This window comes from Solanum lycopersicum, chromosome 9 (assembly GCF_036512215.1).
Source record: "Solanum lycopersicum chromosome 9, SLM_r2.1".
Taxonomy (NCBI): Eukaryota; Viridiplantae; Streptophyta; class Magnoliopsida; order Solanales; family Solanaceae; genus Solanum; species Solanum lycopersicum.
In genome coordinates, this window is record NC_090808.1 from 31,483,474 (window position 1) to 31,555,562 (window position 72,089).

At 35.6% G+C, this 72,089-nt stretch overlaps 1 protein-coding gene across 17 annotated transcripts; it reads right to left on the bottom strand.

Annotated features, from left to right (window-relative positions):
• Positions 1–4,674: 4,674 nt before the first annotated feature.
• Positions 4,675–48,982, bottom strand: LOC101262851 (uncharacterized). Of its 17 annotated transcripts, XR_003248065.2 has the most exons (11): positions 48,765–48,982; positions 48,581–48,659; positions 46,958–47,037; positions 42,724–42,826; positions 42,473–42,629; positions 41,501–41,629; positions 41,235–41,321; positions 29,537–29,580; positions 28,634–28,678; positions 14,437–14,500; positions 4,918–4,976 (listed from the first exon to the last, which is right to left on the bottom strand). XR_003248065.2 is itself a non-coding variant. In XM_026032735.2 (10 exons), the coding sequence occupies exons 1-10, from the start codon at positions 48,856–48,858 to the stop codon at positions 4,939–4,941; spliced, it is 876 nt and encodes a 291-aa protein (XP_025888520.1). In that variant the 5' UTR covers positions 48,859–48,982; the 3' UTR covers positions 4,675–4,938. The 17 variants fall into 17 exon arrangements, 16 of the variants coding, with proteins under 16 accessions (XP_025888520.1, XP_069144838.1, XP_025888519.1 ...); XM_026032735.2 differs by lacking the exon at positions 29,537–29,580 and having other exon boundaries at positions 4,675–4,976; XM_069288737.1 differs by lacking the exon at positions 14,437–14,500 and having other exon boundaries at positions 4,675–4,976.
• Positions 48,983–72,089: the final 23,107 nt, after the last annotated feature.

A 72,089-nucleotide genomic window follows, 5' to 3' on the forward strand; every position in this document is an offset into this window, starting at 1 on the left:
AGAGCTTTCTTATTCACCCCTAACCTTGAGTGCATAGAAACGATTCTTTTTTGGAGCTTCAGAACTAGGGTCGCTTGATTGAGCTTGACCATCCGATTTCCTTGGCTTCTCACATTAGGACAATATTTCACCATATGGCCACCCTTGCCACAACCATAGCAACTATTAGTCCCAACAAGACATTCACCCTCATGTTTCTTACCACACTTACCACAAGATGGTCTCTCTTTTGGTGGATCAACATTTTTCCCCTTTTGAGGTTTAGGATTAGAACCTCTATCATTACGATTCTTGGAGAAATTAGAAGGAACCTGATTTAAAAACCTCTTCTTAAACTTAGGCTTGTCTTGAACATCAATCCTACTCTTAGAAGAACCACTTTCAAATGACTTTACCTTCTTAGCTTCCACATTCCTCTTCCTTAGACAACTCTCCTCAACCTGTTGTTGATCATGAACCATCAACCTAGAAATATCCATATTGTCATGAAGCATTTCTGCAGGACATTCTTCTCCAAGATCTTCGGACACGCTTGTTAAAAAATGGTTCATTTCATCCCTAGTATTGGAAACCAAAGAAGAAGCATATTTGGAAAGCTTAATGAATTTCAAGGATTCTTCCTTAACACTCATACCTCCTTGATGAAGGTTGATGAACTCCTCTACCTTAGATTCTCTTTGTTCCCCTGGAAAGAATTTATCAAGAAAGGCCTTTTTTACGATCTCCTAAGTCGCAAGACCATCTCCTAAAGCCTGATTATCCTTCCACTGGTAATACCATGTGTGAGCCACGTCCTTGAGTTGATAGGCAGTAAGTTCTGCCTTCTCAATAGTACTCACCCCCATAGAAAACAAAATGTTGTAAACCTCATCAAGGAATTCTTGGGGTTCTTAATCAACTTTTGATCCAAAGTACATATTCATCCTCGCAAAGTCTCTCAAGCGGCTAGCCATAGTGCTAGCATGTTGGTTCTCTCGAGGAACAACCTACATGTTATCTTGAGTTGTAATGGCCTGAACTTGGGTGATAATGTCTTAGACCATTTGGAACAGGGCTGCCCTCACCTGACCATCCATCATAGCTAGAGGATTCACCGGAACTTAATCATTTGCAACAACTTGCACTTGAGGAGCATTTTGATTACCTTGAGGAGTAGCTTCCACATTCACAATCTCTTCTCCTACTATTCTCGCGGCTTTCCTTCTTGTATTCATCGCCTATAATCACAAGAAAGGGATTAGATGCTAAACGACACATAGTGTCAAAACTCTACAGACACGACAATGGAGTATCAAAAAAGAGAAGTTTTCTAATCATCACATAGCCTCTCGTCCATAATTGTGGTGTGCTTCACAACCTTGAGTAAGACACTAGGTAATGTGGTTTAGTGAGACATTGACCCTAAGGATATTTAACTTCATGCTCTTATACCAAGCTTGTCACACCTGGAGAGCATACCCTGGATGCGATCGGTGTCGTCGTCCTCTCAGAGAACTCAGACTAGCCTCTTAGCATTCGTCATAACATGTCATCAGTTAAAATTTGTGGAAAATTAAAAACTTTCACATTCTACTTGAAGTATACTTAGACTTCATACTTATCATTCATATACCATACGATATTCTAAGAAATAGTCGCACATATATAAACCATCTAAAGAGTGCAAATCTGGACTTAGCCAATACGTAGTCAATATGCCATATACGCCTTAATACAAAAGAATCTAAAGAAACATAATGGAAATAGTATATTCCTAATATCTAGTAAATTGTTCATAATCTGAAAATTAAATGATAGTGTCCCGATCATGAGGACCTACCAAGACTTGGATAAAGAGTTCCAAGCTTCTTCAAATCGACCTCCTTAACTTCAATGGTCGGAACCTACATTTGTAGTAATATAAAGTAATGGGGTTAGTAATCCACATATACTAAGTATGGGTATATGCACATAACATATAAGGACATGCATGAAAAATGATCATTTATCGTTTCATTATAAAACATGCTAAGTCATTTGAACGTCTTCAATGCACATACAATAGAACATATACAAGTTAAGGATTCCATCAACATAAAGCATACTTGTAAGCAAATTCATATTATCATAGAGTCATATTAACTTTTCATATTCAATAGATCACGTAACATAGCATACAAAATACTTACCAATTATCTCATCCCCAACCTTCAAGTGCAATGGTCATGTGAAGCCCCATAACCCCACACAACCAAGTAGATAAGATAGGAGACCATAGGTAAAGTTTTGCTTCATATAACTAGTAACATAATTAGTCATCACTTCATATATCAATATAACCTAATAACATATTCATCATAATGACCAACATCATATAAGTGTAACATCGTGTATCATAAACATATACCTTTCATGTTATCATATTACATAAGAATAATATCATAGGACTTCCATTAGAGTCAACTTGTGCAATGTCTAGGTAGAGTCTCATACCCCTACCTCTACTAAGTAGACTCATCAAGTCACCTCGTAAACGTTCATTTACTTGTATTTCATTTTACTTGAGGGAACATACTTCTTAAACGACATATACCATGTGAGATAAACATGGATTCCGATGTCATAAAACCTCACACTGAAAAAAAGGTGGTCTACCGGCCAAAGTAGAACCTAACATGACGTAGCTTTCTAGGTGGATCCACTAGCTAGTATCCTATGGTGGCAACATAGTCCAATAACTAGGAGATGTACTAGAGACCCATAGTTTCACATTACATGGCAGCCTCAATCTCATGAGATCTAGTTCGTCGGTGCTTAGTTAAGTCCCTATCTTGAAATAACCTTTAAGTTGTATTTTGTCATAAACTTATCATAGGTCATAAGATATTAACTCCTTGTATAAACATAATCATGAGCTCTTTGTGATTAGATGAGAATTTCCTTTCATCATAACCCATTGTATGTGACATGAACATAACATAGTCATCTTGTGTAAAGCATACAAGAGAATATCATTGCTTGCATTTTCGTATTCTTATCATGATATCACATTTAGCATGTTCATAGCCCAACATATTCACATAGCAACATCATACATACTTCCATAACATAGCATCATAAATTTATAGTCTAACATAAACATTGGAGAGTAATTACACTTAGAAGACTTACCTCTTGATTCCAATAACTTTATTCATCTTACAATATTCATAACCATAATTAGTGAAATACTCAATAGCATAATCAATAACAACTCATCAAATCATATACAAGATCAACGCATAATGTAGGGTAAGGAAAAACGGTCATTTAAGAATTCATTCTAGTCTAATTTTCCAATCCCTACGCTTACGTGTCATCAAGCAGGGGTATAACCCATTCGAAACCAATAACATTGATAATACACATGCTTCACACGAAAATAAATCCTCACAAGTCAAGAACTAAGAAAATACATGCATAATTAATCATAGAAAACAATTGTTTTTCATCAAAAATCATAAATCTAGAATTATGAAGAAAACCCATTTTGTAGAGTAAAAACCCTAGTATTTGAAGTTCTTGAAAATTTATCTTGAAAGGACCTTTTGGGGAGAGGAGTACCAAGAGTGAAAAACCCATACCTTATAGATGAAGAATCCACAAAAATTGGATGAAAATCTTGGTGTCTTCGTCTTCTTCCTTAAGCTCCTCTTGTTCTTCAATGGAGTTTGAAAAAGAATGTTTTCTTGAGAGAATGAGAGAAATTTTATTTGATCTGGTTTGGGACGTGTAAAAGTGGTCTAAAACTGATCTAAAAATCAATATATAGTTGTCCTGTATGTTACCCAAAATACCTTCCACTTAAATTGTTCTTTTTAATAAGTTCAATTACTAAAAATACGACTTAAACGATTCTGGGAAGTAGTTGCGCATCGCGGGGCCAAATCCCATCATATTTATTGAATTTTGAGTCAAGGCATTAAGGTGCGTGTAAGACTTGAGTCGCAAGGTTGCCTCTCAAATCTTGAGGCAGAACACCTCGTGTTCAGCTCACGTGGCGCACCACACCTCCACATCTTGCCTGCTCGTAGGCTGCCAGGCAGCCTTCCCATGCATGTTTGGGTCCTCCCCAAGGACCCTTTGGGTAGTCCTTGAGGTGTTGTTACTGGACGTTTGGAGCCTTTGTACCACATAATACCTAACCAAGGTCACTTTACAAGTTTTGGACTTTATTTGACACCTCAAAACATCCACCAAACTTAGGGACGTCAACTAGTTGATATTAGCTAGTTTCTGAACGTTAAGGTCTTTATTAGTCGTTTTGGATCTAACATTTTCCAAATGATATTATTACATTAATATAGGTCTCGAAACATCATTTTAAACATTTTTTGTTTGATTAATATCTATTCTAAGTCATGGCATTTCTGGAGTGTTATAGAAAGATAATTTGAATACCTTTCATTAGGTACCTTGTATCCCACCTAACTCATCCTGTAATGAAAGTTATGGTTGTTTGAAATAAACTTAAAACATTGAAGAGTTCAGGAACGACCTCAATGAATTCTTTCTAGATCTTTTTAGAACTCACGATGCTACTGTCACACCCGAAGCCTACACCCTAGACGTGGCCGACACCCAATGACCATTGATAGCCTTGAGCGAACCCTTGGCCTTACTTATTTAACTAAGCGGAAGACTAACTTAACTCAATTATGAAATAAGAACATTCTTAAAAAGAATACATAAAGTATAACAGTCTTGCCAAAATGACGCTTAAATCTCACAACATTATATCTTAAATAAAAGAGACTTAACTGAATTAACTGACTATCCGTCTATGAAGGATTTAACAATACTGTGATGAATGTTGGGGCAGACCCCATAACATTCTGAAATTTAAAGACTGAAAAGCATATAAAAGGATCCTCCATAATGCAAGGAGGCTCACCACTGACTCTGAGTGCTTCAACTGGATCAATGATGTACTGGGTGCTGATCCTGGTTACCTGCGTCTGCATCATAAGACGATGCAGACCAATGGCATCAGTACATTGAATGAACGAGTATGCGAGTTGAAATGATAAAACACACTTAAGTTTGTAAAGGAGTAAGTAAGAACACTTACCTTAGCTTAGGCCAACTCATGTGTAACTACTTATTTCATTAATGCAATTTAAAAGAAATGTGCAATATAAAGAAAACTATCTAAAACATGCTGAAACTCTATTGTATGCAATATACAATTAACTATGACATGTATATATAAAAAATACAAGTAAACTGATGTATATGAAAATACAATTAATCTCTGCGTATAAAAATACATTAACTTTTGTGGGAGATTCTCTTAACCGACAACCATCACCATGAGCCTAAGCGATGGTACAACATTTTACCTCAGGCGGCGAAGGACGATCCTATACCTTGCCATCAGTATAGGACCTGACCTAACTTAGTAGATCCATTATCTTAACTAACGTAATCATCTAAAAAGTATGACATGTTAACACCCATGATACCTACATGGTTTACATAGCGACTTGAGTTAATTTGAACTCTTATCCCCACATAGGTACTTAGTACTACTCCCAAAATAAACTTTAGCTCATACTTTTAAAATAACTTCCTTTCTTAGGATTGAGATAATTTTCTCAACACTTTAGCTTAAAAAAGTTCCTTAGTAATCAATGCTTCCCTTTCTTGTTCAAAACTCTTTTTGATAAATCTTTTTTACCTCTTAACTTAAATTAAAAAGGACATTTATAACTTTCTAGGGAATACTTATTTCCCTAATATTTTTTGAGAAAATGAACTCAACTCTTTGCTCTTTCCTTAACTTGAAACTTTTGATCTTAACCAACTCTTTAGGGAATACTTAGTTCCCTTATACTTCATTGAAGGAAAGACTTCAACTTTTACTCCTTTAATTCAAAACTTGAGCCTTAAAACAAAGTTAAAACGTTTAGAAAAGACTCTTGGAAGCTTTAAGATACTTTATTTTAACTTACTTCATAGCTTTAGACTTAACTTCTTAGCTCCCTTGACTTTGATCTTAACTCTCCTTGAATGAATTATGGATTCAAGGTTTTGATTTTATTTTATTTTATGATTTCTAGGTATTTAGAAATTATTTAAAGTAATTAGAGTCATTAGGAGATGTTAATGTTTCTTGGAAGGATTTAAAAGGACTAAACTATGAAAACTTGACGAAAAATGTCGATTTAGGCGTACTGGTGGTGCTCCGCGCCAGCCTTAGTTGACTGAGACCTGGTTCAAGCGCATTGGAGGAGCGCTGCGCCAGACTATGGTTGACTGAGGCCAATTTCTGTCGCATTGCAGGTACGCTACTCCTTCCCCTACCTAGGTACTCGTTTTTCATCTCCAAACTCTCCATAACTTCCTAGTTCTTTCACCAAACGATTGAGACTATTGGTAATATTGATAACTACTAAATTCAACTCAAAATAACTTGGAGAAACGACAATATAACCAACATTGGCAACCAACAATCCAATCAATAAGAAATCAAAACCTTCCTCGAGATCTTAACTTCTAACGTGAAATCAATTCATAAATTCACTCAATTTGTTGCAAATTGGTGTGTGGGTGAATTATCCCAACACGAAAGATCCCACATACCTGAATATGGATCTCCCCCGATGAATTTCACTAGGATCTCTTGGCATTCTTGGTGAAATCTTTCTCTTTCTCCCTTCTTCTTCTTCTTCTCTTCTCTCTTCTCCAAAAATCCTAAGCGTAAAAAGTCTTTTTTCTTATCTGAACTAAAACTTGGTTTTACCCCAATTAGACCCTTAAAATAAATTAGGAAATAGTAGGATGAAAAGACCATTTTATCCTTACTAAAATCCATAATGGACTTTCCTCAATCCAACAATCTAATTTCTGAAAGGCATATCTCCCTCATACAACATGGAAAATAAGCAAACTCGGCGCCTTGGAAATATCTTCCCAAGGGATTTCCATCCATATAAAGAATATCCCCTAACTCCTCTTGATCTAGAAGTTATAGCCATTTGAAAATGACCAAAACTCACTTTTTAAACTTAGGAAAGTTTCCAGAATTTTCCTATTCTTTTAAAAAAAATAACTATTCCTGGTTTCTTGGTTTAATCCTAGATATTTCGGATTACGAGATGCTACAATATATCCCCCTTTGGAGTATTCATCCTCGAATAGGAACTTTTTCGCTAACCTAAGGGTAGTAACATCATTTAAATACTCAACAACAAAAGCAAGTAATAACATGCTAACACAGTCTTATAAAGTGCTAAGAAGAGAATTTAGTACCTTGATATGTGTCCTATCCTAATTCAAAGTAATGCGGATATATCTTCGTCATATCCTCCTCATCTTCCCAAGTCACTTTTTCAACGAATTGGTTCCTCTAAAGGACCTTGATGATGCGATTTCCTTAGTTCTAAACTTGCAAATTTGAGATCTAAAATATGGACTGGATCTCTTTTTAGGATAAGTTATCCTTAATCCTAACATCCTCAGTTGGTACAATAAATGAAGGATCACCCAAGCACTTCTTCAACATAGAAATATGGAATACCGGATGAACCGCTGCTAACTCTTGGGGTAGCTCCAACACATAAGCTACATTGCCAACTCTTTTGGAGATTTTGTAGGGACCAATATACTGGGGAATAAGTTTCCCATTCTTACCAAACCTCATAACACCCTTCATGGGTGAAACTTTCCGGTACACCCAATTATTCAACTCAAACTCTAACGGCCTTAACCTAACATCTATGTAGGACTTTTGGCAACTCTGTGTCGTTTCCAGTCTCTCTTAAATTACTTTTATGTCTCCATATCTTGATGAACTAGATATGGTCCTATCAACCCTGCTTCACCAACTTTGAACCACCCAATAGGAGATCTACATCTTCTCTGATAAAGGGTTTCATATGGAGCCATTTGGATGATCGAATGGTAGCTGTTGTTGTAAGCGCACTAAATGAGAGGTATTTGATCATCCCAATTCCCTTTGAAATCAATCACACAAGATCTCAACATGTCTTCCAAAGTTTGGATAGTACGCTCTGCTTGTCCATCCATTTTGAGGATGAATACTAGTGCTTAAGTTCACCTTTGAACGCAAACCCTTCTAGAAAGACTTCCAGAACTGTGCAGTAAATTGTGCACCTCTATCTTAAATAATGGAAACTGGAACTCTATGGAGTCTTACCACTTTTTGAAGGTACAACTTAGCATAATCCTTGGCTGTATAGGTAGTCTTTACCAGCAAAAAATGGACTGATTTTGTCATTCTATCGACAATTATCCAAATAGAATCATGTTGCCTGCGAGCTCTTGGCAGGCCTGTGATGATGTCCATATTAATCATCTTTCACTTCCATTCCGGAAGTTCTATAGTTTGAGCCAACTCTCCAGGCCTTTGGTGTTCTACTTTAACTTGTTGGCAATTCGAGCACTTGGCAACAAACTCAACAATGTATTTCTTCATGCCTTCCCACCAATATACCTCTCTCAAATTGTCATACATCTTGGTGGAACCCGATTGAATAGAATATCTGGAGCTATGAGCCTCCTCTAGAATCCTTTCTTGGAGTATATCGAGCCTAGGTACACACAACCTACCTTGATACTTCAACACACCATCTCCCCCTAGTTCAAAAGCTAATACTCTTTGCATATGAACATTTGATTTCAAGTCCAGAAAAATGGGATCTTGGTCTTGCTTTTCTTTTACCTCAGACACTAGTGAATATTCAGCCCTATTAGTCACCACTAAAGTCTGACTCCTACGCCTGCAAATCTGCACACATCTTTAGCTAACTCCCTCTTTTCTTCTTCAATATGGGTGGTATCCCCATGGATAACCTTCTTAAGGCATCAACAACCACATTAGCCTTACTTGGGTGGTAAAGAATACTCATGTAATAATCCTTGAATAATTCAAACCACCTCCTATGTTTGAGATTTAGCTCCTTCTGAGTGAACACATATTGAGGCTCATGTGATCAGTGAATATGTACACATGAACATCATATAAGTAGTGATGCCATATCTTTAAGGCCAAAACTACAGCAGCAAATTCTAAGTCATGAGTTGGATAATTCTTCTCATGAACCTTCAATTATCTTGAGGCATAAGCTATAACCTTTCCATTATGCATTAACACACAGCTCAAACAAACTTTGGGTGCATCACAATACACCACAAAACCTTGAGTACCCTCTGGTAAGGACAAAACTGGAGTGGTGGTCAATCTCTTTTTCAACTCTTGAAATCTTTTCTCGCAAGCTTTAGCAGACCAAAACTTGACTGTCTTTTGAGTTAGCTTGCTTAATGGAGACGAGATAAATTAAAACCCTTCAACAAATCTCCTATAATAGTCAGCTAACACATGAAAAGCCTTATATCTGTTGGAGATATGGGTCTAGGCCAACTCTGAACTGCTTCTATCTTTTGGATATCAACTCTAATCCCATCACCGAAAACAATGTGGTCCAAGAATGTCACAGACTTAAGACAAAACTCACACTTTGAGAACTTGGCATATAACTCCTTATCTTTCGAAGTCTGCAAAACAATTCTGAGGTGACTAACATGATCTACTTCATTCCTTGAATAAACTAGTATGTCATCAATGAAAACGATGTCAAACAGGTCTTGATAAGGTTTGAAGACTATTTAATAAGATCCATGAATGTTGTTGGTGCATTTTTCAAACTAAAGGACATGATGAAAAACTCATAATGCCCATACCTGGGTCTAAAAGTTATCTTTGGGATGTCACATACCATAACTTTAATTGATCGTAGCCTGATTTGAGATCAATTTTCAAGAAGCAAGAACCTACCTGAAGCTGGTTGAAAAGATCATTTATCCTCAGAAGAGGATATTTATTCTTGATGTTCTCCTTATTCAACTGATGGTAATCTATACACATCCTAAGGGAACCATATTTCTTTCTCACAAAAAGACTGGAGCGCCGCAAGGTGAGACACTAAGTCAAATAAATCCTTTGTCTAACAAATCTTTCAATTGTTCTTTCATCTCTTTTAATTGTAATGGTGTCACTCTATATGGCGGAATAGAGATAGGACGAGTATCTGAAATGATATCAATGCAAAGTCTATCTCAGTCTCAGGAGGGATTCCGGGTAGATCATCAGAAAAAACTTCTAGAAACTCTTTTACTATACGAACTGACTGAAGGGAAAGTACCTTAACACTTGAGTCATTAACTGGAACTAAGTGATAGATTTTCATTGAAACTAACTTCCTCGCCTTAAGGTACGAAATAAAACAACCCCTAGGCATGACTGAACTACTACTCCACTCTATGACTGGCTCATTTGGAGTACGAAACTTGACCACTCAAATTCTACAATCTATTCGTCCATAACAAGCATGGAGCCAGTCCATACCTAGAATGAAATCAAAATCCACCATGTCTAACGCTTCTATATTAGCCATGGTGTTCTTGTGATTGATAGAAATAGGACAATCAAGATAGACTTTTTCCGCTAGAATAAACTCCCTAACAGGTGTAGAAACACAGAAAGGTTCATAAAGTTTTTCTAGGAGAATCTCAAACTGATTTGCCACATGAGGAGTTTCAAAAGATAAACTTGCTCCTGGACTAACAAATCTTAAACATCAAAAGTAAAGACTTTGATCATACCCGTGACAACATTTGGAGATTTTTCTTGCTCTTGGCGGCTAGTTATTGCATAAAGACGGTTTGCCCCTCCGCCAGTACCAAAAGTGGATCCTCTAGGTGCAGCCCTGTCTGGGGGCACAACTGATAAAAATTGAACTCTATTGCCTGGATTTCCACCACCTTGCCTATTCTTAGGGAACTCTCTCATGCAGTGACCCTTTTGACCAAACTAAAAGCAACATGTCTTCCCATCACGAGATTTACCATGGGGTGGGTTCTACCACACCTACCACATGCACAAGCCCAACTACCTCTTTGTGCCACACTACCTTGGGACTTGGCTTGTCTAGCCTTGATGTTCTACAAATTTTGTCCATTACGCTCTCCTCTAATTCTAGGCGCAGGTGCACTAGAAGATGATGGTGCATTCCCCATTGGTTTTTGAAATTGTAGTCGACTTAACCCAACATTTTTTTATTAGACTCATTCGTTGTCACTCCCCGAGCTACCCTAGAGACACGGACACGGGACCTGAACGAAAAGTAATCCCAAGCTTACCCTACTAGCAAGATCATGAGCATACTAAAGATAATAAATTAAAGTTGAAGCTAAATCATAATTATAATGAAAAGATAGGGAATACCCATATACTATAACTGAGATATCTGAAACTGGTGATTTTAATATAAAGAAAATATTAACTCAATAATAAGCTAAAACTAACTATGTCTGATATAGCCTCTAACTGACTAGAAATGTTGGTACGAGACCAGCCAAGTCTAGCAAAATTGAAACTAAAGGACTAAAATACAGAAACTAAACTCATTACTATTATCCTCGAAGAATGAGGACTCGCCAATGATTCTGCTGAACTGGAGATCGAGAATTGATCTAAATGTGATCTGAATACTAAGAATCTGAACCTATATCACGAGAAGATGTAGCACACGTATCCATCAGTATTTGAAAGGTATTGAGCATGTAGGATAGAGTAAAGTTGAAATAAAACATAAGTGAACAAGCAAAAGCAAGTATAATATTCTGAACATGATATACTGAATTCTGAGCTAACTGGATGCGATGACCAAATTTATAACACGCTAAGACTGAATACTAACTAAATTGTAAATATAGTCAAAGTACTAGAGTCTGACTGAACTACGGGAGCTACTAATAACCGATAATAAAACCACATGAGCTAAATGTGGAGTCCAATGTACACGTCCCATCAAGAGGACCCAATATACCCTGCTAGATGTAAAAAGGCATGCTCACGTGATCACTAAATTGATGCCCACAGAGGGAACTTACAACCTACTTGGCTGGTAATTCTAAGACTATCTGGGTAAGCTGAACTCTAGTCCAACTCGTTATTATGCTACTCCCAAGGAATTAAGTAGTTAATTGGTTATGACTGAGTTTCTGTAAATATTGTATAGCTCAAAATGAACATGAAAAATGAGAACGCAACAATTAATATGATAATGATGCATTAATAACTGAGGCATGTATAAAATATTTAACCTAGCATGTGTAATTCAAGAACTAAAGAAATACACAGCTATGGTTCTCAAATTCATGCGATAAATGAGTAATAACATGGTAATTCTATTTGAAATATATAACTAACTAATTCATGGTAATTTGTTGAAATTCTAGAAATCCTAGGTCTAATCAAGATAAGGGAATCATGAATTTGAATAAAAACTAGGGACCCAATAGGTGAAAGGAACCCACTAGTGAAATCCCACATACCTTGTTGTGAAATCCACAACGAAGTCTTTAGATTTCGGAGCTGGAACTGATGGAACCTTGTTGCATTCTTGAACAAGGGTTTTTGACCTTTTTCTCCTCTCTTGCTTCTAATTTTCTGTTTTTTTTATTAATGATTTTGACTTGGTTAAGTTCTAATTATTTTTGTAGGCTTAAAATGACTAAAACCTCATTATTTATGGTCTAAACTACGTATCTTAGGGGTTAAACGAACAAAAAGAACAAAAGACCCCTGACTTAAAAGATGTCAGAGTCACTAACAGAGTCGAATGATGGACTCTATGTCGACAAATGTTCCATATTGGTCCACCATCATTTGTGACTGAGAGTTGAAAGTCAGCTAGCGAATTGACAGAGTTGACTAATGGACCATAAGTCGATTGATGGTCCGTACTAGTCGACCGTCGTTCGCGACTGTGAATGGAAAGTAAGCTGATTAATTGATGAAGTTGATTGAAGGTCTGTACTGGTAGACCATCATTTGCGATTGAGAACTGGAAGTAAGTTGATCAATCGACGGAGTCGACTAACGTTCTGTGGTGGTCAACCGTTGTTTGTGACATAGAAAAGAGAGTCAGTTGTCCCCGCAACAGAGTCGACTGATGGTCCGTAAGTCGACTAACGGTCCATAGTTGGCTTCGTTGCTGGCACTTGCAACTTCTAAAAAATTGTATATTTTGGTACCATATTGGATATAGGGTGTTACATTCCCAGTCTTTGCTTTCTTGTTTTGGTGCTCCTTTCTGTGCCTCGGCTTCTCATTCTCTACTTGCTGCACATAGTTCATTAATCTTGAAATGTACATATCCCCAATCAACATTGCGGTCGTACCTTTTGTACTTGAAGCACGACCAAGGCCAGCAACAAACAAGCTCATTCAGCTCCTCATATACTTAACCATCTCCGGAGCATAGCGAGACAGTTGGGTGAACTTTCACCCATACTTATGAACACTCAAGGAGTCATGTTTCAATGTACGGAACTCCCGTACCTTTTGTTCCTTTAATTCTCGAGGGAAAAATTGCTCAATAAGGCTTCTTCAAAGCAATCCCAACTTGGATGTGGTGCATTCTCATCTTTGTTCCCTTTTCATAGATCGAACCAAGTCCTAACCACATTCTTAGTTGATATACGTCTAGTTCAAACCTTTCAATATCCACCACATGCATCACCTGAAACACATTCTTCAACTCTTCCACAAAGTTTTTCAGATCCTCACTTGTGCTTAAACCAAAAAAACTTGGGGGATTCATCCTGAAGAATTCCTGAATCTCGAAGTGTGAGCCCCTTCTTGTCGAGCTCCTCTTTGTTGTACGACTTGGTTGGTTACAGGTTTACTCAACATCCGGATAACCTCATGGAATTCAGCGTTCGTGACTTCTCCTTGAGGTTGCATATTCCGTGCATTAGGTACCTCTATATCTTCGACATTCCTTCTGGCTGGACGACCTCTTGCTACTCTTTGTGGAGGCATGTTAATCTAAAACATGCGTAAGCACAAATTAGAGGGAAAATTTTTAGAGATAAACTCTAACGCACCAAAAAGGAATATGAAAGAAGTGAAGAATTCCTCGATGTTGTAGTCTCTTAATCATAGAAGTGGCGCGCTTCACACTGATGACCGAGACTCTACAGACACGGCTTCATAGAATCCCTAGGAATCTTGAACTCTGTGCTCTAAAACCAAGTTTGCCACACCCGGAGCCTACACCCTGGACGTGGTCGGTACCCAATGACCATTGTTGGCCTTGAGCGAACCCTTGTCCTAGCTTACTTAACTCAGCGGAAGACTAACTTAACTCAATTATGAATAAAAACATTCTTAAAAGGAAGAATTTAAACAAAATAGTCTGGCCAAAATGGCACTTAAATCTCAAAACGTTATATGTGAAATAAAAGAGACTCAACTGAGTTAAATGACTATCCGTTTATGAAGCCTTTAACAATATTGTGATGAATGTTGGGACAGACCCCACACCATTCTGAAATTTAAAGACTGAAAAGCATATAAAAGGATCCTCAGAATGCAAGAAGGCTCACCACTAACTCTGAGTGCACAAACTAGATCAACAATGCGCTGGGTGCTAATCCTGGTTACATGCGTCTGCATCATACGACGATACAGGCCAACTAGAATCAATACATTGAATGTACGAATATGAGAGTTGGGCTAAAACACACTTAAGCTTGAAAAGGAGTAAGGACGAACACTTACCTTGGCTCAACTCAACTCATGAATAACTACTCATTCCATTATAATGCAATTTAAAAGATATGTGCAATATAAAGGAAATTGTCTTACACATGTTAAAACTCTAATTGTATGCAATATAAAATTAATTATGACATGTATATAAAAAAAATACAAGTAAACTGATGTATATGAAAATACAATGAGCCTTTGTGCATAAAAATACATTAACTTTTGTGGAATATTTTCTTAACCGAGAAAAGTCATTATGATCCTAAGGAATAGTACAACGTTTTACCTCAGGCTGTCAAGGACCATCCTATACCTTGCCATCGGTATAGGAACTTACTTATCTTAGTGGATCCACTAGCTTAAATTACGTGATCATCTAAAAAATATGACTCGTTAACACCCATGATGGCTACATGGTTTACATGGGGACTTGAGTTAATATGAACTCTTATCCCCTCATCGGTGCTCAATACTACTCTCAGAATATACTTTAGCTCATACTTTTAGAATAACCTCCTTTCTTTTGGTTGAGATGATTTGCTCAACACTTTAGCTTTACAAAGCTCCTTTGGAATCAATGTTATCCTTTCTTGTTCAAAACTCTTTTGGGAAATCTTTGTTTCCTCTTAACTTAAATGGAAAAGGAACATTTATAACTTTCTAGGGAATACTTAGTTCTCTTATATCTTTTGAAAAAATGAACTCAACTCTTTACTCTTTGCTTAACTTGAATCTTTTGATCTTTATCAACTCTTTAGGGATACTTAGTTAATTTATACTTCTTTGATGGAAAGACTTCAATTTTTACTCTTTCTTTATTTTGATACATGAGCCTTAAAAAAAGTTAAAACGTTTAGATAAGACTCTTGGAAGCTTTAAGAAACTTTACTTTAACTTACTTCATAGCTTTAGATTTAACTTCTTAACTCTCTTGACTCCATATTAACTTTCCTTGAATGGATTATGGATTCAAGATTTCGATTTGGATTTTTTTTAATGATTTATAGGTATTTAGAAATCATTTGAAGTAATTATAGTCATTGGAAGATGTTAATGTACCTTGCAAGGACTCAAAAGGACTAAACTACGAAAACTGGACGAAAAATGCCGAGTTGGGCATACCGGTGGCGCGCCGCGCCAGCCTCAATTGACTGAGGCATGGTTATGGCGCAATCGTGGCGCGCCACGCTAGGCCTTGGTTGAATGAGACCAATTTCTGGCGCACTACAGGCGCGCCGCACTTGCCTTTACCCAAGTACGTCTGACGAATTTTTCAACTTGATTTTCATCTCTAAACCTTCCTAGTTCTTTCACCAAACAATTGGGACTACTGGTACTATCAATAACTACTGAATTCAACTCAAAATAACTCAAAGAAATAAGAATCTAACCAACAATGACTGCCAACAATCCAATCAACAAGAAATCAAAACCATCCTTCAAGAACTTAACTTTTAACATGAAATCAATTCATAAATTTGCTGAATTGTAACAAATTGGTGTATGGGTGAATTAGACCAAGACGATAGATACCACATACCTAAATAGGGATCAACCCCCGACGAATTCTACTAGAATCTCTTGGCGTTCTTGGCGAAATCTTTCTCTTTCTCCCTTCTTCTTCTTCTCTTCTCTTTTCTCTCAAACCCTAAGCATAAAAGTCTTTTTTTCTAATCTAAACTAAAACTTGGTTTTACTCCAATTAGACCCTAAAATAAATTAGGAAATAGTATAAAACAAATTAGGAAATAGTAGGGTGAAAAGACCATTTTACCCTTACTAAAATCCGGAATGGACTTTCCTCAGTCCAATAGCCCAATTTCTGAAAGGCATATCTCTCTCATATGACATCGAAAATCAGAAAACTCGGCGCCGTTAGAAAGATCTTCCCAAGGGATTTCCATCCGCATAAAGAACTGGCCCTAAATCCTCTTGAGCTAGAAGTTATGGCCATTTGAAAATGACCAAAACTCACTTTTTACACTTACGAAATTTTCCAAATTTTTCCTATTCTTTCCAAAAATAACTATTCTTGGTTTCTTGGTTTAATCCTAGCTATTTCTGATGACGAGATATTACAGCTACATCTACTGACCTTAACACTCAAGAAATTTTAATTCCTTGGTAAAAATACCTCTCTGAGAAGAAAGATTTGAGTCTTAGTTCAAAAATTTGTTGGGGTGTTACAATAGTAACAAATACTTAGAACAATAATTTTGCTTTACATAAACAACAAAGTTAAAAGCATGTATTCAAAAATAACAATCAATAATATAAGTATAAATTAATGACCGTAAAAATACATACTAAGATCTGTAACAATAAAATGATTTAGAATCGAAAAAATTGAGCCCACTGAATGCACAATGTCCCCTTAAGGAAATTATTCTCCTCTAGTAGCCGAGGTTTAAAGGAATAAATCATCTCATGATAGAATGATTCTATTCACCTATATATCAATACAAAAACAATAGTGTCAATGAGTCATTCGACGGGAGCAAAGTACATAAATGTTTAATTGTAAGAAGAAGAAAAAAAAGAAGTTTAAAATTTTCATTGTTTTAAAATGGAGAAAATGGTCTAACCCCCCACCCCCACCCTCCCCCTCCAACCTATACTTTAAATCCCAACTACACACTCCAACTTTACGGGTGTCCTATTACCCCCTGAACATTTTATTTCTTTATTTAAACACACAGGAGTGTTGACCTATCATAGAAGGTGAGAACACCTCCTGTAGTCACATTAGAAGGTGAGAACACCTCCTCTAGTCACATTAGAAGGTGAGAACACCTTATATTTTGACCAAAAATTTCTCTTTATCTAATGGTATCTTCCCCACCATTAAATAAGCCATTGTTTCTTGTTCCCCTCCATTAATCATTGTTCCCTTTTTAAAAATTTCACGATTTTCTATCAAAAATAGGTAGGTTTTAATTGTTTATGTTCCTTTCTACTTTAAATCTTGAATTTAGGATTTATAATCTGCTCTAATTTCTTATTTAGGTCTCTAATTTGAATTTGAATTTTTCTCGAAGTTCATCAAAAATGAAAAATGAAAACTTGAATAAGATTTATGTGGATGAATAAGACCGAATGCTCAACGTTATAGTGAGATGCAAACATGGAATTTCGCTGAATTTGCAAATTTCCTGGTCAAAATTAAACCAGGGAAGAAGATTATAGTCTTGCTCATGCTATGGTACATGTGCTTTTACTTGTATTCTTACTTCACTTTATATTGCACGATGCTAATGTACTATTTCTGGATTATTTTCCCTCTAAAAATTGCAATTTTTTTCTATGGAGGGAAAGAAGAAGTGGATCCAAGATAAAGTTTTATCCTTCTAAGATTGGTGAACAAAATCAATGAGGTGGAGCAAAAATTATAGACTAAAAAGGTTCATATAGACAACTTGAGCAACTCTAATTTGTTATTGGAGAGGAGGATCAATAGAAGGTGGAAATGGAGTAGGTTCTATAAGAAGATACTTTTATGTATTTTGATTATTGTTGTTGCTATGTTCATAAGCAACCAATCCATTCACCCGCGGGAGTATACAATGACAATGTCGGGGCATGAGTGCCTGATCGTGAGACTACCTGTTGAACGTCCGATGGCACCTTGCTCCGACCTGAGCTATGCAACAACGAGATCTCCCTTGGTCCTTGCCGTATGTGCTTGACAGTCCCCCATAAGACGCTCACTTGGGGATATTTGATTTTGAATTCTCTTTGATTTGTATTAGTGTTATCTTTAATTAGAGTTTTCAGTGTGTGTGACAATATATGATGTCAATTGAATCTTGTACGAATATGCAACACTTCATCTGTAAACTGAACAACAAATAAACCTAGTCATTTATTCATACTTCAACATAGAAAACACAACACCATTTGTAAAACATATAACCAAAACAACATTATTTTTATAGTCTATTGAACCAACGCAACACCATATGTGAACACACTTGAATAGCCAATACAATTTGAAAGACAACACACAACTACACACAACATCACCTTTCATTCATAATGCATCACATAAGCAAAATTTACCAAAATAAAGTCATATTCATAAGGCCTCACATAAGGCAAAATTTACCAAAATAAAGTCATATTTAGAAGGCCTCACATAAGACAACATTTATCAACAAACAAAACCCAAAATAGTAGGCATGTAATGCAATAGTTAGCATGTCTCCATTAACTTAAAAGTGCTTAAATAGATCTAACATCACTGCAATTTCCATGGCATATTTGATTGTAAAGAAGTGTCATTTTGACTTGGATTATTTGAACAACTTCCCATTGTCTTCTTTCTTTGCTTCTCTCTAAGCTCATGAAGTTTGATTATTCAGATTGTTGCTTTACCATTACATTCCAGCTTAGTTATATTACGTGGTGTATAACCAATGCCACCAGTTACATCAGATGATCTTGTCTGTTTTTCTTGTCAAGTAAAGTAGATCTTACTACTTGGCATGCCAAACTATAGTAAAATTTAGGATTATAATTCAATATTTGAGTTGTTTAAATAAACAAAATAGTGTAAGATATATAAAAGACTAACATTCATGACTTTAAAGCCAATCGCAACTTGGAACACACCCATTCCCATTACTCTTGGTCTTTTCTCTAGAGATGTGTTTCCTTTACCCCTACCTCTTCCCCTTGTAGTAGCACCAACTACTGAAGATGATGCATGATAAGTAGGAGGAGCAAAAGAGGATGCAGGAAAATCAACAGGTGCAATAGGTAAGGGAGGTGCACTAGGTGCTACTGATGATGTTTTTATGGTCTTCCTCTTCCTCTTTTTAGTGGAGGCTGTTGATGGAGTTTTTTATATACAAATAAGAGAAAAAGTAAGTCATAAATTAAGAAAAAGTAAAATCAATTCTAATATTACCTTTGGTTTGCCTCTTCCCCTGCCTGAACCTTTTTGTTTTGCCCTTACTGTAATGCAGTAGGTGATGGTGCACTATGTCTTGTTGATGACTCAACACATTCTCTTTGAGGAGACACTCTCTTGTTATTAGGGGTGTGCACTATTTGGTGTGCGCGTCTGTACTTAATTATGGACATACTCTATCCTAAGGGCAATCCAAAAATGGAATAGTACTTAAAACGTAGTATTATTGTAGCAATATGAACATAATACTAAGACGAACATAAATACAATATAGTAGCATTAGATTCTCTATAAACATAATACTAAGACGAACACATATACAACATAATACCAACTTCTTGAACATAATGCTAATAAAAACATAAATACAACACTCCATGAATATAATTAAGACGAACATAAATACAAAATTACAGACTTAGACGAGAAAGGAAAAAGCCTAATTTTATGGAAAATGTGGTATGTATGGTGTAAATGAACACCTAACACTATAATCGTAAGCCACACATGAGATCTCACAGAATGTTGCTCTTACTTTCATGAAATAGTAGAAATCCTAAGGGATAATGCACAAACTCGAAATGAGGGATAAAGAACTAACCTTTTACTAAATCAGTTGAAAAACTACAAAATCAAGTTGAAAATACACAGCAAAATCCTTTGATCATCTCCATAAATGCATATGCAAATGGAGAAGGAGAAGAAAGGAGAAAGGATAATTTTTTGATCTTTTACGTTTTTAGGAGGGAAATGGGGAAAAACAAGAAGCGGGAATTGAAGAGGTGGGGGACCCAGCGCGTGCAATCACGTTGGACAAGTTATTTAGTTTATGTCTTGAGGTCAGCACTCATGTTTCTATTAATTAGAGAAATAAAATGTTCACCGGGTAATATGACACCGTGAAGTATGGAGTGTGTAATTGGAATTTTGGCTTTCGGGTATAGGTTGAAGGGTTTTTAGACCATTCTCTTTTTAAATGAGAGAAATTTGCTCTATTTATAAACAACAAAGGGCAGTGTGTACAAATGGTTATAATGTATTATTGGAAAAATTCACAACTCTTTGCAAAAGTTACAACCATTCGAAATGATTACAACTTTCATAAAAATCACCATTTTTCATTAAAGTCTCAACTCTTCATAAAAGTTGCAACTTTTCATAGAAGTCACAACTTTTCATGAAAGAGGAAGACTAATTTTGAAAATAAAATAAATTAAAAGGGAATTTTTGTTTGTGGTGAAGCCATGTAGGCGAGTCTAGGTACTATTTTATACTAAAAAGTAAATTCATTTTCACTAAGTTGTATTAATTTAATTGACAATGATTTAAAAATAATTTTTTCAGAACTCAATTGAAAACACGTAGAAATTGTATTATTTTTTTATTGAACCCTTTTTTATTTACAATCTTAAATATTAATTTAGTTGTTTTAGAGAAATTATCTTAATAAATAATGTTATATCACTTTTACAACATATAAAAATCAAGGAAAATGGTGTGATTTATCCATGAACTTTATGTTTTGGAGCTGATATACCCCTCATTTAAAATTTGGCTCATATATGTCCCTATCGTTATAGAATGACTCATATACGCCCTTTTACTTAACAGATTAATATTTAATAAATTGAAAATTCATTTTTTTAAATTTTATTTTAAGAAAATCCCATGTGGCATTTAAAATATCCCACCTTCCACCATACCCACCCGACCCAATACCCACTCCAATTAACCCAACTCATTTCATTTCGTTGTTTCCACTTTCCATGATCAAATGAAACAAAAATTAAAAAAATGTGAGAGTTCCGCTGAGCACTAAACTGGAGTCAGTTGGTCTCAAAATTGTTAACTTATGACGGAATTAGAATTTTTCACAAATTTCTTTGAAGTTGTTAGATAGCTTAAATGATGACATAGATTTAATTGGAGTCAATCTCGGAGATAAAATATCAATGGTTTTATCGCCGAGCTCTTGATAAATGAGAAGCAATTCTACAATCCGAGTGATTCTTGAAATATGATTTTAGCTCTGACGTGAAATGTCAAAGAGTCATTGATGATTCTAACTCATTTTTTTAATGTTTCAAACATGTTCATTTCATTACTAAATGATACAGAAGTTGATCAATCCATTACATAAAGCCTAATAAGATTCATCAAAAGTTGTCATATACCTTTATTGTTTTTGTCTCATAAATTATCATTGGTTTCAATAGTGGATCTTCTTCATTCCCGATCTCAAGATCGTAGAGATCATTAGGTCCTAATAAAACATTTGACTTTTGTTTACGTTGAGGTGGGAATATGAAATGGAATGGGTGAAGTTAATTTGAGTGGGTGGGTTTATTTTGTTTCTAATAGGGTCGGGTGGGTATAGTGGAAGGTTGAGTATTTTAAAGAGGAAATCTTACATATAGCCACTCAAAAATAGCTTAAGTACTCTCCATAGCTATAGTTTGATAATTACAATTCGTAGCAACATGTTATAGGGAGGAGTGAGGAGAGTGAGACTGAGATAGAGAGAGGAGAGCCAGAGGGCAAAGAATGGAAGAGAGATGAACTGTATATGTATACCGATTAGATAATTGTATATTATACATATGTATTTGTATATATGACAAGCGAGATTGGGAGAAAGAAAAGAGGCGAGAGAGATTGGGAAAGGGAGGAGAGAGGTGAGAAAGAGAGGGCAGAGAGTGGGAAAGAGGTGAATTGTATGTTTATATTGGTTAAATAATTGTAATATTATACATATAAATTTGTATATATGGCAAGCAAGATTGGAAAAGTGAGGAGAAAAGTGAAATTAGGATAGGGAGGAGAGGTGAGCGAGACCGGGTAGAGAGAGAGAGAGAGGTGAATTGTATATTTAGTTAGATAATTGTATATTGTACATTCTAATGAATTATACACACAAATGTGGCTAACTATACAATCTCGAAGTCAGCCCAAGTAATTAATGTATAATGTTAGTCGCGAGTGGTAATTATATGAGACTATAGCTGTGATGAGTAATTAAGTAGTATAAGTTTGCTTAACCGCGTAATTTTTTCTATGTCACGTGTCATTTTCTTAAAGTAAAGCTAAAAAAGAATTTTTTTTAATTAAATACTAATATATTAGTTAAAAAGACATATATGAGTCATTTCTATAACATGTCTAAAATATTTTTTACTTGCTGTCCCAAGACTTTTTTTATTTTTTTAAAATTATTTATATGATATTCGATACACTAATAGAAATCGTGCATACCTAACACAGAATGAGAAAAACGTAAAAAAATTAAGGATTAAATGGGGTAGAATTTTTATTTTTTAAAATATAAAATAATGTCAATTTTTTTTTGGGGGGGGGGGGGGGGGAGTTGGTAGATTGGGTAAGAAAAATAATATAATTTTTGTATGTATAGTAATATTTTAATATATAAATTTTAATTAATATTAGTAATTTATTATTTAACAAGATGAAATATTTTATCTATGTGAAATGTCATATGTCAAAGGTTTTTAAAATAAAAGAGAATGCATTACGCACACCTCTGAGGTGTGTTTTTCAAATTAAAAAGTGATACTTTAGATATGATTGCAATGGGATTTTGAAAATGAGTCCATGTTAACACTAGGCAATCCCCATTACATTCCAAATGTGGAGGTCTTCATTTTAGACAAAGCAGGCAGACAGTTCACTTGTTTTTGTTAAAAGTGAAAAGTAAGAGTAACGTAGAGGTTAAGAGGAAATCGCATGCATTTCTTGTCCAACTCTGACTGATCCAAAGATACAAGTAACCCCCAGTATATAACCTGTGTTAAAAAGATTTATCTTTCTAAATAGAAGCTACACAACATAAACTAGAAAGTTCAATCCCATCCTCTTCTGTCTTCGTACACAAGTGAAAACAAATAACTTGTACAGTTCCTCTTTCCCTTTCACCTACACCAAGAGTTCAGTAGACTCGAAAGTGGGCAACGGCAAATGAATATTTGGTTTTAACCAATTATCTCTGCAACGGTAGTAATGCTGGTCATTGCTAAAACTTCAACATGTTCATTGTTTATAGTCACATAAGAACGGACTACATTCAAAAGGCCCTCCATCATAAACTATCTAGCCAGCCAAACATCAAAATTATGCATCCACGTCACTGATTGGACTCCAAGCACCTCTACAAGTTGTGCTCTTTAATACTTTTGGGAGATATCCAGCATGTCCGTACAATACATGTTTTATCCCAAATGCTATATAGGCTTACTGTTTCTCAACTTCTCTAACTGATGATTGTTCATACATGGTTGATTCCAAATGAGACTTGCTGTTTCTCAACTTCCTCACTGATGACTGTTCGATTGAAGCAAGCTAGAAACTCTTTATTTCCTTCAGCTCCCTTCAAAGGAGATTCAATCCAACCTTTGCATTGAAATCCATGGTTTTGTACCCCATTTATGATCCTCTCAATCACCTGCACAGCCGTAATACTTAGCATCTCGTGACAATGAGGAACTTCCGTAATAAGCAAGAGATGTGACCAAGTAAAAAAAAATTGTTTTCAGTTATCTTTCTTGCTAAAAGTTTTGGTATACCAAACACAAAAGGTAGTTTGATGATGGGAAATAGGGATGGGGGTGTTGAAGAAATAACAATAAAACCAAGTGAGATACCAGCATCCCCAAATTTCCCTTGAGAAGGTTACCGTGAAAATATCAACTTCATTGCAGCTCACAGAGCAAAAATTCTTGGTACCTCCTTTGATGGAAAAAAACTAGCCGAGAACTGATAACTCAACCCAAATTGACTTCTCCAAGAGTTCAGCCTAAGGCACATTCCGAGCACAACAAGCAGACTGATAACATGCTTCTAAGACCTAGTCTATTCCATGAGCACAAATAGGTAAAATCAAATCGAATGCTGCTATTTGTGTGTAATCCATCCAGCTTTTGGTTTTGCTCAGTGGTTTTCCTATCCTATCTGAGTTGACAGAAACTCCGTTCTCTTTATCCAAATCCTTAATCTAGTCAGAGTTCTAACTTTCTTTCACCCATTAACAGTTGGCATCTATCCGATTCATAGAAAAACTAAAGTCAGGTACAAATGAAAAAATGTCTCTGAGATCTATTCACCCTTCCTCCTGTATTATATGCAGCCATGAACGTGACATTATGGGACTCAGCCAGGGAAGAACAGAATTATGCTACTAGATTGATTATATCAAGTTGAAATATAAGTAGGGTGTTAAATGGGTGGGTTGGTTGAAATTGAGAATATTAAAATGGGTTGAAATAGAAGTCGGGTTGGGTCTTGACCCACCCAAGTTTACTTTGGGCTCAAATGGGCTAAAAAACGGATTGGGTCTTGACCCGCCCAATTCGACCTGATTAATCTCAATAATTTAATATATTGATATTTAACTTTTATAATCACAATTTGAATTTTAACTCAAGAATTTTTTTTAAAAAAAAATAACAAATGGATAGATAAACCCAAAAGATGTTAAATATATAATAATTCATACCTTAAATATAGGAACGAATCTTAATAAAAAGTTTTAAAACGGGTTGAAATTGGAGATTGAATTGGGCTCAATTGAGGATTCTCTTCAAATGGGTTATGCTTGAATGGGTTGAGATTGAATCCAATTCAAATTATCTTGAGCCAAACCTTAAAATTCTGGACGGGTTGGGCAGTTTACCTATGTTTGGGTTCATTTTTGACACTCCTAAATATAAGTATCTTTACTCCCTCCATATCCTAATGTATGTGACGCATTTTGGCTGGCAATGGAAATTAAAAAAGATTTTTTTAAACTTATGTATTATAACAAGTAGTCCCTATGTCCTAGTTTATATGACTCACTTTCCTTTTTATTCAGTCAATAAAAAGAATGACACATTTCTATCATAAATAACAATTTAACTTTAAAATATCCATTTTACCGGAAATGAAATGATGTATAGGCACACAAATATCTCACTTATTTTAGACCACAAGTATCTAAAGTTGTACTTTCTTTCTCCAAAACTTCGTACCAAGTCAAACTCATAAAATGGAACAGAGGGAGTAATAGTTATTTGTGCGGCAATAAATCATCTAACTAAGGGTAAAATGAAAAGTTCAAAGTTAAATAATTTCTAAATATAGTAAGGTATCATTCTTTTCGATACATACTAAATAAGGAAAGTGCATCACAAATGGGGACAAAGGGCATATTCATAAACACAAAAGGTAGTTAGATGATGGGAAATAGGGATGGAAGTGTTGAAGAAATAACAGTAAAACCAAGTGAGATAGCAGCATCCCCAAATTTCCCTTGAGAAGGTTACCGTGAAAATATTAACTTCATCGCAGCTCACAGAGCAAAAATTCTTGGTACCTCCTTTGATGGAAAAAAAACTCTAACCGAGAACTGATAACTCAACCCAAATTGACTTCTCCAAGAGTTCAGCCTAAGGCACATTCCGAGCACAACAAGCAGACTGATAACATGCCTGTAAGACCTAGTCTATTGCATGAGCGCAAATAGGTAAAATCAAATCGAATGCTGCTATTTGTGTGTAATCCATCCAGCTCTTTGTTTTGCTCGGTGGTTTTCCTATCCTATCTGAGTTGACAAAAATTCCGTTCTCTTTATCCAAATCCTTAATCTAGTCAGAGTTCTAACTTTCTTTCACCCATTAACAGTTGGCATCTATCCGATTCATAGAAAAACTAAAGCCAGGTACAAATGAAAAAATGTCTCTGAGATCTATTCACCCTTCCTCCTGTATTATATGCAGCCATGAACGTGACATTATGGGACTCAGCCAGGGAAGAACAGAATTATGCTACTAGATTGATTATATCAAGTTGAAATATAAGTAGGGGTGTTAAATGGGTGGGTTGGTTGAAATTGAGAATATTAAAATGGGTTGAAATAGAAGTCGGGTTGGGTCTTGACCCACCCAAGTTTACTTTGGGTTCAAATGGGCTAAAAAACGGATTGGGTCTTGACCCGCCCAATTCGACCTGATTAATCTCAATAATTTAATATATTGATATTTAACTTTTATAATCACAATTTGAATTTTAACTCAAGAATTTTTTTTTAAAAAAAAATAACAAATGGATAGATAAACCCAAAAGATGTTAAATATATAATAATTCATACCTTAAATATAGGAACGAATCTTAATAAAAAGTTTTAAAACGGGTTGAAATTGGAGATTGAATTGGGCTCAATTGAGGATTCTCTTCAAATGGGTTATGCTTGAATGGGTTGAGATTGAATCCAATTCAAATTATCTTGAGCCAAACCTTAAAATTCTGGACGGGTTGGGCAGTTTACCTATGTTTGGGTTCATTTTTGACACCCCTAAATATAAGTATCTTTACTCCCTCCATATCCCAATGTATGTGACGCATTTTGGCTGGCAATGGAAATAAAAGAAGATTTTTTTAAACTTATGTATTATAACAAGTAATCCCTATTATAACAAGTAGTCCCTATGTCCTAGTTTATATGACTCACTTTCCTTTTTATTCAGTCAATAAAAAGAATGACACATTTCTATAGTAAGTAACAATTTAACTTTAAAATATCCATTTTACCGGTAATGAAATGATGTATAGCCACACAAATATCTCACTTATTTTAGACCACAAGTTTCTAAGGTCGTACTTTATTTCTTAAACTTCGTACCAAGTCAAACCCATATAAAATGGAACAGAGGGAGTAATAGTTATTTGTGCGGAAATAAATCATCTCACTAAGGGTAAAATGAAAAGTTCAAAGTTAAATAATTTCTAAATATAGCAAGGTATCATTCTTTTCGATACATACTAAATAAGGAAAGTGCATCACAAATGGGGACAAAGGGCATATTCATAATCACTTTATTAACAGATTATATTTCATATAAGAAACAAAATCAATAGAGCGCTAGATGAAAGTTGAGCAATCTAACTAGTTACTTCCCTTTGATTGACCTACTTATTTAGCCAAGGGGATTCATATTACTATTATCAATTCAAATAATTTATGGTTGGCTTGGTTGGACTAACAAGGAAGCATATTTTTGCCATAAATACAAGCATTTGTTTTAAATAGCATCATGTTAAGATAAAAGACATTAGGAGAATAAATCAACAAGAAAATGAGAGATCTTAACATACCCCCTCCGTTTCAAAAAGGATGGTCTAGTTTGACTTAGAACAGAATTTAAGAAAAAAAAGAAGACTTTTTAATCTTGTGGTTCTAAATTAAAGTTATGTCAAATGTACCAAAATGCCCTTTAATCTTGTGGTCTTAAACATCTCATGTGTAAAGTTAAAGTTAAATTGTTGCCAAAAAAGGAAAGGGGTCAATCTTTTTAAAACTGACTAAAAAGGAAATAGGGTCATTCTTCTTTAAACTGAGGGAGTATTTAACATTCAAGTAAACAAATATGACCAATGCACCCATAGAATTTTTCACAAATTAATGTAGCTGCTAATCTAAATTGTTGTCCAAAAAAACATTATAGCATGGATTCAAATGTCATTTCTTGCTAAAGGATTTTTTTACTTTCCCACTAACCGAATGTTTTCTTCCCTTTTCATACTTTTCGACTGATTACAAAAGTTGGACAGACTATCAATTGTGTTCAATGTGTAATGTTAAAGTTAAATTGTTGCCAAAAAAGGAAAGGGGTCAATCTTTTTAAAACTGACTAAAAAGGAAATAGGGTCATTCTTCTTTAAACTGAGGGAGTATTTAACATTGAAGTAAACAATATGACCAATGCACCCATAGAATTTTTCACAAATTAATGTAGCTACTAATCTAAATTGTTGTCCAAAAAACCATTATAGCATGGATTCAAATGTCATTTCTTGCTAAAGGATTTTTTTACTTTCCCACTAACCAAATGTTTTCTTCCCTTTTCATACCTTTCGACTGATTACAAAAGTTGGACAGACTATCAATTGTGTTCAATGTAGCCCATTGTCCCTCCTCAAAATAGCCAAGATACTAATATCATTTAACAGAAGTCTTAATAACCAGCTTTTTTTTCAAGAAGAATAAATCCAAAAAAAAGTCTTAATAATCAGCTTTTGAGTAGATTATATAAAGAATCAAAAGAAAATAAATGAAAAGGCTGGGAAATGCTTACCTCTTGATGGACCAAGGGATCCCTTACAATTCCACCTCCTCCAACCTAACATGTTTATATAAGTCTACATCAAAAATACATAATTATATTGAGAAACAAGATAACTCTTAAAAACACAGTAAAACTCAATGCCTCTTGGAAGCAATACCAACACAAGATTCGAGCGACTTCAGGCAAGTGCAAGTGACTGAGCTATCAGTGGAATATCTACAACTATTCATTTGATTGAATTAACAGCTATGTTGCTCAGACTCTCCAAAAAAGCCTGCCACACCTGTGTCAGATCCTTCAAAATGCAGTACTTATGGAGGATCTGAAATGCAATCTATGAGATTTCTAAAGAGTCCAAGCAACAAGATCAACAGTAGGCTTGAGAGACATATTGACTAAGCCGGTCCTTATAACCTATGTTTCCATACATAGAATCCTTCACATGCAAAATTAATCACAAAATTAACATAGAGAACATCCTTAAGAGCAGAATGAAAGCCAAGACATCTAGAAAGAAGTACTAACACAAGACTAGATACGAACAGGCAAATGATTAAGCTTCTTTGATCTGACTGAGGCATTACTTGGCTTAAAGGACATTGATAAGGTGATGCTTATACCCTATCTTTCCATATGCAGAATCCTTCACATCCACACACATACAAGAGTACTAAGAAGATCGTATTGCACTTGCTAGGAGTGACTAAACTCAATTTAAGATCACTGAGAAAACTTCAATTATGATGAAACATCAGTAAAATTGGTTCATTTATCAAGTCAAAGTACTTTATCGAGTCTAGTCCACTCAAACTTCCCCCTTCTAGTATATTTATTGCAGATCGATAAATTATTACACTTTTAGATGAAGTCATGACCAATTCAACATTGTATCAAAGGAAGCAAAGATCTTACATTGATATCTCACTGCCACCATCAACGATGATATTTCTTACATGCTTGGTCCAAGAAAAGAATCAAATCAGCGGATAAGTGATCAAGGTCGTCTTGTAGATTTAATATAAATAGATAAAAGTGTCATTTCTCTAATAGATTAAGTTTTTAGATGAAGTGGTCATGCAATTAACCTGCAATTAACCAACGTTAAATGATTGCTCTGCTTAGAAGGGTGACGGATGGGAGCAGTGAGGTATGAAATTACTTAGATAGAAGCATCTCAGCTTTCATCACCAGAGACACAACATCAAAGGTAATGTAAAACATGAAAAAGATGGTCACCAACGATGTCCATCAGAGGTGTAAAAACATGAACTTGCATGGATACACCAACCTCAGACTTGATCAATTTACCTCTCTAAGCAAAGCAAATAAGAGCTTTGAAATTTAAAATGTTGGTAATAAGTAACACTTCTATTTATTTACTAGTCTATAGGTATGTATGTTACACATGTACTCTTTATTAACGAGCACAAAATTTTCAAAATCATATAAATATTATAAAAAAACATGGTTGAGTTATCGAATAGAAGTTGAAGAGTAAATTTTTGGAATATTGTTTCCACCACATAAATATATAACAAAATCTTGTCTCTTGGTACAAGTATTTGCTTTTTCATGGAACTAGAAGCACATATTTACTGGTTCTCTTAGTTGCTTAATTACTATAGAAAACTGTATGCTTCAATTTTTTGTGAAGGCAATTAGGAGAATGTTGCACCTGTAAATTTCTATGAGATTTTTTGGCAAGGAGGAGCTTATTGGCTTTCACTTACTGTAATTTTTGAAGGATATAATTATTTTGCATAGTCCGAATAAAGAAAGGATTTACATAAGGAAAGTTCTAAATTTTGTTAAAGGTTGTTGGTCGAACTCTTCAAAATGTTGACACGAGCGTATTGGATATTCAAAGTCAAAAGCAGTGCATTTTTTGAAGAATAATGTTGGAGAGTCTGAGCAACATAAGGTTAAAGGCCTAAATATTAGGGCTTCCTACATTACTCAAGTAAGCAAACAGTTAGCAGATAACAGGAATTAGGCCTAAATATTAGGGATTCCTACGTTTTTGTCATTAGATGACAATTTCGCTGTTACACATATTTGGAATTAGAATGAATAACAGGAATTCAGGAAATTAGTTGAGCCATGTCAGAAATTAGTTAGTTAATACTGGGTTAGTTAAAGTTGTTAAGAGTACTTTGAAACAGTTAGTAGATATTTTCCTTTCAGCTAATTCAATTGTAAATCCTATATAGCTCTGAATTGTAAAGGAGATTTCATCATTAATATACAATACAACTCATTTCTCTCTTAAAATCTACATTCTCCCTCTTCTCTTCTTCTCTGTTTTTCTGTTGTTCTTAACCGTTCTTTAGCAGTTACTTCTCTCAATCCTCGAATCTTAGTTGATTCCTGCAATTGAGGTAACATAAGGAGTAGTCTGAATAGCAGAATGATAAGAGGTGTTGTACCAATACTCTGCCATGGCTAAACAAGAAAACCAATTGGTAGCATCCTCATTACAGAAACACCTTAAGTAGGTTCCTAGGCACCTGTTCAACACTTCAGTCTGGCCATCAGACTGAGGATGGTAAGGCTGATGAAGTGTTTGGTTAAACTTCTTGGATAGTAAACAAGTCCTGCCAAAAAGAACTTAAGAACACAGCATCCCTATCACTTGTGATTGCATCAGGTAGTCCATGTAACTTTACAACAGTATCCATAAATACTCCAGCTACATATTTGGCAGTATAAGGATGTTTGAGAGGTATAAAATGAGCATACTTGCTTAATCTATCCACCATGACCAAGATCACTTCATAACCATTTGACTTAGGAAGACCATCAATAAAATCCATACTAATTTGTGACCATACAACCTTTAAAATTGAAGAGGCTGTAACAGACCCAGATATGCTGCTAAGTCATACTTGTTCCTTTGACAAGTTATCACACTTCCGAACAAACTCCTGCACATCAGTTCTAATGCCCTTCCAGTAGAAAAGTGTGAGCAACCTCTTTAAAGTAGCTTCCACCCCAGAATGGCCTCCTTGAGGAGAAGAATGCCATAGAGTCATGATCTGCCTCCTCAACTCGTAAACTTTACCACCAACTAGTCTTCCTTTCCTTCTCAATTGATTTTGTTGCCAAGTGAATTGCTTACACACTGTTGGATCAACCTTTAACCGCTCAATTAAAGTTTTCAGCTCAATGTCCATTACCCAACTATCCACAATAGCTTGTAGGATATCAGAATTGGTATTGGAAATTACCAAAGCTAACAACTCAGCACCAGTGACTCTTGACAAGGCATCTGCTACCTTGTTCTCTATACCCTTTTTGTATTCAATATTATAGTCAAATGGCATCAACTTTGTCAACCATAATAACTGAGAGTTAGTGTGTATAGTTTGTTCCATCAGGAATTTCAAAGCCTTTTGATCAGTTTAATGGTGAACTTCTGACCCAACAGATACTGAGACCACTTTGTAACAGCTTGAACAATAGCCAGTAATTCTCTATCATAGAGAGATAATGCTCTATTTTTAGGTGAGAGAGACTTACTAATGAAGGCAATGGGATGACCCTCCTGCATAAGTACAGTTCCAATACCATAATCACTTGCATCTGTCTCCATCACAAATGTCTTGGTAGCATCCGGTAAGGCTAAGTCAGGATCTTTTGTTAGTGAATCCATAAGTTGTTTGCAAGCAATGATAGCTTCTTCTGACCACTTAAACTTGTTCTTCAATAGATCTGTTAATGGTCTAGAAATGACCCTAAATCATTGGATGAATCTTATGTAATAACCAGCTAGACCCAAAAAACCTCTCAACTGCTTGAGGGTGGCTGGTTTAGGCCAATTTTGGACTGCTTGCACCTTTTGTGGATCAGTAGAAACTCACTCCTTAGTTATGAAATGGCCCAAGTACTCTATCCTCTGCACCCCAAAGAAACACTTACTCTCTTTGCCGAACAATTTGTGTTTTTGCAATTCCTCAAAAACAAATCTGAGGTGTCTCAAGTGGTCCTCCAAGTTCTTGTTGTATATAACAATATCATCAAAGAAGCTAATACATGTTTCCTTAAGAAAGCTTTAAAAACAAAATTCATAAGGCCTTGAAATGTTGCTGGTGCATTAGATAGGCCAAATGGCATCACCAAATACTCAAAGTGTCCATCATGGGTTCTAACTGTTGTTGTTGGTACATCTTCTACGGCCATTCTTAGTTGATGATATCCTGATCTAAGATTAATTTTTGAAAAGATCTTGGACTTTCCCAATTCATCTAATAAGTCTTCAACAATGGGAATTGGAAACTTATTCTTAACAGTTTACTTATTAAGATCTCTGTAGTCTACGCACATTCTCCAAGTTCCATTTTACTTTCCCACCAACACAACAGCTAAGTTGCGCGGACTCTTCATTTTTGCAGGCGAACCCGTCTCGACACGACTCTGGTGCGGGTGCGGGTGCGGGTGCGAGGTGCGTGTCGGATTTGGTCAATCGAATCCGGATGCTTTGACCGCAGCCGAGAAAAGATTGGGGAAGAAAAAATCAATTTCCGACGACGTAAAGAGTACAAAGCTTGAAAAAAGTACAGAGAAGAGAGAAGAGAAAATTATTTTTATGGGGACAACGCCGGCAAGTCGTCGGCGACATCGCCGCCGAAAGAGAAGAAGAGTTGACATTTGAGAAGAGAGAAGAAGAAGAGTTGAGAAGAGGAAGAAGAAGAGTTGAGAAGAGAGATGTACTTTTATTGAAAGTTTCAAAAACCTTTTTTCTAGGAACCAGCTTTTTTCTTGGAAGTTGGAAAAAGTTTAAATATTAATTTTTTTTTAATATTGACTTGTTATTTGGAGTGTGGAAGAGCCACATAAAATCAATACAGCTTTTATTTTATTTACTCCATTTTAAAGTTAATAAAATCAATACAGCTTTTATTTTATTTTAAGGAAAGTTGAGGATATAAATCATGTAACAAGAATATAATTCATTTAATTTATGAAAAAAATATCTATGAATTTATAATGGGATGAAATACATCCTTTCACTGTTTTTAAAGAGATTTTACCTTTATGAATTTAAATTAATTAATTTTAATTAAAAATTTTTAATAAACTTTATATAATTAATCAAAATTATTGAATTTCTATATTAATGATTAATATTAAAAAAGTATAGCTTTTAAAGAGAGAAGAAAAAACAAAGGGAATGCACAAAGACAAGATGAATTATGATAGAATATTTGAAATTTATCTTCGAGGATTCAAATTCAAACTTAATCATATTAATATCAATATAAATATCACATAAATCTAAATTTAAATACGGTCTCAAATACTATAAATCATTCAATTAGCTACTCATTTGTGGTGTTTTTTAATTGGTTTGATTTTGAGTTAAAAAAAATGTGAGGTACAATTCCTCTAAATTTATTTGCTCACCTTATTATAAAATATATATATTTATAGAAAAAATAATAATATAGTAATATTTTGGTGATGAATAATTTATGTTTTGCCAATCAACATTAAAAATATTATTTCAATAGTTATAAGTGTTTTGTTAAACTTTTTAAAAATACTTTCAAAAAAAAAGTCAACTTTTTAGCTTTTCAAAAATAATTTATATTATTTTTCATAAATATTTATTTTCTTTCAAAAAAAAAAACTTAATCAAATAGTTTAATTATTCAAAATACATAAACATTTTTTTCTCTCTCGTAAAGTTGGATTGACTAGAATTTATCAAGACATAATAAGTAATGGATTAGAAATTGATATATATATATATATATATATATACACACACACACACACACACACATTGCATCCTTTGTCCTTTTACATAGTAAATCAAATTTAGCAAATCAGCTCAATTTTTAATATATTTTTTAAAAATTTAAATTATTATAATTTTTTATAGTATTAAAAAATTAAATAAAATTTTTATAAAACTTGTTGTCATCTTGAAAAATGAACAAATATTACAATTTACATGTATAAAGAAAATAGAAATATAAATATTAGAAAAGGAGAGAAAGCAACAATATTCGAAAGATAAATATTTTTGTCCATATAAATAGGACAAATTGGATTGAAAAATGGGATCTAACAATATTATAGAGATTTTTATTTCAAAATCGCTTTATGTGTAAAAAATTACTTACATGAAATAATTACTGATTAATATTACTACTATTATGTAAATATTCCTAAATACATGCTAATAATTTATCCAGATCATGTCTCATTACTTACTAATCACTTAATTCTTCATATCAATACAAACGCTTTAAGGATCCTGTCTTACTTGATCTTTTGATTCTTTCTATCATTACAAGTTTCGAACTATCGAAATACTACAAATATGTATAGATATATATAGTTTCACGCACAATACTATGTCAAAATTAAGGATCATGTCTCGCTAGATCACTTAATTCTTTTTATCAATAGAAGCGTTTCAAGGATCCCGTCTTACTAGATCTTTTGATTCTTTCTATCAGTACAAACTTCGAACTATCGAAATACTACAAATATATATATATATATATATATATATATATAGTTTCACACATAATATCATATCCAGATCAAGGATCATGCCTCGCTAGATCACTATATTCATCGTAATCAATACAACTACACAAGTGCTTTGAGGATCCCGTTTTACTAGATCTTTTGATTCTTTCTATCATTATAAGCTTTGAAATATATATATATATATATACACAGATCAAGGATCATGTCTCGCTAGATCACTGAATTCTTCCTATCAATTCAAGCACTTTAACAATCTCGTCTTATTAGATCCTTTGATTCTTTCTATCACTACAAGCTTCGAACTATCAAAATACTAAAAATATAAGTATAAGAAATACTAAAATTACTTAATTCTTGGATAAAAGCATTATACCCAAACGTTCTCAACAAAAATAAAAATTAGATAACATAAATTTTTCCCTTTAGAACTATAAAAACAATTCAAATATAACTAGTAAAAATATATGTATACAATATACATACACTCCTCTTGAATGATGAAAAAAGAAACCTCAAAAGTCTTCCAAGTAGAGTAGGATTAAAGAAAAATATCACATCAATCATCATCTAGTCAAAAAAAAATCACCCTCATCTACTTTTCCCTCCCAAAACCAAAAACACCATTGTTTCTTCTTTGTTTTTCATCATCTAGTCAAAAAAAAATCACCCTCATCTACTTTTCCCTCCCAAAACCAAAAACACCATTGTTTCTTCTTTGTTTTTCTTTCAAGTTTATTGTAAGCAAAAAAAAAACTCATCTTCCTTTCTTTAGCAAGATGACTTCAAGTAGTCAAAAGAAAAAAGATTTTATGAGACCTACAAAAAGTGTAGGAATAGATTTTGATGATAAACCTCTATGGAATCATGTTAAAGTTATTTCAATGGCTCCAAATGGGGGTGGGAATAGGACATGGTCTTGTAACTATTGTAATAAGATAGTTACGGGATCATATAATAGGGTGAAAGCACATTTTTTGAGATTATCGGGTCATGGTGTTCAAATATGTAAAGAAAATAGTGGTGATATATATGCGCTTTTGAAGATGGAGCATGAACAAGCGGAAAGAAAACGAACCAATGTTCAAGTTGATGCAAGAAAAAAAGATGATTATATATCACTTCCGGAGGGGACTGATCTAATTCAACAAAAAAAACGAAAGAGTTCGAGTAGTGGAGCTATCGGAAAATCATTCGGCATTTATGAGAGGAATACGGCCGACAAATTAGCCGCTAGGATGTTCTACGCATCAGGTTTATCATTCAACTTTGCCAACTCTCCTTATTTTAAAAAATATTCTAAGTTTCTAGCCAAAAATTCCATTCCCGGTTATATTCCCCCATCATATAATAGATTGAGGTCAACTCTTTTAGCTCAAGAAAAAACACATATTGATAGAAAGTTGCAACCAATAAAAGGTACATGGAAAAAGAAAGGATTGTTGATTTGTTCGGATGGATGGTCCGATACTAAAAGACGACCTTTGATCAATATAATGGCATCATCTAGTGGAGGCCCAATGTTTTTGAATTCAATCAATTCTAGTGGAATCGTAAAAGATGGTGAACATATTGCTAACTTATTTATTGAAGCAGTAGAAAATGTAGGTTCAAACAATGTTGTTCAAGTTATTACGGATAATGCAAGTAATATGAAACTTGCCGGTACTATAGTGGAGCAAAAATATCCTCATATATTTTGGAATCCTTGCGTTGTTCATTGTTTGAATCTAGCTTTGAAAAGTATGTACCAACCTTCGGAAAAATCACCTCACTTTACTAATTGTAAATGGATTTTAGAGTTACTTAGTGAAGTGAGCAATTTAAAGAATTTTGTTGTGAACCATGACATGGCACATGCACTTTTTCAAAAACATTCGGATTTGTGTTTGTTGAAGGTTGGTGAAACAAGATTTGCCTCACACATCATTATGACCACCCGAATTCGCAAAGTAAAATCTTCTTTGGAGAAAATGGTCATGGATGATGAATGGAAGAATTATAAGGGGGATAAGGGAATTGAAGCCAAGACACGGGAAATAAAATCATTCATAATGAATGATGAAAAATGGGATAGTATTGACTATTTCTTAAAATTAACGGAACCAATTGTTGATATGCTAAGAAGTGCCGATATTGATGGTCCAAAATTACATCTCATTTATGATATGTGGGACTCAATGATTGAGAAAGTCAAGAAAGTCATCTTTGAGCATGAGGGAAAAGATCTCATTTCCGGTCAATCAATTTTTTTTGATACTATTCATGATATTCTTGTGGCTAGGTGGAACAAAAGTAACACACCTCTACATTGTATGGCACATTGTTTGGTTCCCAAATATTTTCATGAATCATGGCTTGAAGGAGAGAATGGAATTCGAAAGCTAGCTCCCAATGAAGATAGTGAAATTTCATTGAATAGAGTCAAGTGCTTTCAAAGGTACTTTAAAAATTCTAATGAAATGAAACAAGCCTCATTGGAGTATGGATCCTTTTGTAGCGGAAATGGCTATTTTAGTGAGCCTCATGTGATTGACGCTATGATGTATGAAGATTCTCTTTCTTGGTGGGCAAATCATGGGGTCTCGGCTCCACTTTTGCAACAATTAGCTTACAAGTTGCTTACTCAACCAGCTTCTTCCTCTTGTTGTGAAAGAAATTGGAGTACATATTCTTTGATTCACAATATCAAGAGAAATAAGTTAGCAACTTCAAGAGCCGAAGATTTAGTGTTTGTACATTATAATCTCCGATTGTTGTCTCGCAAGAAAGAGAAATATGTAAATGGGCCAAGCAAATATTAGGATGTTGGTATGCCTATATTTTCTTCAATTATTTAGTTTAAATGGTGTTCTTTTCTTTTTATACAAGATCTTCTAATATATTTATTCTTTTAAATTTATTTTAGGTGGAGATCGGTTTGATATTGATGAGACAACTAATGATCTAACCGAGCTTTCAATAGATGACCCTCAAATTGAAGGTGTGATATTTGAGGAAGAGTTTGAAGATTTGGAAGAAGTTGAAGAAGATGTGGAAGAGATAGCTAACTTAATTAAATAACTTGATAATTGACAATATTTTGTTGTTATGTTAATTTTAAGTTATGAATTAAGTTGAGACAATCTCTTGTTTTTTGTTCAATAGTATGTTTTACACTTTTGCTTGGTGTATTGAATATTGATTAGTAATTATGAATATCTAAATTATGGATAAATATCTTTGTGTATCTCTTGAATTTTAATAATTGTAGTGTTTTCTTCACTTTTCACTTTGTTTCAACTTTCAAGAGTTATTACTATCCATGTTCTAAGGTTAGTTCTTCTTTCCAATTTTTATTGATTCTTTTAGTTATATTTATTCTATTGTGATTTGTAAATTCTTTTAATGTTTAGTTTCTATTTTGTTGTGTCTTTGTAGGAAGAGTGGAAGAGTAATCTCATCTTGAAGAACAAAAGATAGAATTCTACAAAATACATGTAAGTTTATCACAATATATCTCTCAAATTTAGAATATCTTCATAACTATATTTTTATAATATTGAAATTTTTAGCCGTATCCCCGCACCCGTATCCATACTCGGATTCGCACCCACGAATCTTAAAATTTGGATTTCGCCGAATCCGACTCTCGGATTCGCATCCGTCTCGGATACCCGCACCCGAGTACGAGCAACTTAGCACAACAGGAGAGGCAAATGGACTATAACTTGGTTGTATTACGCCTTGATCAAGCATTTGTTGAACCAAGTTTTCAATAATGTCCTCCTTAGTAGAAGCGTACCTGTAAGGTCGCTTATTCACTGGTTCAGCCCCTTAATGTAACATAATTCTATGATCAAAAGTTCCTCTAAATGGAGGTAACTCTATAGACTAATCAAACAAATGCTTAAACTCATGCAACAGTTCTAACAACCTAGGGTCCTGATCAGGTTTATTCCTAGTCTCCAGTGCATACCACTGCGTCTCAGTGTTCATGTTTGGAACAACTAGTATTATGAACAATTGAGAGTGATTACCTGACAGTTTAGCTAGTTTCCCAGTTCCAAGAAGAGTAACCTGCCTTCCTGCACCCCTGAGACAATGTTTCCTCCCTCGATAATAAAATTCCATAGTTAGAGTTCTAAAGTTCATCTTGATATCTTCCAGAGTCAACAACCATTGCACTCCAAGCACTACCCCACAAGAACCTAATAATAATAGCAGAAAATCAGTTGTGAATTCAGCTCCTTGCAGCAACCACGAGATTGTGCATACTTGCTACACTAGTATGTCATTTCCATTAGCTGTAGCCACATTTTGAGGTAGAGTAGATCTTACTTCACATCCTAGCACCTTTACTAACTCAGGATCAATAAAGTTGTGAGAGCTTCCTGTGTCAATCAAAATATGGAGAGGTTTCTTAGCATGGTATCCAGTAACCTTCAAGGTTCTATACCCTAGTGAGCCATTTAGAACATGAACAGAGATTTCCATTTGCTCCAGAGCTTGTATCTCCATTGTGTGTTCTTCCTGATGCCTAACCTCCTGGGAGTCCTCCCCCAACTCTTCTATTTCCTCAACCTCCAACAAATACAATTGTTTCAAGTTCTTGCATTTATGACCAAACATATACTTTTCTGGACAAAAGTAGCAAAGACCTTTGGATCTTCTATCATTCATCTCCTCTATACTCAAAATTCTCCTATTGACCCCTTTTGAAGCCATAGAAGTACCCACAGTGGGAGTTGGTAGTAATGGTGATTTGCTATGAAACTTCTGCTCACTAATTCCATACCTTCTATGAGCTTACTGATTCTGCATTGGGGCTACAGGTTGTTTGATAGCAGCCAGATAAGCTTCCTGCATTCTTGTTGATTTGTACACTTGAGATAGAGTCTGAGGGTTACCCAATTTTACTGCCATATTGAGCTCATGTTTCAACCCTCCAATGAAACAACTAATGGCATTCTCTTGAGACAAATTGACCCTTGTCAATTTCCTCTTAAATATTGCTTGATAGCCCTTGACACAACCTGTTTGCTTCACCTTCTTGATCTCCTCCATGGGATCATCATAGTCTGCCCCAAATCTTTCCACAAGAGACATCATATACTCATTCCAAGTTGGTGACTGTAAGTACTGCCTGTACTTCATGAATGACAAATGCCATTAAACAGCCTCACCTTCAAATTGTAAATATGCAATTCCTATCCTCTCATCCATAGGAATATTCTTCATATTAAACAACTGTTCTATCCTGAATAATCAAGACCTAAGATATCCTCCAAAAAACTTCAAGAACTCCATCCTTGACCATCGAGGAAAATGAGAATGGTGATTGGTGAAACTACTGGAACTTTTCTCCCTTTGAGACCTTTCATCAAACACCCTCCTTACATCCGGCACTTCCTCCCTTTCTGGATGATCCACTGGTGTTTTTTCAGAAATTGCTAATTGTTCCCTTAATTTTACTACAACCTGATCCAATTTCTTGAGACTTGACACTTCACCCGCAAGAGTTCCCACTTCTAATAATACCTTCTGCATCAATTCACGCAATTCACCCACTTCACTGTTACCAGATCCTTCAGTTAATCTTGTGTTCTTTGTCATCGTTACCAAGGAAAGTGTAGCTCTAATACCAATGTTACCTCAATTGCGGGAATCAACTAGGATTCGAGGATTGAGAGAAGTAACTGCTAAAGAACAGTAAAGAACAATGGAAAAACAGAGAAGAAGAGAAGAAGGAGAATGTAGAATTTAAGAGAGAAATGTGTTGTATTGTATATTCATGATGAGATCTCCTTTACAATTCAGAACTATATAGGATTTACAATTGAATTAGTTGAAAGGAAAATATCTACTAATTGTTTCAACAGTACTCTTAACTACTTTACCTAACCCGGTATTAACTAACTAATTTCTGACGTGGCTCAACTAATTTCCTGAATTCCTGTTATTCATCCAAATTCCAAATATGTGTAACATTCGCTCAATGTAAAATAACATTAATTGTTGGTAAAAAATCAACCTTTTTTAACACTAAATTTAGGGGTTGGGGGTATCCAACACACACTGCATTTATGAAGGGTAAAAGAGCTGATCGGGATCTCTGAAAATTGCTTACTTGGGATCTCCGAGCCTCAAACTGAGGTTTAATCAGCGTCACTAATGTAGCTTCCTCCTTCATCAAATTGACAACTGCAGGCATCACCTGGATAGAGAATGAACATTTGAGTATTACTAGGTATTGACAAAAACTGTCTGTAAGAAAAATTGTTGCTAAACCATACACAAAAATGGAATAGCCTAGTTTTCTATGCTAAATCATTAATGTAGGGAACTACATTAAAACTATAACACTGGTAGCATTTTGGAGAAGAAAAAGCTTACCAGAAGTATCGAAATAAAGGAGAGGTCCAAAGTTACTAAGTCAACCTTCTGTGGGAGTTCAGAAAGGTATCTCAAGTTTGTACGCTCGAAAACGCTTACACGCTCATCTCGACGAATTTTATCTGCCACCTGTGAAGAAATCAGCAAGCCTTTACAAATATAAATAACTAAATGATCAGCAATTTAAAGACGATCCTGGTACTGCTTGGCCACTAATTAATTTTGAAGAAGCTGTTATTTAATGGCCAAAAGTAGAAGGAAAATCTCATTATTCAGGAATTTTTGAACTGATGAACTTAAATTCAAAGCATACTGGATGTTTTTCAAAACGACAGTACATTCAAACATTCGAATGGTTTCTTGCTCAATGCTTTACGATTTGGTGTGTAAAAATAATTTTCTTTATGGGCCATCACTGTCAGTAGTATACTTTCCAAAAAGGGAGCAGAAAATCGATTCATCAAAACATTAACCATTACTGCCTTATTCCACCTGCACCGCTATTTTATGCTAGAAGTAATTTCAGGTTACAATTTCGCGCAGCTACAACTCAGCTTTGCTTCGTACAGAAAATCACTTTCCCTTATGATTTTTTTAATAATGGTGGTTTTGTAACTATTCATTTATGATTGATATCTTTGCAATTTAATTTTATCATAAGAAGTTTTTTGGATCTTACAATTTTTTCCCTCCTTTTCTAACTTGCACATTGCACTAGAACTTTGGCGATGCATGGACACAACGTTCCTTTTCTCCTCTATCTTTTTACAAAAAAGAATATGATACTCGCTAGAACTGCTTCGAGCTCCAACAAGCATGGCACCATGTATATTCAACATCCTTTCCATTTTGTATTCAGACATCTCAAATTGGACAACTCGGGACCTTAACTTGTGTAATTGAAACCAGTAAAAGAAAATTAAAAAAAGTAGAAGCTTTATGAGCATCATCTTTTAAGTCTAGTGATGTTACCTGTCCATATCCTACATCAACTCCATAGACAAATGAAGCACCATACTGAAGTAAACAATCAGTAAATCCTCCAGTAGACAAGCCTGAATCAAGAGCTACTTTTCCTGCGACATCAATCCCCAGGTTTTCAATTGCGGCCTCCAGTTTATGTCCTCCTCTGAGTAAATGTCAACAAGCAAGTCAAAGAGCTGCTAAGATTTCTGCCAAGTATGTCAAAAATAAAAATACAGGCTCAGTGTAGGAATACTCACCTGCATACATATTTTGGAATTTCAGCCATGATCTCCACAACAGCTTTATCAGGGATTTGAGTCCCTGCTTTGGTAACAACTCTTCCGTCTACTAACACTTTGCCTAAGCTAGAAAAATTGTTGGGAGTTAAGGAGATGAAGGCAGAGTGACATAAGCAAACCAACCGCTAGTTAAAATATCAACTTGAAAGAAAAGTTTAAGCAAAGAAGTAACAATAAGTTGTCAGTTCGATATAAAGTAGGAATTCATAAATACTATAAGATTTCGATAAATTTTTGGAGTTGGAGATTAATTAGCCCGGAGAGGAGCTATGTATGAGGTTGAGATACAAGACAAGAGATTAAGAGAAACTAAAGTGTTGGAAAAAGAAATCAGTAAGTCCTACATTGGTTGAGGAAATGGATTGTGGTCTCCTCTTGGACAATCCTTCCTTCATGAGCTAACTTTCAAGGTTGGTTTAGACTCAGGTCCATTTACTAACATGGTACTAGAGCAGACAAAGGTTCATGCTTCGAGTCTCACTACCACCCATTATCACGAAGAATGTCCACATACTTAGTTAAAAAGATTTAGGCCAGCACTATAGGGGGCATATTAAAGACATAATTAAGTAAATTAAAGTGTGCTCCCTCTAACTACTTAAAGTTTAGGAAAGAGCACACTCCTATATTATTATGTCTATAATGATTATATTCTTCATGCTTTCTTCCGTGTCATATTTATCACATTATTATTATTATTGAGATTGGTAACATGTGTGTGTGCACGCGTGCGCAGTGTTCTTAATGGCGCTCGCCATTCGCCAAAGGCGCTATGGCGAGGCAAGGCAACCATGTAACGCTATTTCTCAGTGAGGCTTGGCGAGATCAATTAGGCGACGAGAGGCGACGTGAGACAACGTAATGTCGACCTGAATGGCGGCGCCTTTTGTTTTAAATTTTTTTAAAAGGTCTTGACTTAATAATATTAGTCAAAATTAGGGTTTTTTTTCCATACTTCCAGTCAGTCGTGACTCGCGTTTCTTCTCCTCAACCTCGTGATCTCTTCTTCTCCTTCAGTCGACTGGCGCAAAAGGTTTGGCCCCTTTTCTTTCTTCTTCTCTTCTTTTCTTCCTTTCTTCTCTTCAGTCCTCTTTTTCTCTTATTTTCTTCTTTTCTTCTGTTCAATTTCTTGTGAAGTGAATCTTAAATTCTGAAATTTGTAGCTCTGAACTGCTTGCTGTCTTCACTCTTCACTGCTTGCTGCCTTCACTGCTCTTTTTTTTTTCCTCTGTTTTCTTCACTGCTCTGTTTTTCCCTCTGTTTTCTTTGTTCACTGTAAAATGCTGCTGAATGCTGCTGCTTTCACTATGCTGTCTGTTATTTTTTTTAAAAAAATTATTTCTTCTATAGTAATGAATATAGTATTTGTTGTAACTTGTACAATAGTGAATTCAATGATATTTATATCTGCAATTAAAAATTTTTAATTTTTGGTATTAATTGGCGGCTCGATTCAAAAAGGTGAGCGGCGACGCGTGGCGTCGCCTCTCGCCATCCAAAACTCTGTGTGTGTATGTGTGTGTGTGTGTGTTTATATATATATACGAATTAGATCTGCACCATGACAGTGCTATTTACAATTACAAAAACCCAACCATGCAGCTTCACAAGGATCCTATCATATCAACTGGTGGATCAGTCTCCTCTGCATAGTTTTCATTACACCAAAAAAGAAACAAAAGAACACAATTCATCTTGACTTTCTGCACAGGATTGCTTTTGTCTTCAAAAATTTGTAGTTCCTCTCCTTCCAAATTGTCCACCATATACAAGCTGGGACAAGTTTCCCCCACTTCTTTTGTCTCACTGCGCCGCCATTATAGTTCCAACACTTCAATAAGTCACAACTTGTTGTTGGCATAGACCATCTTAGTCCTACCAAGTTCAAAAAAAGTTGTCACAATTGTCCAGTTATAGGACAATGTAGAAACAGACGGCTATTGTTTTCTCTGACTGCACCACATATACAACGTCTACAGCACAGATGACCCCCCCCCCCCTTAAGTTTTCTTGAGTGAGACATGCTTCTCTTGCTACAATCCGAGAAAGACATACAAATTCGTAAGGGGCCTTAGTCTTCCAGATGAACTTTCATGGCCACTGGTCAACTTGTGCATTTTCTCTTATCTGGTAGTTGTATGCAGATTTGACAGTGTAGACTCCATCACTTCCAGATTTCCAGCACAACGTATCCTCAGATTCTTTGAATCTTGGAAAGATTCCAAGGTCGAGAACAAGTCCACAACTCTTTCCAATTCCCAATCATGTAATAATCTTCTAAAAGTGATATTCCACCCATGTAGTCCTTTAGCTGATTCAAGGTTAATATCTGGTAAAGTAGCAATAGTGAAGAAATCAGAGAACAGAACTTTAAAGGACTGTGCCCAAGCCAATTGTCATGCCAAAAGGAAAATTTTCCTCCCTTTGCCAACTTTGAAACTGATATTTCCAGCCAAAAAGATCTAATGGCTCTCCAAACTCCAAAGGGACAATTCAGAGAATTAGAGCACCACTGGTCATGTTGGCCATGTTTATCATGTACAGATTCCATAATGCATTAGTCACCAAGTAATATCTCCATAACCATTTCATCATCAAGCTTTGTTTATGGGCTTTGAGGTCGCTAATGCCAAGTCTTCCATCCTTTTTGCTGGTGATGAGGCATTCCCATTTGACCAAATGAATTGCTTTCTTTTCTTTGGTGCCTTGCCAAATGAAATTCCTCCTTAAGGAGTCTAATCTTTTCAAAACCTCAGAAGGGATAGGAAACAAAGACATGACATAGGTAGGGAGAGCATCCAATACTATTGACTAGAATGATCCTGCCGCCCAATGATAAATATTGCCCCTTCCAGTTAGAAAGCCTTTTTTCACACCTTTCTATAACACCGTTCCAGATTCCAGAGCTTTACTTTTGGCACCCAAAGACAGCCCTAAATACACAGTAGGTAAGGATCGCACCTCACATCCTAGAACTCCTGCTAACACTTGGATGTTGTCCACTTTGTTGACTGGGAAAAGCATACTCTTGTTCTAGTTTATACGTAGCCCTGATACTGCTTCAAAAATCACTAGAATGGTTCTTATATATTTCACTTGGTTGATATCAGCATCAGAAGAAAACAGTGAATCATCAGCATATCACACGATATAAGAGCCAGATCCACCGATCCTTCGTCCTTGTTATTATATTTCTAAATGTTGTGCCCTGTGTTATGTTATCCACGCTCCAGTTGTCTTGAGCAAGCGGGGAAATGTTAGGTCCCGCATTGGATGACGAAATGGGTTGTGGTTACATTATACGATATTAGCAATCATCCTCTGATGAGCTAGTTTTTTGGGTTTAATTAGGCCTAACTTCCATTTCTTCTCATAAATAAAGGCATACTCTTGATAAGACTACTTGACATAAATGAACAAAAATTGACATCCGAAAATAAATAATTAAGCATTCATATGTCTGTTATAGTATTATATTTCTTGACACATTGCTTCTGAAATTCAATGTCTACGTTAATAGTGTGATAATATCCTTTTTAACAATAGCTAGACTATTGCTATACAGCTTCTACTCAAGTAATGTCATTCTATCCTGTAACTCATTCCACAGAGAATAGGATTCTAACTCTAAGCAGGTCAAACCAAATTATAAGAACATAGAAAGGAAGTCTCTTCACTCTGCAATGAGAACAGTGAAAATCAGGTTTGATTACCAAAAGCTCAAGGTTTGAGCAATTAGATGTACTACTTATCATATAGGAAGCATTCCAGGCACCAATAGAATTGACAGAAATTTGTTATAAAATTATATTTCTTGAAACATAGCGTGTCTTTTAGAGAATTATATCTTGAAACATTGCATCCAGATAATTTCAGTGACTATTCTACAAGTGTGATGATGTCCTTTCTAATGATAGCTAGACTACTTTTACAGACTCTACACAAATAATGTTATTCTACCCTGTAACACTTCCCATCAAGAATAACATTTTAACTCTAGACAGCTCAAACAAATTGAAAGAACATAGCTGAGAAGTCTCTTTTCTCTGCAAAAAGAAATGTAATAAACAGGTTTGATTACCAAAAGCTAAATGATACTGAGAAATCCGTATCTTCTACTTATCATATTGGCATTGGGCAGATATCAAGACATCAAAAAAGGTGTCAAAAGGACATGATGAATATCAACTACCTTGGAGGATCCATGACTGTATAAATGTCCGGCTGTACTGCTGAAACCTCTCCAAACACAATTCATCCAGTCTCCTTTTCCTAATGAATCATACGAACACTTAATCAATATGATGGTAGGAAAAGGACCGAAAGTTATCAATAAATTACATACAAAAGGAGCTTTCAGCTCTAATTGAGGAACATTAATACAAGCTTAGGTATAGTGAAACAGCCATTGAAGCAACTAAAAGTGTGTAACAATCCCACGCAGAAGAAAGGACATATTCAATAAGAGATTTTAACAAAGAAATGAAGCTCTATTGATGATGATCGAGTAAGCTTAATTTACCTGTGGGGAGGAAAACTTTAGGCCTCAAGGATTGATAGGCTTTTTGGTGTCTACAGCATGATGGAGGTTATGGTGGGCCTGAGGAGGGGTATAGATAGGCAGAAGAAGTATCAGGCCTGCAACTTGCCGAGGACATGACCCTAGATAGAATGATATAGAGGTCGAGGACTAGGGTAGGAGATTAGTACTTAGTAGGTAGTCATTCACTGTCTAGTTTCCCTGATCAGTAATACTATTATTTTTTTCTCCTACTGTCGAAGACTTCAATTTTATTACTAAATGTTGTTTTCTTTCCTTCAGTTTTCTTATTCATTGTTGCTGCTACTGGTATTCTTTGCTGCATTTTCTTTTCCTACTTGTTTGATATGCTTTATTTGAGCCGAGCATCTATCAAAGGCAGGGGGGTAAGGCTGCATACACTCCATCCTCCGCAGACCCTACTAGTGGGATTTATTGGTATATTGTTGTTGTATTATTGTGTTCAATTGTATGAATGCAGTAACGACTAACGAGATCAACATAGTAGAATGCAATTAAAGTTGCATATCAAGAATGACATTTGTGGAGTACATATGTGCACAAGAGTGTACAGTATGTGTAAACGAGGAAGCTTCTTGTATCCATATACATATCTAACCAAATATACAACTTAAGTGAGTGTTGGCTAAATTTACAACGTCAAGTAAAATCAGAAAGGGAAAAATGTGGTACTCCTTCAGTTTTTGAAGGTTAAGACAGCATGCAAGGACTCTAGTTAATGAAGTGGAATCATCCCTCTATGCAAATCTCATTTTTCATGTGCATTTACATAATGCTATGTTGTTCACGAGACAACATTTGTATAACTGAACATAGCAAATCACATCTCTAATATAAAATTGCATTTGAAAAATGACACTGAAGTACAATAATACACTGCAAAAAGTATGAAATTGTCCAATTAAATGGTTGAAGAGATATCTAATAAGGCACGTGTTATGTAAAAGCACTATTCTAGTCAACATCTGTAGTACAATTTCTGTCAACACCAGTTAAGGAATAGCATCTACACAAAATAGTAAAACAGAAATGCATCTACTACCCCAAACATAAGCTAAAATGTATCGTTTTTTTTAAACTCTATCCTCCAGACACCCATTATGTTTATTGGTGTTTAGTATTCAAATGGAATTGCATGTATGCAGTTTTTTTTCCATGTTATTGGGTTTTATTTTTATCAATGAGAAGTTGGCAGTTGAAGCAATGCACATTAGGGTAGAAGAATAAATTGATGATACTAAGAGAGAGGATTACTTTTTCTTTGGTTGACCCTTCTCTTCAGAGACGGAAGCAAAGGCTCTTACAGAAAGATAATTGCTGATTTTGAATGTGGCTGATCAATACAAGTAGAATACTCAGATAAACAGACAAAGAAAGAGTCGAAAACTGCAACAACACTTTTAACCATTAACAAAGAGGTAAAAGAAGAGAAAAGTACCAGAGAGGTTTGGAGTAGTGTATGGTAATTTGCAGGAGAAGAAGAAGCTACTGCTGAAACTGGAACGCCGAGATATTGATAGCTTCAGCGCCATTTCTCTGACCTCTACAATTGCCGACCAAGGAAATGGACAAGATTAGGGGATTTTGCAAAGACTAGCTTCTTCTCTTTTTTTTTCTTTTTAGGGAAATGGTCTTATATACCTTTAACACAAGAATAGTTTATATATATATATATATGCTTACTTATAAATAAATGGCTAACATAGAATTTTTTTTTAGCGAATATGAAAAAATAAACTTTTAATCTAATTTTTATATTTATTTTGAAAAAGCAAATTCTATATAAGTAAATTTAATTCTTGATAAATATATTTTTTAACTTTTTTTTATTTCAATAACTAATTTAGAATTATTATTTTGATAATCAAATTTATTATGTTTCACTAATTTTCTTGATGACTAATTTTTTTTCTTTGAATACAAAAATCAAATTACAATATAGACAAAAAAAAGTATTTAAATTTTTTACTTTAAACTAAGGAATGAAAGAAAAAAATAAGAAAGAAAAGAAATTCAAATAACTATAATACAAGAAGTCAAAAAATAATTTATGTATGAAAAAAATTAAAATATACCTTAAACTTTGATAGAAGAATCATATATACCCCTAAATAATTTTTTTTAAAAAATTAAAGTATATAATATGAATTTAAAACTAATTTTTTAAAAACATTAAATGAAGGGTATATGTGAGTTCATTTTGTCACGACAGGGGTATATGTGGGCCGTTTGTATAACAGTAAGGGCATATAAGAGTCACTTTCATAAGGAGGGGTATATTAGCTCCAAATAGCAAAGTTGAAGGGTATATCAAACCCTTTTTTCTTCTTTTTATTGGCTTTAGCGGCTCCACGGAGAAAATTAAATGAAAGTTGTCAAATAAGTCTTTTTATTTTTGGTGATAGATTGATTAAGAGTTGGCCAAATCCTCTTTCAAATGTAATTAAGTAAATTTGGGACCAAATTAATATTTCAAAAACTTTCTTAATCTTTTATAAAATACAAAAAAAAAACACATCATTTTTTAACTTCTATAATTCAATCCAAATCATTTAAAAGAAAAATCTTTTCATCTTCTCCCAGCGTTCTCTCTCTTTCTTGTTCTTCTTCTTTTTCCTTTTTCAATCTAAAAATTTGACTAGACTATCTCCATTATCTTCCTCTTCCTCTCCGGCTATAATTCCATTATTTTCCTCTTCATCTCCAGTCGTACTCTCTCTTCATTCTGAACTGAAATCGCGATTGACTTAAAATGGGTAAGTTATTTTCAAATTTTTTTCTTGGATTAATGTACAATAAAACGTTCTATGGATGTAAAAATTGAATAATGATGTAATGGTGTCTATTATTTATTGTTTTAAAAGATCAACCAACCCAAAAAAATTCTAATTTTGAGGAAATGCAAATATATTGTTAACATTCAGTGAAAAGTCATTTTTTGTTGCTTTTGTTGTTCTTTTTGTAGCCATTTTGTTGATATGATTTTAGAAATATAGTTTTGTTTAGTTGTCCAACATATATGTCATTTGTTAAAAGACGTGTCATATGTTGCCACATTTTAGTGATGTGTTGGTGCATATTCTAACATTCATCATATGTTGTAACATCTCACTTATGCGTTAGGGCAACAAAATGGTCACCTGTGGCAACATAAGATTCACCTGTGGCAACAAAAAATTCATTTATAGCAAAAATAGGTACATTTGTGTCAACATATAATTCATCTGTGCCAACATAAAATTTATACGTGGCATTAAAAATTTCATGTGTAGCAATAGAGATATATATGTGGCAATATGTTAATTTATGGCAACAGACTATCCATCTGTGGCAACATAATATTAATATTATTTTATAATGAATATTAAACTCTCAATCTTTTTTTACTTACCTTGTAGATGAAATGATACAAGAAGCTTCATCCATGACAACAACTCAATCTTTTATTGGTCTTACTTCCTCTTCTAACATCAAATGCTTTTTTTGTCTATGCGAAAAATGTGAGCAACAACATGATTATTTTATTTGTCGTGTTAAAAACACTACTGATATTTTTAAGAAAATGTCTCATAATATTGATGTCCAAGAAGAATTTACAGCCTTTAAATTGTGGGAGATTAAAAAAACCTATTTCCCAAACACTTTCTATAATTAGTGAGAAGAAAGAGAAGGAGAAGAAGGAAAAGGAGGAGAAGAAGGAAAAGGAGAAGGAGGAGAAGGAGAAGGATAAGAAGAAGGAGAAGGAGAATGAGAAGCAGAAAGAAAAGGCGAAAGCGAAAAAGAAAGAGAAGAAAGTTGAAGTCGTCATTTTTGATGTGAAGTGACAATATCCATTAGAAGATCTTAACATTGCTGACGAGGGTCCAACTGAACTAATGTCATACTTCTCGCAATGGCTAAATGAGGGTCTTTACAAGCATCATGCAAAAAAGTTAGGTCGTTCAACTATTATTAGTATTTCTTCTTATTGTCCACTAAATAATTATTTATAATGATTATACAATTGCAGAAGAGATAAGGACGATCACTACTTAGCCAATTGCTCGAAACTTGATTTTGACCAACTTGATTTTATAGTTGCATTTCCAAAGAATAAGAACTGGTTCTACGTAATGTCTCAAGCCAATAATTATTGGACCGATGAAATAAATTCATGCCCACTTTATGTTTTGATTAATACATGAATATATACAAATAAATTGATACAGAGATACACTTGTTTGATGCATCTGTGCAGTATGAGGATGTCATTTTTTACTATTTTCATAAGAAGGCGAAGCAACAGAGTCATTTTAAATATCGATATACCACTGCTAGTTATTTTTTCAAAACATACATTGACAATGCTAGTGTTGTTCCTGAATATGAGGATAAAATTGTTGGCACTATGAAAGGGTTTGGTATAAATTGTGGACTGCCTTGGCACTTGACAGATGATGTTTATGTCTCTATAAATAATAATGGGGTCTTTCATTGGGTCTTGACAGTCGTTGCATTAAAGGAACGATGCATAAAAGTATATGATTCGATGTCCTCATCTAGGTCTAACAGAAAATTGTACTTTGAGATTCAAAAGTTATCTATAATGTTGCCAATGTACCATGAGTTAAGCGAATTTTTTGAGCAAAAAAGCGAACAAACTGGTCAATTCTTGAATGTTACCAAGGAAAGAACAAATCTCACTCATTCGAAGTCAGACATGTTAGTGGTATTGCCTAACAAGAAAGTAGTAATATGTAAATATCACATTATTTTTTTGTCTTACGACTATCGAAATTTGATGTTATTATATTTTCTAATTGAAGATATACCATACAGAGATTGTGGACTTTTTGTCACTGCATACATTGAGTTTTTGAGTGCTGGACTAGAAGTACCGTCTTGTGGAATTAGTGTTGAAACCCTTCGCATGAGATATGCTTCACTCTTATGAAATTATGGTATTTTAAATGCTTGAAATGGCTATGTTAGTAATAATGAATACTCACAAAGGCCTAGACCTACAAAATCAAAGATCGATGAAAATGTTGTGGTTAACACCATTGATTAGATAGGTGGTTATGTATATCATTGTGAATTATTTTTTTTGTTGATAAGTTATATAAAACAATTGGTGGAGTGTTAAGTTTTGCTGATAATGTATTAATATAAATGATTTTTATGATTTTTTTGATTTTGTTAGAACAAATGTCAATTCTGATGGAAAGGAAGAAATGCGATGTCTGTGGCAACATATATAACTTCTATTGTAAAAAAAACACCACATAATTATTTGCATGTGTACCAATAGAAAAGATATATGTGGCAACACATTTCACAGAAAGGAGATATGTGATAAGATATGTCACATAAAGGATATGTGTGGCAAATTTGTACTATATAACATATGTCATAGAAAGGTGATAAGTGACCCTACAGAACATATATATGTGGCAACATAGAAAGGTGATAAGTGACCCTACAGAACACATATATGTGGCAACATATGTCACACTTTGAATTGTCAAAATTAAAAAAAAAACTTTAGTTGATACGCTCAAACTTACTTCTCAAATGAGAAGTAAAGCGGTCGCGTCAAGTAAATAACCCAACTAGTGAGGTTGGGATCGTTCCCACGAGGAAAATAGTCTAGACTTAACTTCAACTTGTTATTACTATTGTTCGGTTGATGACTTCCTTAGAGAGTAAAAGCATAAAAAGGGGGGTTTGTATTTCCTAATGAGTGAAAATAACTAACGAACTTGAAAGAGACACTTAACAACTTTTAATGTTGGGTTTTAATCAATTAATCAAAGTAACTAGGGTTTACGTGTTCCCCACAGGTTCATAACTTGATAATTCTAACTATAACAATTCTTTCCTAGTATCTTGCATGCAAAATGATAAGTTATGTATTTCTAAATCCTTGGTTCGGTATCTAGAAAATCTCACTCCGCACCTAGGTCCGGCTACGTGTGTTGCTTTCCTAACCCTTATCTTTACCTCATATTAAGCATCGTATTCGATATTTGACTAAGTTATTACCTCGTACCAATCAATACTAGCCTATTAGATAGTATACACTAAATCTATGTTAATAATTCTTTTCCTATTATCTACCTCCTTGGTCTGGCAAGTAGCATTAAGGCGAGTTCTAATGTTGATCATCCGTTAAAAAGACTTCTAAGCGAAAGAATTATTAATACATGCAAGACACTATTCTAGAATTGTTATTTTAGCTAGGGTTATCTCATTATTTGTCTATGGTTCCCACAACCCTAGTTATGGAGTTTAGTTCCTCATAGCCATAAACACAATATTCAAATATATTAAATAAGAATTCATGTACTTACTTCAATGAGAAAGAATAAAGTCCGAAAAATTTGCTTGATTATCACCAAAAATCACTTGTAAGAATCTCCAAAATCAAACACTAATACACAAAGTCTAATAATACGATGTCTAATCTCCCAGAGTGTAACCTCAAAAACGAGGTTTTTCGAACTATTTATAAAAAAATAAAAACCTAATTACACAAGGATTCTAATTACTGGAAATCTGCCAAAATGCGGCTGGGTCGACGGACCACGCGACGGACCGTCGTGGTCGCAACGGACCGTCGTGGACTCCATCGTCCCATACTTGGTGCAATTTCTTCTGCTACTTTCTTCATTCCCCTCGACAGCAAGTGCGACGGACCGTCATAGGCACAATGGTCCGTCGAGGGTCTCGTTTCAAAATACTTCAACTCTTGGAATCTGGGTACTGAGATCACTTCTCTGATCTTCACGACGAACCTGCAGGACGGACCGTCATAGCCATGACGGACCGTCACAATCTTCGTAATCCCACACTTGGTCAGACTTCCCCATCTTCCTTCAGCAGCTTCTCTACGCTGCCACCTACGGACCGTCACAGGCACGACGGACCGTCATAAGCTCCGTAGGTGGTCTCTTCTGCATTTTTCGCTCAAAATCTCCGCATTCAGCTTTGGACAGATTTCCTGCAAAATAAAGAGAAACTTATATCAAAATTAGCACAAAAAAGGCTTTCGGACACACTAAACTTTAGGAAAAAGTATTAATTATACCGTGAAACCACGGTATATCAACACCCTCAACTTAAATTCGTTGTTTGTCCTCAAGCGACGCACTATGACTCACTACACAATCTTTGTACAATAGTATTCATGTTTTATCCTTTGCAATCATTTGGCTATCAATCCCGATAAATCTCATCAAATCTATGCATGCTATCACTATTAGGCTTGAATTTTGTGGGATTAAAACATGACACCGACTCACCATGCACTAACACCTATCCTCTTCAATTTCTCACCGAGGTGCTAACAACTCCGGTATTACAACTAGTGTCCTCACTTTAGAACAAAATCCTCATTTTTCACACAATGATTTCAGTTTGAGTATAAGGATTACATTTCAACACTCGCTCTCAGAACAAAGTCACACTCATTCATACCTATTGCCATAAGCTTTCCCTTATTTTCACTGCCTTAAGTTCGCTATACAACCCTTAGGATCACGATAGGACTTTTTTAGCTTGTAACGTAGGCTCAGAGTCAGGTAGGGTATATTTAGGTATACTTTAGTGACTTTTTGCCCTCCTTGACATATTGACTAAACCTTCCACTTTCTATCACTTTATCTCGCCCAGTTTCTCCTATTCTTTCACCTTGCTATTTCCATTCTTTCTTCATTTGTGTAAGTAACTCTTTTCTTTTCTTGTTTGTAATTCTTGAATATTTCTCTTTTTCTTTCCTTCTCTTTCAACGAGTTCTTGAGTTACTTTACTTTTGTTCTTTCTCTCTCTTTGTTCTTTCAACCCCACTTTCCAGAGCATTCCTCAAAACAACCACCCTCAACTCATGGCTTTGCCATGAGTCAAGGTACACAATACCCAAAGTCGGGTCAGGGCCATAACGAAGGTTGTTTATGCATTAGCCACCCTCAACTTATGCTTTTGGCATAACCTGAGGTGCACATGTCCAAGGAGTGACCAGGGCCAACATATTGTTCCAAGAAAAGATCAGTTGGGGTGAAAAAGAAAGGTCTAATTTTAAGCTCAAATTATTTGGATCAAAGAAGGATAACTTTCATTTGGTTACTTTTATTTAGGCTAGAAATGGGCTATCTTGAATAAGGGCCTGTGATCCTTTCCTAATTGTCTGTTACAGCTTACTTTTAGAAGGACTAACCAGGCAAGTTCTAGCTCAGTACCAGTAGTGGACTATTCAACTTTCCTCACACTCACTTGACATCTCATCACTATACCAGATTATCAGACACCTAGTTTGACTTGAAGATTTAGGGTAATGCAATGGTGTAACTCTATTTCATGTTTAGAGCCACACAATTATCAGTTACTACGCCTAGTCATGCAACATTTTCCCATTTTATCAGGGTATCATTTTAACCATCATGCTTCAGAGTTAAGCTATGTACAAAAGATATAACGTGCCGGTTAAACAGAAAAAGTAATCAGTCTTTTGGGGAAAAAGAACACAGGCAAGAAAAATTAATCACGCGACGGTTTCCTGATGACGGTCCGCCGCACTTGCGACGACCCGTCGTAGGTTCCGTCGTGTGTGCCCTAATTTCAAAATGACAGAAAAACGTACCTGGTGTGACGGATGCATACGACGGTCCGTCGCATGCGCAACGGTCCATCGATGTATCCGTTAGTGGCTGCTGTGGAGTAGTTTTCTGTAGAATTTCCTGGTGATGTGCCTGCAAATTTAAAACCCATTAATAGAAAAATGCTACCATTATTAAAAAGACGATAAGTATTGGGTTGCCTCCCAACAAGCGCCTGATTTAATGTCGCGGCACGACTGGGGCCATTTGATTACTCAAACTTCATCAAGATGGTATGCCTCGACCACTTCATTCGTCGATTCAGCATGCCCGAGATAGATTTTTATGCGCTGTCCATTCACCTTGAACCGCACACCCTCCTTAGTTTCCAACTCAACTGCTCCATGAGGAAATAGTTGGGTAACCGTGTAAGGACCAGTCCATTTGGACTTGAGTTTGCCTGGAAACAAGTGCAATCTAGAATTGAATAGAAGCACCAAATCCCCCACCATAAACTCTCGTTTTTCAATTTTGTTGTCATGATACTTCTTCATCTTTTCTTTATATAGGGCTGAGCTTTCATAGGCTTTCAAGCGAAATTCATCAAGTTCATTCAACCCATTTAACCGTTGCTCTACAGCTTCGCTCCAATCCATTTTTAACTTCTTCATAGCCCACATGGCTTTATGCTCTAACTCAACCGGAAGATGACAAGCTTTCCCATATACAAGTTGGTATGGAGACATACCTATGGGAGTCTTATAAGCTGTCCGGTAGGCCCAAAGAGCATCATCAAGCCTCCTTGACCAATCCGTTCTACTAGCATTCAATGTTTTGGACAATATCTGTTTGATCTCCCGATTCGATACTTCAACTTGCCCACTAGTTTGAGGGTGGTAAGGAGTGGCCGCATTATGGCGAACACCGTATTTCTCCAATAACCCCTTGAACAATCTGTTGCAGAAGTGGGAGCCCCCATCACTAATAATGGCCCTTGGAGTGCCAAAACGGGAGAATATATTCTTTTTCAAGAATGAAGTGACACTCTTCCCTTCATTGTTTGCGAGGGCTATGGCTTCGACCCATTTAGATACATAATCAAATGCTACAAGAATGTACTTCATCCCATGAGAACTCACGAAAGGGCCCATAAAGTCAATACCCCACACATCAAATAACTCAATCACAAGAATGGGGTTTAGAGGGAGCTCTTGCTTTCTTGAAATACCACCATCTCGTTGATATTTGTCACATGCTTTAGCAAACCCATGAGCATCTTGATGAAGAGTTGGCCAATAGTAACCACATTGCAATATCTTGTGAGCGGTTCGGATACAACTGTGATGTCCGCCAACAGGTGAAGAATGACATGCTTCCAACACACTCAACATTTCACATTCGGGCACACAACGCCGAATAAGCCCGTCGGCACAACTCCTATACAAGTATGGTTCATCCCAAAAGAACTTCTTCACATCGTACATGAACTTTTTCCTTTGATGAAAGGACAAGTCTGATGGAACAATATCACTAGCCAGATAGTTCGCAAAATCTGCGAACCATGGAATCAAGTCTTGTGAAGCAGCCAATACATGTTCATCGGGGAAAGTATCATCAATGTCAGTCTTATCCCCTAACTCTCTCATAGCTTCATCCTCTAGACGAGACAAATGATCAGCAACTTGATTTTCAGTCCCTTTTCTATCCAGCACTTCAAAGTCAAATTCTTGCAGCAGTAATACCCAACGAATCAGCCTTGGTTTCGCATCCTTTTTTGCCAATATCTTAATGCTGAATGGTCAGTATGCACTATAACTCTAGTACCTAGAAAATAGGAGCGAAATTTCTCAAAAGCAAAGACTACTGCGAGGAGTTCTTGCTCAGTCACTGTGTAGTTTTTCTGGGCTTCATTTAGGACTTTACTAGCATAGTAAATTGGGTGAAGAATTTTGTTTCTTCTCTGACCCAATACTACACCAAGAGCCACCCCACTAGCATCGCACATTACCTCAAATGGACTGTTCCAATCCAGAGAAATAACGATAGGCGCAGACACTAACTTTTCTTTTAGCTCACCGAATGCTTTAAGACAGGATTCATCAAAACAAAATTTACATTCTTTCTCCAGCAATTTGCACAATGGGTGTGCAATCTTTGAAAAGTCTTTGATGAATCTCCGGTAAAAACCTGCATGCCCAAGAAAGCTTCTCACACCTTTCACAGAGATCGGCGGGGGAAGTCTCTCTATTACCTCAACTTTAGCTCGATCAACCTCTATGCCCATTTCGGAAATGCGATGACCCAACACAATACCCTCTTTTACCATGAAATGACACTTTTCCCAGTTTAGTACCAAATTGCAGTCTTCATATCTCTTAAGAACCTCAGATAAATTGGTCAAGCACCGCTCGAATGAGTCACCAACCACAGAGAAATCATCCATAAAAACCTCTATAGTATCCTCCACCATGTCAGAAAATATTGACATCATACATCTCTGAAAGGTTGCGGGTGCATTGCACAACCCAAACGACATTCTTCTGAACGCAAAAGTCCCATATGGACAAGTGAAAGTGGTTTTCTCTTGATCTTCTAGTGCAATAGAAATCTGATTATACCCCGAATACCCATCAAGAAAACAATACCACCCTTTTCCGGCAAGTCTATCCAACATCTGATCCATGAAGGGCATAGGAAAATGGTCTTTTTCAGTCCATAAGTTCAGTTTACGGTAATCCATACACACCCTCCATCCAGTAACCGTCTCATTGGAACAAGTTCATTCTTTTCGTTGGGGACCACAGTCATTCCCTCTTTCTTAGGTACACACTGAATCGGGCATACCCAACTACTATCGGCAATTGGATAGATTACTCCAGCATCCAACCACTTGATGATTTCCTTATTCACAACCTCTTGCATAGGAGGATTCAAGCGTCTCTGGTGCTCAATACTCGGCTTATGTCAGGCATGAGTTGGATTTTGTGAGAACAAATACCAGGAGGGATCCCAATAATGTCCGCAATGGTCCACCCAATAGCTCTTTTGAACCTTTTTAGTACCTTCACCAAACTCTGAACCTGTTGTTCATCCAGGTATGATGCAATGATTACCGGCAAAGTGTCACCATTTCCTAAGAATTCATACCTAAGATGAGGTGGGAGAGCTTTTAATTCAACTTTTGGAGCTTCCTCTATAGATGGTTTAGCGGGTGGGGACTCGCGATTCTTCATATCAAGCTCAAATTTCTTCGGTTTAAACCGAACATCACCTCGGTCAAGAGCCGCGACTAATGACTCATACTCTTCAATGCAATCGCTATCAAAGTTCATTACCACTGCCGCTAATGCTTCGACACCTAGAGGTTCTTCTATTTGTGTCTCAAATGTCTCATCCATGTTGTAGGATATAGCAGATGCCGATTGGAGCTCAACACTCTGCCTCATGGACCTACAAATATTAAAGGTCACTTCCTCACTGTTCAACCGAAATTTCATCTGCCCCTTTTCCATGTCTACTAAGGCTCTTCCCGTAGCTAGGAATGGCCTCCCAAGGATAATAGGCACTTCAAAATCAACCTCACAATCAAGAATAACAAAATCGGCCGGAAAGATGAATGACTCCACTTTTACTAGCACATCATGAAGTATCCCTATGGGGCCGTTTTACTGTTCGATCAGCCATCAGTAGCCGCATCGCAGTGGGCTTTGGGTCACCCAAACCCAACTTCTTGTAAATCGAGAGGGGCATGAGATTTATGCTTGCCCACAGATCACATAATGCTTTCGCAAAATGTAATAGCCCGATTGTACAAGGAATAGTGAACACACCCGGATCTTCTTTCTTTTGGACCAGAGATCTTGTAGCAATAGCACTACAATGCTGCATTCTATCATCATCCTCAAAAGTAACCGATCTTTTCTTTGTGACCAAATCTTTCATAAACTTGGCGTAACTGGGTATTTGTTCTAAAGCTTCTACCAAAGGGACATTGATAGAAAGTTGCTTCAACATTGTTATAAAACGCCGATATTTGCCATCCTCAGTCTTTTTCACTAATCTTTGAAGAAATGGGGGTGGTGGCCTAGGCATGGGAGTTACTTTTTTAGGCACTTCAGCATCTTCTGCACTGTTATCCTCTAAATTAGCATCAACATTTACCACTTTATCAGTGTCTTTTGTCACCTTATTCTCATTAGATGGCATAGGTGGGTCAATGGTTTGCTTTCCACCGCGAGTAGTAATTGCCATACAATGTCCATCATTTTTTGGATTGTGGACAGTGTTGCTAGGAAGAGTGCCCGGTTTCCGTGTGTTCACAATTGCAGATAATTGGGCCAATTGTAACTGAAGTTGCTTAATCGATATTGCATGTCTATCAACTTTTTGCCCAATACCCGCTAAATCATTCCTCAACTCTTTATTGTGCTCATCACTAGCATTGAACCTCCTCATCATTTTATGCAACATATCCTCAACTCGCGACATACTACCTCCACCATCCCTAGGAGTAACTTCACGATTTTGAGGAGGAACATAGGGTCCATTCCTGTCGTTTCTATTACCATAGTTACCCCTGTTGAAGTTGTTGTCGCGATTGTAGTTTCCATCTCGGACATAATGACCCTCACGATTGTAGTTACCATAGTTTCGAACTTGGTTCCCTTGACCTTGGCGCCAATTCTCCTGATTAGAGCCTTGGGCACTTGGTCGAAAACCCCCCATCTGTTCATTTACTGCATAGGAATCCTCCTCATAATAACACTCATCGATTGGAGGTGGTGGTTTAGCCAAGTAGTTGACTGCATTAATCTTTTCTGCACCCCCAGTGACATGCTTTAGTACCAACCCAAGCTCAGTTCTCATCTGAGCCATTTCTTCACGAATATCATCTGTGGCTGGGTTGTGAGTGGACTGCACTGCGAAGGTGTTTCTCCCTGTATCGGACTTCCTAGTACTCCAAGCTTTGTTGTTACGGGAGATTTTCTCTAATTTCTCAGCAATCTCAGCATAAGGGCATTCTCCATAAGATCCACCTGCTATAGTGTCCAACACCGCTTTATTGTTATCATCCTGTCCCCGATAGAAGTATTCCTTCAGTGACTCATCATCAATACGGTGATTTGGGACACTTCTCAAGAATGAGGTGAATCTATCCCAAGAACTACTAACTGACTCTCCTGGTAGTGCCACAAAGTTATTCACCCTGTCCTTATGGTTTAATTTCTTGGAGACCGGATAGTAGCGTGCTAAGAAGACATCCCGTAGTTGGTTCCAAGTGAAAATGGAGTTGTATGGGAGCTCAGTAAACCACATAGCAGCCTCTCCCGTCAGTGAGAGAGGAAACACTCTGAGACCTATTACATTTAGATCCAAATCAGGCCTCCCCACACAACTTTTACACACTGCCCTTACCTTAGCTATATGGGCATGTGGATCCTCAGAAGGTAGCCCTGAAAACAAACCTCTGGCAGTGAGCATTTGCATCAAGCTACTAGTTACCACAAAAGTGTGGCTTGTGGGTAGAGGGGGCAAGACAAGTGGCCCATCCGAGTCTGCTATGTTATCATACCCTCTATAGTATGCTTGGGGCCGAGGAATGGGATTTTGTCCCCTCCTGCTGATGTTCACCTGGAGCGTCGGGTAACATCTGACCATGAACATCCACTAAATCTGGGATGTTCTGGTTTGGATCCTCATCATTTATTCTCAAGTTTCGATTCATATTGTGCAGTGTACGCTCTAGCTCGTGATCGTAGGGAAACAAGGGTTCTCTTCCTCTCCGTGTATTTGGCATACAAGGAGGATAGTTCTGAAAGGAAATCAAAAACAATAAAATAGAGTAAAATCAAGAAAATATCAACTAAACTTTAGTAATAAGTTCAAGTTAATCAAAAAGCTAAATTCCCCGGCAGCGGCGCCAAAATTTGATACGCTCAAACTTACTTCTCAAATGAGAAGTAAAGCGGTCGTGTCAAGTAAATAACCGAACTAGTGAGGTTGGGATCGTTCCCACGAGGAAAATAGTCTAGACTTAACTTCAACTTGTTATTACTATTGTTCGGTTGATGACTTCCTTAGAGAGTAAAAGCATAAAAAGGGGGATTTGTATTTCCTAATGAGTGAAAATAACTAACGAACTTGAAAGAGACACTTAACAACTTTTAATGTTGGGTTTTAATCAATTAATCAAAGTAACTAGGGTTTACGTGTTCCCCACAGGTTCATAACTTGATAATTCTAACTATAACAATTCTTTCCTAGTATCTTGCATGCAAAGTGATAAGTTATGTATTTCTAAATCCTTGGTTCGGTATCTAGAAAATCTCACTCCGCACCTAGGTCCGGCTACGTGTGTTGCTTTCCTAACCCTTATCTTTACCTCATATTAAGCATCGTATTCGATATTTGACTAAGTTATTACCTCATACCAATCAATACTAGCCTATTAGATAGTATACACTAAATCTATGTTAATAATTCTTTTCCTATTATCTACCTCCTTGGTCTGACAAGTAGCATTAAGGCGAGTTCTAATGTTGATCATCCGTTAAAAAGACTTCTAAGCGAAAGAATTATTAATACATGCAAGACACTATTCTAGAATTGTTATTTTAGCTAGGGTTATCTCATTATTTGTCTATGGTTCCCACAACCCTAGTTATGGAGTTTAGTTCCTCATAGCCATAAACACAATATTCAAATATATTAAATAAGAATTCATGTACTTACTTCAATGAGAAAGAATAAAGTCCGAAAAATTTGCTTTATTATCACCAAAAATCACTTGTAAGAATCTCCAAAATCAAACACTAATACACAAAGTCTAATAATACGATGTCTAATCTCCCAGAGTGTAACCTCAAAAACGAGGTTTTTCGAACTATTTATAAAAAATAAAAACCTAATTACACAAGGATTCTAATTACTGGAAATCTTCCAAAATGCGGCTGGGTCGACGGACCACGCGACGGACCGTCGTGGTCGCAACGGACCGTCGTGGACTCCATCGTCCCATACTTGGTGCAATTTCTTCTGCTACTTTCTTCATTCCCCTCGGCAGCAAGTGCGACGGACCGTCATAGGTACAACGGTCCGTCGAGGGTCTCGTTTCAAAATACTTCAACTCTTGGAATCTGGGTACTGAGATCACTTCTCTGATCTTCACGACGAACCTGCAGGACGGACCGTCATAGCCATGACGGACCATCACAATCTTCGTAATCCCACACTTGGTCAGACTTCCCCATCTTCCTTCAGCAGCTTCTCTACGCTGCCACCTACGGACCGTCACAGGCACGACGGACCGTCATAAGCTCCGTAGGTGGTCTCTTCTGCATTTTTCGCTCAAAATCTCTGCATTCAGCTTTGGACAGATTTCCTGCAAAACAAAGAGAAACTTATATCAAAATTAGCACAAAAAAGGCTTTCGGACACACTAAACTTAAGGAAAAAGTATTAATTATACCGTGAAACCACGGTATATCAGTACAATCGTCCCTTCATTTTTCCTCTCTCCTCTCTTCTATAAAAGTCATTTCATATTTCAAATTTTATTTATTTTTATTAATTTCAGTTTTCTTTTCTCTTGTTTCCTTTTTCTCGTCCTCTCTTTCCATTATTCCTTTCTTCACAGATCATTGTTCTTGCGATATTTTCTAAAATATCATGGTAATATGTTGTGATCCTCTTCTATAGCAAGACGTCGCTATCATCATCATTTTTAGTTTATCATTGATATCTTCTTAGGTAATATTTAATTAGGGTTTGAAATACATGCTTACTTGTTTGCCTTGTTTTTGGTGGTTTTTTTTATCACTTTTTGGTTGTGTAGTTATTCCTTTTTGAAATATTTTTTGATTTCAAAAAACATCATTGTAGTCCGTTGGATAAGGTTTAGGGAGGGTTTTGTTGTTTGTTTGTTGGTTCATGTGTGACATTGAATCGTATTTGTTGTTTGTGTTGTTGTGTATTGTGTTGTATATTTCAAAAAACTTCATTTGTAGCTCATGCATAACATTCAAATATTTAATTTTTGTGGTCGCAGATACAAATATAATGACTCTTGTCAAAAGAAAAATTGATACAGCCGATTCAACAAAGATCCTAAAGAAGGCTAGGACTAAAGTTCCTAGAAAAAGAATGAAAATACCACTCTTTTAGAAGAACTTGCATCTGAAGCAATTTTTTTTATCTCAAGTAGAAGTAAAATTATCTCAAAAATAATATGAAGAAAGAGAAAAGTAAAAAAAAAAGTTATTGATGATGGAGAAAGAGCAGAAGAAGTTGAGGAGGAAGATAAAGGAGAAAATAGAAAAATAGTTGAGGAAGAAGAGGTAAAACAAATCGAATTTGAGGAAGAACAAGGAAAAAATATAGAAGTAGTTAAGGAAGAAGGAGGAAAAAATAGAGAAGTAGTTGTGCATGAAGAAGAAAAAATAAATGAAGTTGATGAAGAAGAACAATTACATCATGAAGTTTGCAATGCTACTGGTGATGATGAGATTAAAATTATCAGTGCAGACACTTTTCCTATGCATCTGCAGCCTAATGCTAATGGTGATAGCATTATTAGGTCAGTCCTGGGAAAACCTTTCAACAACTGCTGGGTTATCTTCAAGAGAAATAATTTGGAAGATTTTATTAGGAAAATTTGTTTCGGTCATTTTCTTGATCTACCCAATGATACAACTCCACATTTTCAAATGACCATGGTTTATGAATTTTTTAAAAGAAGGTTCATTTTTCAAAATCTCAATAAGAAGGATGAGATTGTAATTAATTATTGTGGCATGTCAGTCTTCTTTGGCATGAGAGAGTTTGTCATAGTTATAGGGTTAATATGTCATGCTCCTCTTGAGCCCATCCCTGAATACATTGTCAAAAAAAGAACCACGAAGAAGAAAGAAAGGAGTAAAAGAAAAAGTAGGACATTAGTCACTGTCAACTGAGGAGCGGAAACTTGATGTCCCTTGTTGGCAAAAGCTTCAGAAATTCTGACTTAATATATTTGTTGAAACACGAGGATACACCAAGGAAGCACAGGGAGTCATTGCGCTTACTTTGGTTTACACATAGAGAAAATACATAAAGACACCATCGAAGTTGTCTCATATTTGCATAAAAACACCTAAACTTTAAAAGTGTCCTATCACCCCACTCATCTGGGTTGTTTACACGCACGTTAGGCGCATCATGAGCCATTTTTCATTTTCATTTACCAGTTAAAAACAGCCACATGTCATTTTCTTTCTTTAATATTAATTATTTAATTAATTTTTGTATCTTTCCCAATTTAAACTCAAAAATAGATGTTGGTAGCCCTAAAATTTTGATTTCCATGGCAAGAATAATATTGGTGCTCTCTTTTTGACGACTTCATCATCTTCCTCAAGAAAAAAGGTAGGAATTCGTCTTTTTCTTTTAATTTCCAGTAGAAACATTAATTTGAAGTTTTTTATGGTTGAATTTCTTCTCAATTTTGTGATCAGTTTTTAATTGAAAATGTCAAATGCAATGTTGAATCGTATTTATAATGATGAGAATGATCCGATGTTGCAAGTAAAAATGCGATGCAAACATGGTGACTTACTATCAATGCAAACTTCATGGTCGGAGCATAACCTAGCTCGAAGATTTTGGTCTTGTCCACGCTATCATGTACGTTTACTAATTCTTTTATGGAGATCTTTTGTTTATGTATTTTTATTTAATTTGTATTTTGCATATTTTAGGAGGATGCGTGCAACTTCTTTAGATGGAGGGATCGAGAAGAAGTTAATATACGATCCAAGTACGTTGTTCCGAGATTAGCAAACAGAATTAAGGAGTTGGAAGAAGTATTGACATCTTATGAAAGTCGAGTTGAAAGTAACCAAGTCATGATGAAGGAGAAAAAGAAGGGCAAATGTTGTAACTTGAAGCAATAGTCTTGATCTTTATTGTGTGTTTTCTATGTTTAAGTCTAACCAAGAATATGAAGGATGGAAGTTGTAGGTGTGTGCAACCAAAATTGCCATAGACATCTTTAGTTACTTTTAAATTTTTGAAATTGTAGGTGTGTGTACCTAGAAGCTAATTGTCTTTATCTTGCTAGTTGTAGGTGTGTGTAACTTGAAGGATAGAATTTGTTGAATGTTCAAGTTATTGTTGTTCTTTGTTGTCGAAATTGTTATGATTTGAGCAATTAGTTAATGTATTTGGTTCTCTTATCTATATTATCGTGGAAACAATCTAAGAAACTTCACAAATATGTCAAATACAATTAAAAAGGCAATCACAAAATTGACTTAAAAGAAGACTTCATAATCGAGTTTGATTCCAACCATTCAAGTTTGTTTGGTTATACACAAAATTGAGTTTGTTTCCAATAAAAAACAACACAAAAATATGCATAGTTGAATTTTATTTGTCAAAATGAACAAGACAACATCAAAATGCCCCACTTCCATGGCACAGAAGTCTTCCTACTTGAAGTTGGTTGGAATTGGCTGTTAGCAGCATTAGCAGCAACTACAGAACCTAGTTTTGATATCCTTTTCAACCCTCATTCTTTCTAGGTTTCTACTGGTAATAGTTGTCTTCCCCTTCCATTTGAATCAACGTACTGGTGTGTAGCCAATATCACCAATGACAACATCAGCCCTCTTTGTAACTTCTGTACCATTATTGATTACTCTTTTACTTGGCAATCCAGGCTGCTTAGTCAAATAAATACACATTCAAATATTAAACAATTAGGTTTGCAATGACAATTGTAAACTTGCATTGATAGTTGTAAACTTACATTGAGAGTTGTAAATCCATCTTCAGCTTGGAATATGCCAACACCTACCATTATTGGCCTTTTAAAAGGTCTTGTTTGTCCTCCACTAGTGTCCTCATGTTCTACTGGTCTCTTCCCTCTTCCTAGGACTCCTCCACTGCAGTTTGTTTCAGAACTAGTTTGACTATGTTGAGTCATTCCTGTTCCTCTACTTAGTCCTTCATTCACATTTCTTTCTTGATCCATTTCTCTCCTTGATCCTACTCCTCTACCTGTACCTCTACCATTTACAGTCTGTACTTTGAAATTAAAATATTAAAGCATATCTATATTATCTGACAATGATATGATAATTAGGTATATTACCTCTGTGTTTTTAGCATTTCCATGTGATTGATTTGGAACACCTCTGCCACTTGCTCTTCCTCTTGTTGCTAATCTTATGACTTTTCCTCTATCACTTTCAGTAGCCTGTATATTAATATATCAATACATATACATCTACATATAACATACATTTGAGAGTAACAAATAGAAGTACATGTGTCTGAGAAGATGGTTCAGAAGACTGACTTGGACTAGTAATTCTTGCCTGAGAACATGGTTCAGTTGATTGACTTGGACCAGCTTGGTTTCTTGTAGGACATCCTCTTTTATTGTGTCCTTGTTTTCCATATTTGCTACAAGTCATTACAACACCTCTTTTGCTCAACTTTCCAGTTTTTCTGCTTTCATCTGCTTCCTTTCTTCTAACCTTACCTTGTCTTCCATGCAACTTTATGATCTTTGGTGGCTTTACAATTGGATTATTTGAGGTTGGCCACATTTTTGTGTTATTCATTGGCTAAATAAAATGGGCATATGTGCTGAGGTAGGTTTCCTTACTATAACAGCTAGCCACATAATGGATTGGTTCCAAGTTTTTGTAATGAAGGACAACAACACCATGAGGACAACGAATTCCCCTGAGCTGCCAGGATCTGCAACTACACTTCTTATTAACAATGTCCACAGTGTGTGTAAATCCATGTTGTTTAATCTCAAAACCTCTTTCTCCATTCCAAGTCAAGTTACATTGCATAGACTTTTGAATGTTTTCTTGCTAAATCTTCAAAGACATAGAAGATATATCAGTGATCCAAGTGTTTGAGAATTCTCTCAAATCACCAATTTTTTTCATCATCTTCACCCTTATCTCCTCAAGCATTGTAATGATGGTTTTATACCTTGCAGGCACTATCCAACCATTAAAGCTTTCTGCCATATTGTTGTCCACAACATCACATTTTCTATATTCTTCAAAATACTTCTTGCACCATGTATTCAAATTGTACCATAAAAGATTATCCAAACCTTTTTGTCCTAGTTTCCTCATTGTCTCTATATTGTCCTTCATCTCAGCTTCAAATGTAGATTTAGGAATCCTCCAAAACACTCTTCTTCTTACAACCCCTTTCCATTTTTTTGACCAATTTGCAAGAACATGTCTTGCACATTTTCTATGTTCAACAAGTGGCAATAAAGTATCCACAACAATTTCTAGTCCCTAACAAACCAACATAACAGAAAAAGAATAAATTAAAGTACAAAACTCAACAATAATAAAATAGTAAGATGGATATCAGTAATTACCTTTTGCATATCACTAATGATAGATAGTTTATGCCCTTCTCCAAGTTCAAGATCATTCTTCACTAGTTTAAGAAACCATGTCCAGGTATACTGATTCTCAACCTCAACAATTGCCCAAGCAATAGGGAGCATTTGGTTGTTTCCATCTCTACAAAATGCCATTAATAACTGGCCTTTACACACACCTTTGAGAAAACACCCATCAAACCAATCAACCTCCTAGTACCTCCAAAAAATGCTTTCTTTAAATCATTGAAGCAAACATAAAATCCTTCAAAAAATTTCTACCCAGTTTCAAAATCTTCTCCAACCTTCACTACACAAGTACTACCTGGATTACTCCTTAATATTTCATCTCTATAATAAAAAATCCTACCGTACTCCACAATGTGATCACCCATGATCTTTTGTAACACTCTAGTCCTAGCTCTTCTCACTATTGTCCTACCAACATTAATATCCAACTCGTTTCTAATAATGTCCTGCAACAAGACAATGTTGATGTTTGGCTGTTGAGTTATTCTTCCTTTGTATTTGGTGGCCAAAAACTTTGAGTTGCACAGGTAGTTATGAGTTGATGTCAAACATTTATAGATAGGGTTGTATGTTTTAACAATGAAATCTCCACTACTTCTATACTTACTTGCACACAACAACTAAGGACAACTTTCTTTTCAACATCAAACTCTAACTCTGCCAGGATCATTTACATTTTTTCAATTTGAATATGTTCTTGGACTGCATATCTTGTCACTGCCACTCTAAATTCTTCAATAATTCCAAAAACCACTCCTAATTCCCAAACAATCTTTTCAGCAGTTGTATCAAACACAACTCTATTTGGGGTTTTCATCCTCTTAACAGGTTTATATACTACTTGATCAACCTCTTCACCACCTCCCCAACCTGTTTTATCATCTATTTCAAAGCTAGGAACTTCATCACTTAGATAATAAGGTTCATCACCTCCTAGCTTACCAACTAAGCTTTCCCTAATACCATTATTTGTTTCATCATACCATATATCTGGACCTTTCTCATTAACATTAATCTGATATGAATTAGTTCCCCTACTTCTCCTTTGTGACCTTTTGAAATGCCTCTTGGTTGCCCTTATATCTACATACTCTTGATGAACATCACTGTCAACCTTAGTATCTTCACCACTATCCCCTTCATATCCTGATTCATCTTCCGCTTCATCATCAGTTAGATCATTATCTATTATAGGATAATCAGATGAAGGAGGAGGCACAATAGAAGGATTTGGTGGAGGCACACTAGAAGAAGGAGACACAAGAGAAGGAGATGGTGGAAGCACAGTAGAAGACTGAGCTTCAAATGGAGTGCTGGAAGTTTCAGAAGGACCAGTTGTAGGGATGGAAGGAAAAGTAAAAGTAGGAGGCTGATTATTAGGGTTAGAAGTCTCATTATAAGATTCCTCACCTACCCCACTTTCAGTCACATGGGGGACAAACTCCAATTCAAGTGGGGCCTGATTAGCTTCACTAACCCCATGAAAAAACATACACCTCCATTGTATCTCCATAATTTATCATATTGAAAAGGTCAAATATAACTTTATCATTATTAACAAGGACAAATAAACCATCCCACTTGATGAAAAAATCACAATCTATTGTATGTCCTAGTTCCTTTATGTAGTCCCTCAACTCAAAATAAGACATCCTATCAACATCTACATCTAGGAATTCTGTTACATGCCACCCAATATTTTTAGGTGGTGGACCAATTTCTATGACCCCCCATGATACCATCTTAAAGTTATCAGAGTAAAAGCCATCGTGAAAAAGCATGTAACAACAACAAACACAATTCAAACACACATCTCAACAACTAACTCTAACAAGTTGTACAAAACAAACATAATCACTAACAAAAAACAACAGCAGAAACACTAACTAACAAAAGTAAAAAAAAAAGCACTAACATTTAGCTCTAACAGTACTTACAGAACAAAAACACTAACAATAGCAGTTGATGATGTACAAATTGAAGTCTACAAATGTATAAGAGACAAATAATAAGATTCGAACTAAGTGGATAACATCTAACCCTAATCTAAAACACAATCACAAAACCCTAATCACAAACAGTCGAACTAAGTCAATAACACAATACCCTACACTAACTAAGTTGATTACCCAACAAAATATCATAACAATGGCAACTGTAGGAGGTCGATTCTAACACTTCTACACTATAATAATCCATAAAATCAGAATAATCGAAAAAAGTAAAGATTTTTATCATATATTTTAGAACCCTAACCTGTTAGACCTTCAATCTCCAAGAATCTTCACAAATACACATCAACAACGATCAACAACGAGATCGTCAACAACAACACTATCGTCAACAACAACAACACTTGTGTATTTCATTTGATTTTAGGGAAAAGTTGAGAAATGAAATGAAAAGGAGTTCACGAATTTTCTTTAAAAAAAGAGTCGGGTCGGGTTACCTAGAGAGTGAGCAACACGCGCACTATATAGACGATGGAATGGATAAAAATTACCCATTTACAATGATATATAGTTGTTTAGTGGGGTGATAGGACACTTTAAAAGATTAGGTGTCTTTATGAAAATATGAGACAACTTCGATGGTGTTCTTTTACACATAATATACTTTTGGCGAAAGATCTCAATAACATATTGTTTAGATGGGTGAATTTCTGTCAGGATATTGAGGCTTTCAACAACTACCCTTGGGTCATGAGAGCTTTGAATTAACTCTCAAATACTTGCTGAAACCTTAGAGCAAAGACGAGTAACTTGTTTGGCTTTCCATGGGATTTCATGGTGAAGCTAAATGTTCTTAATATTTTCATATTATATTAAATAATTTAACATTTAATTTTTACATGTTTTCCTTTTTTATAGGCTTGGGCATTTAAAGTCATCCTGATTTGACCCATCAAGTAATTGCAGAAGATCAGATCTCATCTCCAAGGATATTGAGATGGTTGAGATCAAAAACAAAATCTACCAAAGATGGGCATATTCCAGATCTTTTTAACCCTCTTCTTGATGTAGTATGTTATTAATGTATTACACTCTTATGTTTCTACATATAATTCTTATGTTGCTACAAAAGATTTATCTATTGCAACATGTGACAATAAAGGTTGCTACAGATGCCCATATGTATCGACCTATCACACATCATAGCAGCATATGAACAATCTGTGGCAACATGTGACACAAATTTTGCTACAGATTCGCATATGTATCAATCCATCACACATCTGTAGCAGCATATGCCGCATATGTGGAAACATATCACCCAATGTAGCAACATATGACATATCTGTAGCAACATCATACCCAAATATTCTTACTGATGACTCATTTTTATAATTTTAGGTTGTGCATCCATGACTTGTCCCAACAGAAAACAATTGCAAATGCCATGTCTAATTACTCTAGGGTTGGTTGAAACCTTATTTGATACTGTTGTGGATAGAGTTAAAATGAAATTGGCTGGATCAATAACCATCAAAAGAGATCGAGTTGTTAATGAATTATTTATTTGTTACGGTATTGATGTTGGTGTTGGTGCTGGACAAGACCAAGGGACTACCTTTTGTAGAAGATGTTGTGCTTTCTCTATGAGAAGTGCAAGAAACAAGATGAAGATTCTATCATGTATCTTCAAACATTGAATTAAGCTATCAATGAATTTAAAAAATAGAGAGAGGTCAAGGGTATTCAAGAAAAAAATGTTTGGCATCCATATACTTCATAGGACAAGAGGAGAAAAGAATCAC

Excerpts from the sequence above, each read along its gene's own strand:
- LOC101262851 (XM_026032734.2), bottom strand. The coding sequence starts at position 48,858 with ATGGCGCTGAAGCTATCAATATCTCGGCGTTCCAGTTTCAGCAGTAGC. Across the intron at positions 42,827-46,957 it reads ACAGTCATGGATCCTCCAAG|GCAAAGTGTTAGTAGACGGA; the intron begins GTAGTTGATATT and ends TTTCTAGCTTAG. Across the intron at positions 42,630-42,723 it reads ATTCCAAAATATGTATGCAG|AGGAGGACATAAACTGGAGG; the intron begins GTGAGTATTCCT and ends ACATTTACTCAG.